Raw genomic sequence first — 60,948 nt, forward strand, 5'->3', positions numbered from 1 at the left:
TCCCAAATGGCTCAACCAGGTAGGGGAAATGACGTATTTCATTTTGTTGTATTTCTCTAATTAGAGTATCATGCTCTGTGTGGGGCTGACTTCAAATTTCTCTAGCATCTAGCATTTCTTCAAGATCTAGCAGTGGGTCACTGTCAAAATGTTGTATGGGGGGAGTGTCAAATGTCTCTTTAGGTGTTGAAAGGGGCTGCTTATTTTAGTAACTGAATGAGGTGGCCAAGGGTTTCCCCACCCCCTGCCACATTTATACTGTAAAAAAAAAAGTCCTCATATGTCTGCAGCAGCGTGAAGATTCAAGGAGCCTCCTGGTTGGCTGTGATAACCTACAAGCACACACACACACACACACTTTTTACTTTTTAAACTAAATTTAATGATGATTACAAAGAGGTATAACTTACGTAGAGCAGCTTCACTCTCACATATAAGTATAAACATATTTTTTAATCAAAAATAACAGTTGAAATCATTGTTTTATATATATACTAGGGGCTTCGGCCCTGCTCACGTTGCTCACCAACCACACCTACAACCCTGCCCCACAACCCCCTCCCCAATTCCTCTACCTGTAGACCTTGCCAACCCCTCAGAACTAACTCTTTAAACTACGGGTGGGCAACCTTCTTTGCTGTCATCCTCTGGGCCAACTTTGACAGGAGGCTGGGCAACCCACGTCAATTGGAAATGGACTGCCTTCAAGTCGATCCCGACTTATGGCTCCCCTATGAATAGGGTGTTCATGGTAAGCAGTATTCAGAGGGGCTTTACCATTGCTTCCCTCTGAGGGGAGTCCTCCCCAGCTGGCTAGGGCCTGCTCAGCTTGTCACAGCTGCACAAGCCAGCCCCTTCCTTGTCAGCAACTGCCAGCTGGGGGGCAACTGGGCTCCTTGGGACTATGCAGCTTGCCCACAGCTGCACAGGTGGCAGGGCACGTAACCCCTGAGCCACTCACTGTGGGGTGATCTTTAGCTGGCCCTTGACACCCAGGAGACATGAGCGGGGATTTGAACTCACAGACTGGACTTCCAGCCAGGCTCTCTTCCTCACTGTACTATACCATGACATAACTGTGGTGTTACATGAAGATAGTTCACAGGGTGGGAGCCAAAATGTTCCTTACTGCTGGTACAATGAGTTAGTGTGAGGGATTTAGACCTGGTTAAGCCCTCATGCTTTCCCCTCCCTTTCCCCCCTTTAGACCTGGCTAAACCCTCCCCTGTGCTTCCCCCTTTAGGCTTAGCTAAGCTCCCTCCTTTTCCACCCCTTTAGACCTGGCTAAGTCCCCTCCCTTTCCCCCCTTTAGACCTGGTGAAGCCCACACTTTCTCCCTCCTCTTTAGACCTGGCTTAGCCCCCTTTCTTTCCCCCCTCACCTTTAGACCCATCTAAGCCTACCCCTGTTTCCCCCTCCCTTTTAGACCTGGCTAAGTCTCCCTCTACTTTCCCCTCTCCTCTTTAGATCTGGCAACCCCCATTTCCCCCCTCCCTTTAGACCTGGCTAAGCCTCCCCCTGCTTTCTCCGCTCCCCTTTAGGCCTGGCTAAGCCCCCTCCTTTTCCTCCCATTTAGACCTTTGCCATTTGCTCACCTCAGCATTTCCCTGCCCCACCCACTTGCCATTCACCCACCCTGCCCACTTGCTATTCATCTGCACTGCCTGTTCGCCATTTGACCACCCCACCTGCCATTTTACCAGACACCCACCTGCCCTTTGCCCATGCCCCCTGCATGCCATTCACCCATTCCCCACGCCCACCCAATAAACATCCACCCACACCTCCTACCTGCCCCCCACTTCCATTCTTGCTTCCCTCACTCCCTCACCTCACTTGACTTCCTGCCACCACACCACGATCCCATGTGTGACAGTATGACAACTTACAAAAACATTATGCAGTTTGGTAAAATACTTTTTTAATTAAAAAACCCCCCAAAAAAGTATATTAAAAAAAATAACAATTTCTACTTCAGGAAACACAGGCAGTGAAGTGGTGATGAAATGATGTTCTAGGGCCTTCCATTTCCCAACATCTCCTGGATGGATGCAATACCTCTTGCCATCTCCTCCTCTGTGTTTAAAAGAAAATGGTAAATTATAGGTCAACCATTCAAAGGCAACTGTTGTCACAGAACATTTAGCAATGGTGCCTTAAATGATGTGTGGAGCAAGTTCAAACTAAAACTGTTGCGACACTACTCCAATCTTTGCAGTTAGTTTGACAGTAGTGTGTTGTTGATACTGAACTTCTTAAAGATGGGCAAGATGGGGGACCAGTTATCTTTAGGTCCTTTAGATCCCAAAACACCAAAAACACTATTGTTGTTGTTATGTGCCTTCAAGGCGATTACGACTTATGGCGACCCTATGAATCAGCAACCTCCAATAGCATCTGTCATGAACCACCCTGTTCAGATCTTGTAAGTTCAGTTCTGTGCCTTCCTTGATGGAATCAATCCATCTCTTGTTTGGCCTTCCTCTTTTCCTACTCCCTTCTGTTTTCCCCAGCATTATTGTCTTTTCTAGTGAATCAGGTCTTCTCATGTTGTGTCAAGTATGATAACCTCAGTTTCATCATTGTAGCTTCTAGTGATAGTTCTGGTTTAATTTGTTCTAACACCCAATTATTTGTCTTTTTCACAATCCATGGAATGTGCAAAGCTCTCCTCCAGCACCACATTTGAAATGAGTTGATTTTTCTCTTATCTGTTTTTTTCACTGTCCAACTTTCACATCCATACATAGAGATCGGGAATACCATGGTCTGAATGATCCTGACTTTAGTGTTCAGTGATACATCTTCGCAGGGGAAAAAATCAGGTTTATACCAAATTTTTACTAACTAATGTACATTTTGCTCATTAATCTGCCGTTCAAATTTCTGTTCAGTACTGAAATTCTGACAGAAATAGCCACCGTATTTCACACAGATAGATAGAGAGAACAAGGTGGTTCATGACGGATGCTCTTGGAGGTCACTGATTCATAGGGTCGCCATAAGTCATAGTTGACTTGAAGGCACATAACAACAACAACAAAGGCACAATAATTGGGTGTTAGAACTAATCAGAACTGTCACTAGAAGCTAACATGATGACACTGAGGTTATCATACTTTGGACACATCATGAGAAGACCTGATTCTCTAGAAAAGACAATAATGCTGGGAAAAACAGAAGGGAGTAGAAAAAGAGGAAGGCCAAACAAGAGATGGATTGATTCCATAAAGGAAGCCAAGACCTGGACTTACAAATCTGAACAGAGTGGTTCATGACGGATGCTCTTGGAGGTCGCTGATTCATAGGGTTGCCATAAGTCGTAGTTGACTTGAAGGCACATAACAACAAGAAGATACAGAGAGGGACTGATATCAACATGAAAGCTAGTGAAGGAATCAGGTGTAAGTTACTGTGACACACCAGAGCAGTATCTGTGGAATAGCATACAAAGCATTAACTTACGTCTCTCCATCATCAGTTGGATATGCCCGGCCAAGTGCCTCAACATCATTATGGATGGCTCTGGGAGAACACAGGGACCAGGTGGTGCTCCGTTGCCTTCTTGTGCTCTTGGAGGTGTGCCTGGTGGTGGTGTGGGTGGTTGCCAAGGAGGACTACCCTCATCCATCTCCTGCAGTGGGGTATCCCGTACTGCACGATCCGGCTCCACTTCCTCTGCCGCCAATACCACCTCCCGCTCCGATATTACCGCCACTGCTTCGCACCGCCTGCGCTGCCTCTGCAGCTCTCTCTGTGATGCTGCGTAAGTATATATATAGACAGAGAGGGCAAATTTAAGTAATGTGCGTATTTAGAAATGATAGCATAGGTTTGACAAAGAGCATATCTTGCTAACACAATAGAGTTATATTTACTGTATAGAGATAATAAACATTGCGTCTACGGCCACGCTACCCTGATCTAAGCAGGGTCAGGCCTGGTTAGTACTTGGATGGGAGACTGCCTGGGAATACCAGGTGCCATAGGCTCAGAGGAAGCCAATGGTAAACCACCTCTGAATACCTCTTACCATGAAAACCCTATAAATATGGAAATGGACTGCCTTCAAGTCGATTCTGACTTGTGGGCGACCCTATGAATAGGGTTTTCATGGTAAGCGGTATTCAGAGGGGGTTGACCATTGCCTCTCTCTGAGGCTGAGAGGCAGTGACTGGCCCAAGGTCACCCAGTGAGCTTCATGGCTGTGTGGGGATTCGAACCCTGGTCTCCCAGGTCATAGTCCAACACTAACCACTACGCCACACTGGCCCTCCTATAAAAACAAGGTAGGCCTTAGAACGATAGACCCTTGAAACAAACCCCTGTTGGTAGAGAATGGAGGGGGAGGACCATCTCTTCCTACATAGAGGAGCCACCCCAAAAACATCTCAGCACACTGGGGAATTAAAAACACGACCTGATGGCTTGGGGGGACTACCCCTGAAAGCAGGCTGCAGAAGGGCCAAATGGATGGAGGCTACGAGCACAGTTTAGGATCACGGGGTCTACAGGAGAGCTCTGGAGAAGCATGTTGTTGTTACATGCCTTCAAGTCAATTATGACTTATGGTGACCCTATGAATCTTTTTTGGATATATTCATAGGGTTTTCATGGTAAGCGGTATTCCGAGGTGGTTTACCATTGCCTTCCTCTGAGCCTGAGAGGCAGTGACTGGCCCAAGGTCACCCAGTGAGCTTCATGACTGTGTAGGGATTCGAACCCTGGTTTCCCAGCTCACAGTCAAAATTCATAGGGTCACCATAAGTTGTAATCTACTTGTAGGCATATAACAACAAAATAAAACAATGCGTAAGATAGTAGGCTAGCCACAGGTTGACACTGCTTGCTACCAATGCTTGTTGTACACAGTCGCTGTATGCCATCTAAGTCAATTGTTAACAGTTATACAACTCAACTGACAGTGCAATATCAGCATTGCACGGACAGTGTGTTTACTTTCAAAAAAATTGAGCGTTTCTAAAAAAAAGAAGTCTTACCTGGCATCCTTCTGTCCCAGAATTGTGGCCGGCCAGCTGCTTCCCACACCTCTTCGACACACGTGTAGAAAGGAGGTGGGTCCGCAAGCTGGGTTCCCCTATGCTCAGCATCACTTCTGGCTTTAAAGAACGTGCGCTTCAATAGTTTCCAGCGGCTGCGCAGCTGAAAAGTAGTCCTTCTATGGCCCAGCCTAAGCATCTTCACCCTGATGTCCTCCCAGTACTCCTCGTTTTTGGCAGTGCAGCTGCCCATGAAAACACCCACAGCAGGGCTGTTTTTAATGAGGATGAGGAGTGCCTTTGTCTCCTCCACCTTCCAGTGTTTCCCCATGATGGGTGCATCCTGGGGTGCTCGCGCTGCGACGGGTGCACGCATGATCACTCCTGGTCTGCCTGTACAGCTATAGGAATGTCCAGCCAGAAATCCACATTCCACGCATTTAAATGCTTTCTCTGCTGTGTGGCTGCTGTGATGTTTGGTAAGTCTTCCACTGTCGATGAAGCTCTTCCCACACTCCGTGCATTTGCATGGTTTCTCCCCTGCGTGTGTTCTTTGATGCAAGGTCTGAGAAGGAGAAGATTGCTTGCCCCCAATCTTTGACTGGTTTCTTTCAGACTTTTTTAGTCCCCCGTGATTTCCAAACATCTCTTTCTCAGCTTCAGGCTTGGCTATTACCAATGGCACCATCTCTGGGTCCCTAGAATGTTCATTCTTCTGCCTATCAACTGCTGAGAGGGAGGAGGGGAAGAAATCACGTTAGAATTTCAAGCAAACCAAAGGATCTCACCACGGATCAAGACTGTGGAAGAGGCCGAAGTGAGCACAGATGGCCCTAGACCAATGTTACATGGGTTCGTGATGGTGCTCTGTACTGGGATTTTCTTACCAGTTAGCCTAATAACCGCAGTTATTTGATCCTAGTTTTGTTGCCATTATAATCTACCCCAAGACTTTTTTTTACATCGGTACCTGCCAATCTCTTCCATTCCTCACAGCCCAGACCAACTGGATCTTCTTCTTCAGGCCAAGAGATGAGGTCTGGTTTCGGAACTGTAGACAGACAGGTTGCTTAATTATGAGCAGAAAACATTCAGATTCCTAGCCTCCCCTCTGCCCCCGCATTGCTGTGACACCTCCCCGAATCCAAGAGGAGGGAAAGGCAAGATCTCTTACTTATGAACAGGACAGGTTTTTGTGGACCCAACGGGATTCATCTGGTACCTTTAAACAGGCACTCACAGTACATTAAGCTCAGCTTGGTGGTGCTGCGGAGGCCACACCAGCTATTTTAATCTGGAGAATATCACAGGAGATGAAAGGAAAGGTTCAGCCTGGAACCTTTTTAAGGAGAGCCCTGATGGATGAAACCAAGAGCTTATTTGGTACAGCATCCCCACAGCGTCTCAGCAGAAGCATAGGTGAAGTTCACAAGGACATAAAGCCAGTAACAGCCCTCTCCGGCTGCTGTGTCCCGGATTCCATGGACAGCACATAGCCATTGAAAGCCTTCTCTTCCTTGAATTTGTCTGATCCCCTTTTTAAATGATGTAAGGTGTCCACTAGGAGAATTCACAGCCTGATGGGTCATTCTGCTCTAGAAGATATTAGGAACTGAAAAATCCTTCCATTCTGAGAAAAAAAAAATGGAGATGGACTGCCTTCAAGTTGATCCTGACTTATGGCGACCCTACGAATAGGGTTTTCATGGTAAGCGGTATTCAGAGGGGTTTTTACCATTGCCTTCCTCTGAGGCTGAGAGGCAGTGACTGGCCCAAGGTCGCCCAGTGAGCTTCATGGCTGTGCGGAGATTTGAACCCTGGTCTCTCAGGTCGTAGTCCAACACTCTAACCACTATGCCACACTGGCTCTCTCTGAGACCAAAAGGCCCCCACAATACAGCAAAGCAACTACCTGCTGATGTCTCTTCTTCTTTGGGATCCTGGATAAATGGATCTTCTTCTTCCCAACAGGAATTGAAGTGTGATTCTTGCAAGGAAAAAGATGAGGCTAGTTAATTTTGACCAGAAAATGCTCAGGCATTCCTAATCAATCCATTAGTAGGTAGCTCAATGGTAGGGCATTTGCTTTGCATGAAGAAGGCGCCTGGTCCAATTCCTGGTGTCTCCAGGCAGGGCTGGGAATGTTCTCTGCCTGAAATCATGCAGATCCCTTGCCTAGTCAGTATAGACAATACTGACCTAGATAGACCAATGGCCTGACTCAATATGGCAGATTCTCATGTTCCTAAGGAAAACAATGGGATAATTTTGATATTATAACTCCTGCACATGAATAGGATACGGCTATGTGGACCCAGCAGGATCAGTCCGGCCCTTGCGAACATGCATTCACTGGATATGAAGCTCAGTTTGAAATGCCTGTTGGGGGTGACCCCATGAAACGTAGCAAGCCAGCTCTTGCCCTGAATTCTTGTGAGCATGACCCAGGTTGGCACTGCCCTATAGTATTCTTCCAGATCCCTGGCAGGTGACTGTGTCTTGTCAGTGGGAACGCTGTGGGGGGAGTCAAGTTTCCCACTGGAGATTCTGGGACTAGCAGTCCAAACTCCCAGCGGGTATGAGGCCTACATCTTTCCTTCCCTTACCTGATCGCATGTTTTTGCCTCTGAGGTAGGAATCAAAGAATCATAGAATAGGGGCCTATAAGGCCATCAAGTCCAACCCCCTGCTCCATGCAGGAATCCAAATCAAAGCAGGAAGAGGCAGCAGTGGCAGTTTGCAGAACCGAGACGGGCACAGTTGCTACCTCTGAGAGACAGAGAGGCAGCGGGTGTTCCCAGGCACCAGGGGAATATCTTTCCCCACAGGGGGTTTGGACTACAAGTCCCAGAGTCCCTGTTGGGAAAGAGAGACTCCACATGTCCTTCCTACTAAGGAGAAGATGCAGAGAACCAGTTACCTGCTGGGGATTCAGGAGAAGATGCTCTGTTGGGGCTTGGGAGCACCTGCCCTCTCCTTTTCCACCTGCAAGGTACCTCTTTTGGCTCTGGGCCAGCAGAAGGCAGCAGGGATGGACTCTTGTCAAGCGTTTGCAATGAATTACTGAAAAGCCCCCAAGAACATAGCAAGCTGCCTTCTACCAGGGCAGACTCGTCTTTCATCTAAGCCAGCATTGACTGTTCCAGCGGTGGGTCTCCAGGATCTCAGGCAGAGAAAGGCCTGTCCCAACACCTGCTACCTGATCCTCTTTTTTTTCCCCTGGAGATGCCAGGATTTGAACCTAGGACCCTCTGCTCTGAGGTGCGGCCCTCCTTCCCCAGATATCCAGGGCACATGGCTCAGACACCCATTTCCCTAATAACTTCCCTGTACGGCACGGATAAATGGCACAAAGAGCGAATTAATACTTTCAGCTTCAATCAGCCAAGGGGAAGAAATTGTCCTTACCGAGAGAGGCCACCGTCTCATAATTCTCCGCCATGACTTCCCTGTGCAGAGCTCTCTGGCCCGGATCCAGCACAGCCCATTCCTCCTCCGTGAAATGCACGGCCACCTCCTCGAAGGTCACCAGACCCTGGAGGAAGAAGAAGAAAAAGAAGCTTTCTCCAACATGCACCATTCTCCCAGTTTGAAAAGGGAAGTGACAACAGAGTAGTTGCACGTGTGCTTTCTTGATTTAATGGCTTACAGTTTTTAAAGCTTTATGTGAGAGGAGAAGAATCTGAAGCTCTCTTTCTAGGTCACTTTGAGATGTTGCGGTGCCAGAAAAGGAAACGGCATATTCTTTGGGGAGGCCCTTCCCACTCAACACAGAGGGAAGCACCCAGGCTGTCCCCTCTTCCTCTCCTCTCTCCCCAATTCTGCTTTCCTCACCTGAGGTGGCTGCCAGACAACTCTTCCCACTCCACTCCAAAGAAGAGACGATCCAGAGGGTGCCTCTGAGGCCATGGGGCTGCCTGTGGGGTGATAAAGGAGGAGGCGTGAAGTCAACGAGGCCACCTCTGGGACTCTCACAGCTGTTGCCAAGATGCCCTGTGAAGCAGGGAGTCCCTCCCCGAATATCCAGGGCACAGCTATTGCCGCAATGCACTCTAATGTGGAGAACAGCTGTCGAGGCGCATCATCCCGTTGCCTGCAGGGGAGATACAAGGGATGCGAGGAATTTATACAGATTTGGATTTCAGGGTTTTAAATATTATCAACTGCCTCAAGTCTTCTGAGAGCAGTAACTGCTCAAAATTAAGAAATGAGGTGCAATTTTTCTGTGTAATTTTCCTTCATGCTCAGTTGGCTTCCGGATGCTCTGCCCGTAAAGAGCCTTTAACAGGTAAGCCCTAAGTATCTCAGATCTGAGACTTGCCCTTCATCTCCCCGAAATAGCAAGCCAGCAGGGGGAACAGTGCAGGAGGGGGCTTAAAAAAGAAGAGAGAACAGTGTGGAAAGGGAAGCACGAGCATGGCTTCTTGAAGGGTAAGCCCTGTCTCACTAACCTATTAGAATTCTTTGAGACTGTCAAGTTTGAGACTGTGTTTTTAAATTGTTTTAAATTGTGTTTTAAATTGTTTTTAAAAGGTGTGTTTTTAAATTTGTATATGTTTTTTTTTAATGTTTTAGTTACTGTAAACCGCCCAGAGAGCTTCGGCTATGGGGCGGTATACAAATACAATGAATAAATAAATAAACAAGCATATTGACAGAGGTGATCCAGTGGACATAGTGCACTTAAAACTTTCAAAACGCTTTTGACAAGGTACCTCACTTAAGAATGGTTCATAGGTTATACCCCCCCACACACACACGCAGACATTCTTTTTCCTTGAAGAGCTGCTTTCAAGTTTAATCAAACTGAGTCGTAGATAATGCCTAACTCTGAAAAGTTCAAATCAAAAGCTATCCAAAAATATATCAGTGGGTCTAATAAGACCTGATGCTGGCTTATGGGACTCCAAATAGAATAAAGGGAAAGAGTAGCAGAGGTTTTCTTCTGAATTTAAGCAGGACTGGACCAGGAGTCAGATATTTCACCAAGAAACATGTAAGAGATGTAAATGCAGCAGGGGATCTGCCCCGACTCCAAGCTCTGCTAAAACCGAGAGGCAGGTTGGTAATAACAAACCACTATTACACATCAGCTGGAGCCAGTGTCATGTAGTGATTAAGGTGTTGGACTATGACCTGGGAGACCAGGGTTCGAATCCCCACACAGCCATAATGCTCACTGGGTGACCTTGGGCCAGTCACTGCCTCTCAGCCTCATGAAAACCCTGTTCATAGGGTTGCCATAAGACAGAATCGACCTGAAGGCAATACATAACACATCAGGACAACGCCTGAGAATGAGAGAGATTCTTAGGATTCAAAGTCCTTCCTTCACAGGAAGATTCTATAGCCTTTGGGAAAGCAATAAAAATTCAATCCATCCATGTCGTGACATGATACTGAGTGTTGATCAGGTCATAAAGCAACATTAGCCGCATGGCTCAACATCTCATTCCCAATTAAACAAAAAATGCAGTGTTTTCCAACACAGGGTCAAATGGGCCACACAGGCAGTTAAAACTGTCACCTGCCCCCTGATGTCCTCCTGCAAATGCCCTGAGGCCATCCCTGCTTCCTCTCCATCTGGGCAGATGTTCAACTGGGACATCTGCAGGGGGAAAGGGTGAACCCTGCCTGCCAATTCTTCCTTGCAAATGCCTCTGCTCCACCCCAGTGCAATGTCTGATTCCATACTCATCGTTCCAGCTGCTGGAGGCAACATACATTGTTCAACGCACGCACGCACGCACACACGAAAAACAAAACAAAACAAAAAAATAGCGTAAAACTAAGTCAGATATCAGATGGGGTGGAGGAAGCTGACAGCATTCAAAGCTTTAAACACAAAAGGCAAATAATTGGGTATTAGAACAAATTAAATCAGAACTATCATTAGAAGCTAAAATGATGAAACTGAGGTTATCATACTTTGGACACATAATGAGAAGACATGATTCACTAGAAAAGATAATAATGCTGGGGAAAACAACAGGGAGTAGAAAAAGAGGAAGGCCAAACAAGAGATGAATTGATTCCATCAAGGAAGCCACAGACCTGAACTTACTAGATCTGAGCAGGGTGGTTCATGACAGATGCTATTGGAGGTCGCTGATTCATAGGGTCGCCATAAATCGTAATTGACTTGAAGGCACATAACAGCAACAAAAGAGAACAGCCCCAAACAAAGGGCAGGATAGAGAGGCAAGCTCTGGTGCTGGAAGAAGTTAAAAGCTCAATGCGTTTCGGAACTGGTCCTTCGTCAGGAGCTGTGAGGATCTGTTTATCTTTCCTTTGTCAGGCAATGCACATTCTCTAAAACAGGCCCACACAAGGAGTTAAGCTTTCAATAAACTTCTTCCAGCACCAGAGATTGCTTCTCTATCCTGCCCCTTGAAGGCACATAACAACAACGAAAACTAATTCTTTGAACTGGACCCAGAAATGCCTATATGTTTAATTTCATAGTCACATTTTCACTTTAAAAAATAATACAAGCAGATGCGAAGGGACCCCAAATGCAGAAACAGCCGCAGTTTCCTTGACAAGATACACAAATAAGGACCGAGCGATCCTCCTCTGCAAATTGTTCCAGAGCTGTTTCCCTATAGGTAAATTAATATAGCCCCAAATTTTACCTTTTCATCACCTGTCCTGAAGATCCATCTCAAGAGCACTCAGCTGGGGCTTGATGGTTAACAGCCCCTCCCTTTGCTGAGGCTTGGAGCTTCTGTCATAATGTCATAATGATGCCTTTGCATGCAGCCTAGGCCATCTCTATGGTAACGCCAATGGCCATTAAACCCCTGCAACGAGGCCACCATCTGCCTGACTCTCCAAGTCATTCGATGTTTCAATTCACAGTCTAAGCCTGAAGAAGAATTTTAGCATGACCTCAAAGACCTAGGAGAGGTGAGCGTTCATTGGGGAGGATAGCCTGGCTGGGAGTCCAGAGTCTGTGAGTTCAAATCCCCGCTCATGTCTCCTGGGTGTCAAGGGCCAGCTAAAGATCACCCCCACAGTGAGTGGCTCAGGGGTTGCGTGCCCTGCCACCTGTGCAGCCGTGGGCAAGCTACATAGTCCCAAGGAGCCCAGTTGCCCCCCAGCTGGCACTTGCGGACAAGGAAGGGGCCGGCTTGTGCAGCTGTGGCAAGCTGAGCAGGCCCTAGCCAGCTGGGGAGGACTAGCCTCAGGGGGAGGCAATGGGAAACCCCCTCTGAATACTAAAGGTAAAGGTGTCCCCGCACTTATAGTGCGAGTCGTTTCCGACTCTTAGGGTGATGTCTTGCGACGTTTACTAGGCACACCGTATATATGGGGTGGGATTGCCAGTTCCTTCCCGGGCCTTTCTTTACCCCCCAGCTTATTTTGGGTACTCATTTTACCGATCACAGATGGATGGAAAGCCTAGTGGACCTCGACCCCTTTTACCGGAGATTCGACTTCCTCCTTCTGTTGGAATCGAACTCCGGCCGTGAACAGAGCTTCGGCTGCGTTACCGCCGCTTACCCTATTCGTAGGGTCGCCATAAATCGGGATCGACTTGAAGGCAGTCCATTGCTATTTTTACAAGAGACCCAGTTCCCTCTTTAAAAGCTTAATGCTACTCCATGTGTGCAGCAACGAGGGATGTGGCACCTCTGAGAATGATGGATGGATGGAAGTTGCAGGGTTTCTCAAGTGGGAGCCAGAGAAGGAAGGAGCCTCAGAGTGGGAGATTGGGGCAGAGAAGGCTCTCTGGTGGGACAGTGTGCAGTGGGGAAAATTAGAAACACCCGCAGTGGAAGCAACTGTGGCAAATGGTGGCTGTTTAGCTCTTTTTTCCTGCACGCGCCACTTTTTGCATATACAATCATACAACACACATGCATGCACCCACCTTGCTGCCACTGCTGAGGGAGAGAAAAGAAGAGGGCGAGGTACAATATTGTTCATTTCTATTATTGATGTTAATATAATTGGGTGTCAGAACAAATTAAACCAGAACTGTCACTAGAAGCTAAAATGATGAAACTGAGTTTATAATACTTTGGACGCATCATGAGAAGACCTGATTCACTAGAAAAGACACTAATGCTGGGAAAAACAGAAGGGAGTAGAGAAAGAGGAAGGCCAAACAAGAGATGGATTGATTCCATAAAGGAAGCCACAGACCTGAACTTACAAGATCTGAGCAGGGTGGTTCATGACAGATGCTCTTGGAGGTCGCTGATTCATAGGGTCGCCATAAGTCGTAATCGACTTGAAGGCACATAACAATTATTGATGATTTTCTTGTATTTTTGCACAATAAAAACAAATAGGTAAGAATATATAAAAATCCATTACAAATTACAGCCCGTCGAAATGCACAACAGCAAATGAGTGAATAAGTTTCTAACAGCAGCAGTGATCAGGTCTCCCTTCCTCCAAATGGATTCTGAATAAAGATGGGTCTTGACCAACTGCGTGAAAGTATTAAAAAGATCAGGCCAGACACACCTCAACAGGGAGAGAGTTCTCTGTAAGAGCAGCCACTGAGAAATTTGTTTGCTGGCCCTTTCTGCCATTTCCCTCATCCCATGTAGGGACCACCAAGAAGGCCTCAACTGCAGATCATAAAGCACTTGCAGGTTGAGACGGGTGAAGGTGTGGTTGACTGGCTACTAGCGTACGAGCCTGGAAGAACCTCCAACCTTGCCAATATGAGCATTGGAAATGGCTTCTGTTTGGTTCAAATGGCAACAGAAGCAAAGGGGCGGCAGAAGGCCTGGCAAACAAGTAGCTGAAGGAGTTAATATTAGTCATCTCAGCTGCGATGATATTGCAAGACACATGCACAGGTGACCTTCTTGCAATGCAATCGAATCAGACATCATTGGGGGCCCCTCAGGAGAGGAGACCATTCTTTTGAGTCCAAATCAGTACCGTAGTGGCAAATTCAGAAGTACAGGGTCCCTTCATGATAGTCACAGCCATGCGCTCCCCCTCTTTTTGCTATTGGGTTGAGCATGAGATCCTTGTTAATACCTTGCCCCACAACATCCCTAGGAGCCCAAACAGTATGAGAGTGTTAGCTATTGAAAAGAGTCTTCTCAGTGCCTGACTCACCTTTCACTTTGATTAGCTCCAAGCAGCAGGAAAGGACAAGGAAGCATGTTAGAAGACTCTTCTCAGTAGCTAACATACTCCCCTTTCATGCTGATTGGCTCACAGGATGCTGGAGACATAGGGACCATGCTGGGACCCTGCTCCCAAAAAAGTAAGGAGTCTAAGGCCTCCAAGACCCAGGAAGACTACACCCCTGGTTAACTGACACGTCAGTCCAGTTCATTCAGTCAGGCATGAGTCCAGCTCGGTTCAGACCGAACCTGACAACCCTCCCCCTCCCCTCTCCTGCGAAATTACGATGCCCAGTTAGGCATCACCAAAAAATTGGGTAAAAGAGAACAGACATTTGCATAAAAGTTGTGTATGCTAATTTATATGCATAGAAGCTCACTTTAAAGCTTTTTTTTTTTTTAAGTGTAGGTGGATGACTACACCCCTGGTCCACATGCATCCAAGGTAGCTGGAGAGTGCCTAAGACCACCTGTCCCCACAAACAAAAATTCACCACAACACTGTCACCATGCCAAGGTCACCACTTGGATTCCACTCCTGAGCAGGGATTTGAACCTCAGACACTTTCGACATAGTTCAGTATTAAATAGGAAGGGATACTAATAATAACATGATACACACAATGTGTGCAAGATGACTCACAGTGGGCACCCAAAATTTAGAGTGGCACGTAAAAGTTCCCCACCTCACAACATTCCAATGTCCCTCACAACAACCCAGTGAGGTGGGCTGGGCTGAGAAATAGCCACTGGCTCAAGGTCACCCAGGGAGCTGCGTAGCTGAGTGGGAGACTTGATTCTGGGTCTCTCTGGTGGACAAGTGAATGCCTGGAAAAAAGCAATAAATAATGGGGGGTGGACTGTTTTTCCCTGAGTTTTTCCCTAAGCTTTCACATCTTTACTCCCTGGTCTAAGTGCAGTGCTCTGCACCCTCCCCTAGTGCTCATTTTGTGTCTATGTGTATAGAAGAACCTCCTGACTTCTGCATGGCTAAAATGCAACTTATGTAACAGTTGCTCTACCCACTTTAGCCCCTGGCCCCGCCTGCCACTGGAAAAGTGGTCCCTGGAAGGCTGCTCATGAGGAAATGTGACCCTCGGGCTGGGAAAAAAAATCCCTCATCAGCACTAACCACTTCATTATACAGCCTCTCCACCTGGCCCACCTCATAGGATTGTTGCGAGTATTGCCCAGCTATTGTATTTTGGACCCTCAGTAGAACTAGGAGGGCCCCCTGCCGGCATGGATGTTCCCAAGGCGAGCATTGAGGCGGCCGGTCAGGAGCCAGGCTGGCAGGACCAGCAGAGAGAGACCCTCAGCACCCCTCCTTCGCTGGGCCAACCCTGCAAGAGAAGCTGAGATGCACCCCACTTTGATCATATGGAAAGCAGGATTGGACCAAGATGAAGGAGGTGTGAAAACTGGAGGAACAAATATCAATAATTTACGATATGTAGACAATATCATACTACTAGCAGAAACCAGTAATCTGAAATGAATGCTGATGAAAGTTAAAGAGGAAAGCACAAAGGCAGGACTACAGCTGAACGTCAAAAAGACTAAAGTAACGACAAGAGAAGATTTATGCAACTTTAAAGTTGACAATGAGGACATTGAACTTGTCAAGGATTATCAATACCTTGGCACAGTCATTAACACAAAATGGAGACAATAGTCAAGAAATCAGAAGAAGGCTAGGACTGGGGAGGGCAGCTGTGAGAGAACTAGAAAAGGTCCCCAAATGCAAAGATGTATCACTGAACACCAAAGTCAGGATCATTCAGACCATGGTATTCCCAGTCTCTATGTATGGACGTGAAAGTTGGACAGTGGAAAAAGTGGGTAAGAGAAAAATCAACTCATTTGAAATGTAGTGTTGGAGGAGAGCTTTGCACGTACCACGGACTGTGAAAAAGACAAATGATTGGGCATTAGAACAAATTAAACCGGAACTGTCACTAGAAGCCATAATGGTGAAACTGAGGTTATCATACTTTGGACACATAATGAGAAGACCTGATTCATTAGAAAGTATAATAATGCTGGGGAAAACAGAAGGGAGGAAAAAGAGGAAGGCCAAACAAGAGATGGATTGATTCCATAAAGGAGGCCACAGACCTGAACGTACAAGATCTGAACTGGGTGGTTCATGACAGATGCTCTTGGAGGTCGCTGATTCATAGGGTCACCATAAGTTGTAATTGACTTGAAAGCACATAACAGCAACAAGGGCTTTGATCTTCCCCTCCAACACACTCCCAATTGGGGGGGGGGTCTGGAGAAGCCCCTCCCCCCACAACAAAAGTCCAACTGAGGAGGGGGCATTTCCCTACTTATTTCCTCCAGCTTGTGTCTGGGGTCTTTTCAGAAGGCCAGGAAGAGCCTGTTCTGTTTCAGCACCCCGCTTTAGGGTCTTTCCTCTAGCTCTGGGGCACAAAGGTATCACAGCCCCCCCTTCCCCCAACGTGCACCCCCATAAGGCTGCTTCCTTCCTGCCAAGGCAAACCCCATTGAACAGCCCCATATCTATGGATTCCAAGAGGTGGACTGGGATGTGGGGGGGGGACTCTTTTCTCTTCCCCAGCACATCCTTGGCTCCCCACTCTCCCCCCAACGCCCCGCCTCCGCGTCTCACCAGGCCGGTTTCCCTCCCCAGACGCGACGCCTCCGTCTTCTCTCCGGCTCCAAAGGTCTCTCGCCCAGCTCGGGGCCACCAGCGTCGCGCCGACGAGGCCCCCTTTCCCGGCTGCGTGTCCCCCTGCCGGGCGGCGGCGATTCAGCGGGGAATGGGAGCGGGTTGATCTGCAGGGAAGGGAGGGGGCGGCTTCAAAACAAAGGATCTGGCCACCGAGACCCTGCCGCGGTGGGGGGGGGCACTTTGCAGCAGGACTTGCATGGAGGGGGGAGGGGTTGCAAGGGAGACGCTGCCGCAGCTCCTGCCGCGCTTTGCAGCAAGCCCCCCCCCCCGGCCTGGGGATTCCCTGATGGAAATTGGGAGGAGAGTGGGGGGGGCTCTTCTTTTTCCCTCCACCCCCCAATTCTTTTTCTCCCTCCTTCTGTCCCGCCCCCGTTGTGGATTCATGGGGGGGGTCAAATGCACCCCACCCCCGGGGTCCTCTGCGCCTGGTCTCGACCTAGCCGGAAGGCTGAATGGTGACAGCATTCCCAGCTGCAAAACTGAAGATTTCGGCCGGGAGGGGGCAAAGGCGCCCTCCTGTCTCTCCCTCTCCCTTGTCTACGCTCGCTGCGGGACCTTCCCCGCTGTTGGGTGGGGGCTCCAGCTGCTCCGGGGAACCTTGGGGGGCACACTTGACGAGGGTGGGCACCCCCTACTGGACCCCCCCCCGCACTTCCAGCTCTTTCCATCCTGGGGTCCGCTATTCTTCTTTGTCCGGCGCTGAAAGGGTGTTAAGGGGATATGGAGCGACAGACTGGGTCGCAGAGGACAACAGCAGTTCCACTGCCGAGAAAGGCGCTGCACACCCGGTGGTGACTGGCTGCTGTAAAACATCTTCCCTTTTTTAGTACAAGCAGGCTCTCCAGCCATAAAATGAGGAAAAATCAATATAATCGATAATTGGTAATCAATAGCCTGATAGGCTATCATCTACAGTGCCGTGAAAAAGTATTGGCCCGCTGTCTACTTTTCTGCGCGGTTGCATATTTGTGGCACTGAATGTTACCAGATTATGAACAAAACCTAATATTAGGGAAAAGGGAACCTGAGTGAACAAGTAACACAAAATTCTGATATTTATTTATTTAAGAAAGTTAAGCAACACCCAATGCCCCTGTGTGAAAAAAAAATAATTGCCCCCTTAGACTCAAAACCTGGTTAGGCCACCTTTAGAAGCAATGACACTGATTGTATGCCTTCTAAGTTAAATTTTACCTTTGTAGTCCCTTTAGTACCACTCCTTATATATATATGTGTGTGTGTGTTGTATTTTATGTATTTTAATTTATTTTTATGTTTCTTCTGATTTTACTGTTGACAATTTTATTACGTACGTATTTTATTTTTGTAAGCCGCCCTGAGTGCCCTATTATGGGGTAGAAGGGCGGGATAGAAATATTTTAAGATAAAAAATAAAATGACTGTAGTCAAACGCTTCCTGCAGTTCCTGATCAGTCTCTCACAGCACTGTGAAAATCAGACAGGGGGCAAATACTTTTTCACAGCACTGTAGGAGAGATGAGTTTTACATCCCTGGGAATGTAAACCTTGGAATCCAAATCAGCCACAACTCCTACCTTCAACAGCTGTATATGGAAAGGTAGACTACACTGCAGGGCTGTCGCACACTGCCTGAAAAATCTCAGAGTAACAAGCAGGGAGAGAAGGCACAATACTTTCAGAGAGTGAAGCCTACAAAATTCCCATCGTTTCGTAGGTTTTCTGTCCATCACAGAATTATTTCAACAAAACATATCAGGCATGAATCAGGGAACAGTATGACAACAAAACATATCAGGCATGAATCAGGGAATTAGAACAATATCAAACATGCACACATGCAACATACAGGGGGGGAAATAAAGCAAAAAGGTTAAGCATGGGTAATAAGTTCTAGAGGCCATTCAGGCGTAACAATTTAACGTAGCATCTTTTCACCAACCTGTAACTAAACCGTGTCTGCAAGCAAATCTTCACTAATTTGTTACGAAGTGTGCAGTTTGCTCCCAGGCTTGTGATTCTCACATGCAATCTGACACTCCATTTTAGGGATCATAGAATCACAGAAGAGTTGGAAGGGGCCTGTAAAGCCATCAAGTCCAACCCCCTGCTCAATGCTGGAATCCAACTTAACGCATCCCCGACAGGTGGCTGTCCAGCTGCCTCTTGAAGGCCTCTTAAGTGTTGGAGAGCCCACCACCTCCCTAAGTCATCGGTTCCATTGTTGTACCGCTCTAACAGGATCTTTTGACATTGAGATCTTTTGACTGGACACACTGTAGAGTTTTGCACCCCAAGAATTAACACAGACACAAAGATAAAACAAAATTTATTATCTAATGGGAATTAGCACATTTACAACATGGATTAAACTAGAAGTTCCCAAATGTCCCCCCCTGACCACTTTTAAATTGATGAGGGTCTTGACAGACCACTTGGTGATTTTTCTGCCTGTTGTAGCAATGTGCTATACTAGATACTGTAACTGTATTTTTAGAATTTGTATTTTTACAGACATGCTGCAGACCACCTGAATAAATCTCACAGACTCCTGGTGGCCCACAGACCACAGTTTGGCAAACCCTGTATTAAACCAAAGTGATAAAAAGCCCACTGATGCTTGGCTGAGTTTGGGAGAGTTTAAAAACAATACTGTACAAGTGTTATTAAAAATATTCCTGGATACACATAGGAAAACTAGAATGGACATTAATGCTTTTCCTTGTTCCTCAAGGCTGTGGTCTGTTGGATTAGATGATTTCTTTAGCACAGGAGCTAAGGGCAGCCTCTGACAGAAGACAAGACGGGGGTCCATCAGAAACATTTTTGTGCAGAGAGAAATGACATCCCTTGGGTTTCCCAAGATTCCTCAATGCAGAGATGAAAAACACCATCTCGTATGCTTGAGTTGGGCCTGCAAATTTACATAAAAACCAAGACTGTAAACCCTGCCGTCTTGACAGTGAACAGGTGTTAAAAGTGTTAAGGTGGGGCCATCCAGGAAGTTTGTCAAAATTTTTGCAAAATGGCTTCTAGAAGAAAAAAAAAACCACCCCTTATTCTGCTGTCCACATGAGATGGGAGAAAAAGATTAACACACCTTTTGAGCTATTCTGGCAAGAGCCTCAGCACAGTGAAATTTCCCGATGTGAGGAGGGAAATGAAAGAGATATTTAGGTGATCATACATTTCCAGGACACCGATACCCTTTTGCTGACCTTTAAATGTACAAATGACAAGGGACGGACGGCAGAAATTTACAGTGAAAAGAGGCAATGAATTTACGAAGTTCTTCATAATGAAGGCTTGCCAGATGCAAGGGCTCTGCGAATGAGGGAATGATCTGGGAAAGAGGAACACTCACAGGAAGAATGTGTGGTACTGATTGGCTGGAAAGGGCACCCACATAGGTCCACCCCACTCTCTGTTCTATGAATGACTAAGGAGAGATGAGTAGAAACATTTCGCCTCCCATGTGCCTCCCCTCCTCCCCGGGTTGCACACAAGAGCAATGTCCCTAAAGGAAATCTAAAATTAAGCTATAAGGGTTACATAGGCAAGGGCTTTGCTGAAAACAGGATGGCAAATCCTAACTCACACAGTCTAGAGAACATGCTCTACTAATGACAGGAGTACAGCAATGGGGGGTACAAGCTCCTTGTTTGGGGTTGTGCTTGCCCCCCCCCCGGTTCATGCAATTAAAGTAGCTGTTCAAGGGGTCAGGGCCTTCTCCTTTCATTCCATTAGTACACATCTGTTTTTAAGCAGCTTCGAGCACTGGGAAAGGAATATGAGAAATAGCTTAAATAAAGAGCTAAATATTAAATTGGAAAGACAAGCGCTGGGGACAGTCAATGGAAGGACAGCTGAGAGGAGAAAAAACCAATGAGGGAGCAGGCCTTCTTAGGCCCACCCTCCACGCTCTGAGATGTTTTGGAGCGAAGACCAGTGATGTCAGCTGATGGGTGGGTTGGTAGGCATGGTTTGGTAGAAATGGCCTCATAAGCCAAACTGGACACCGTGGCAGGCCAAGGTAGGTCCACTGGCCAGTTCCCACGCCGGCTTATGCAATAATACATCAGTAAGATTTTCAAATGCCAAGACTCTTGTCCCTCTTTAAACAATGTTGATTTTTACTGTCTTTCCTACATGGATTCTTTCATGTACAATAAGACTTTGGTTGTCAATGAAGCTGTATTCACTCAGTGAATTCTAGTTTCTTCCACACTCCATGCTTTTATTTGGTTTCTCCCGTGTAGGTTATGTAATGCTTAGGAAGTTTATGGCTTTGACTAAATTTATTTAAACACTCCAGGCATTTGAATAGTTTCTCTCCTGTGTGTTCTTTGATGTACACTAAGGCTACTGTTCACGCAAAAGCTCTTTCCACACTCTAGGCATTTAAATGGTTTCTCCCCTGTATGTGTCCTTTGATGTACAGAAAGTTTACTGTTGTGATTAAAGCTCTTTCCACACTCTACGCATTGAAACGGTTTCTCCCCCGTGTGGGTTCTTTGATGTTTGGTAAGGTTACTGCTCTGACTAAAGCTCTTTCCACACTCCATGCATGTAAATGGCTTCTCCCCTGTGTGGGTTCTTTGATGTTTAGTAAAGGTACTGCTTTCACTGAAGCTCTTTCCACATTCCATGCACTGAAATGGTTTCTCCCCTGTATGGATTCTTTGATGTACAGTAAGTTTACTGCTTTGACGAAAGCTCTTTCCACACTTCATGCATTTATATGGTTTCTCTACTGTGTGTGTTCTTTCATGTACAGTAAGTTTACTGCTCTGACTAAATTGCTTTCCACACTCCATGCATTTAAATGGCTTCTCCCCTGTGTGTGTTCTTTTATGTAAACTAAGGTTACTGCTGTGCCTAAAGCTCTTTCCACACTCCACGCATTGAAATGGTTTCTCCCCGGTGTGGGTTCTTTGATGTAACCTGAGGTTACTGCTGTGACTGAAGCTCTTTCCACACTCTATGCATTTAAATGGCTTCTCCCCTGTGTGTGTTCTTTGATGTTTAGTAAAGGTACTGCTTTCACTGAAGCTCTTTCCACACTCCATGCACTGAAATGGTTTCTCCCCTGTGTGTATTCTTTGATGTATCGTAAGTTTACTGCTCTCACTAAAGCTCTTTCCACACTCCATGCATTTGAATGGCTTCTCCCCTGTATGAGTTATTTCATGTGCAGTACGTTTACTGCTCTGACTAAATCTCTTTCCGCATACCATGCATTGAAATGGTTTCTCCCCTGTGTGGGTTCTTTGATGTGAAGTAAGATTACTGCTGACGCTAAAGCTCTTTCCACACTCCATGCATTGAAATGGTTTCTCCCCTGTGTGGGTTCTTTGATGTGAAATAAGGTTACTGCTGACACTAAAGCTCTTTCCACATTCCATGCATTGAAATGGTTTCTCCCCTGCATGGGTTCTTTCATGTACAGTAAGGTTACCACTCTGACTAAAGCTCTTTCCACACTTCATGCACTGAAATGGTTTCTCCCCTGTGCGGATTCTGCAATGTCTAAATATTTTCCCATACACTTGGCATTTTTTCCTGCTGTTTCCTTTGTGATCTTCCTGTAGGATCAAGGGTTCATGAACATCAGCATCCTGAAAAGCAGAGGATTTCTTCATCTCATTCTTAGACTGTTTTCCATCATACTCTTGGGATTCTCTTTGATTTCCAAACATCTCTTTTCCTGCTGCTTCACCCATAGGTGTTTCAGATGATACCACAGTTAGCTCCCTATAATTGCCATTGTTCTGCCCATCATCTGTGGGAGTGTGAGAAAAATATGATTGAATTTCAAGAAACAAAAGATCTCATCACAAATGGGGCCTATTTACATCTCTCTGTGTGTTGTTTTTGGATTCTGGCATGCCCACCATTTTCTCCCCTTCTCTCTTGATGCACAGGTGAAGCAGAGGTTACCTTCTGAATATGCTGCACTCACTTGAATTTCTTTCTGGTCCCTATTCCTCTTGTTGTTATCTAGGGATAACTTCCCATTTATTTATTTATTTATTAAATTTATATCCCACCCTTCCTCTTGGAAGAAGCCCAGGGCGGCAAATTATGAGTTCTAAGAACTGTGGTTTAAGTTTCAACAACATTACACAATTTAAAAAATGAAAGTAAAATAGAAGTGTGGCAAGGCTGTGGAAGAAGGGAGCAAATTGGGATCAACTCAGTGGTCTGCGGTTCCTTGGCTGCAGTCAAAAGATATGGTCAGATATAGGAACACAGGAATAAGCCTTATAGAGTGAGTAGTGTCTACACTGGCTGGCTGCGGCTTTGCAGGGTTTCAGATGGGGGCTCCGCAAAGGCCAAAGACTGAACCTCAGGCCCTCTGCATGTGAACATTGTGCACTCAGAGATGGGCTTTCCCCCAAAGGGAGGGGTGGCCCAAGACCAACACTACACAGGTTTGCAATGCTATCCTTTCCCCATTATAACCCTTCACAAAAAACGGAAACCTTCCCATCTCTTCCCTTTACCAGAGTCCCAGTCACTTGGTTCTTCTCCTTACGGGACAGAAAGGCAACAGTACTTTCCGGCTGTCATATTCCTGATACCAAAGGTAGCACAAAGCCATCACGACAAGTAGCCTCGGAGAGCCTTCACTTCCATGAATTATACAGCCATGAGATTGGCTGTATACTATAGCCAGAGTGGATTGTTCACATTCCGCAATGTTAAATTGAAAACACCCCCCATGCCATTCTGCTGCTTCCCATAAGGTCATTTCAAAACAAAACATTACAAAACGTATAGTCCTGAACTCAGAAATGCTTGCTTAACAACCCTCTAAGTTTTCATAGTGATACACAAAACAGAGAGAACTGAGAGTTAAACGTGTTAAACGAGAGGGAAGAAATCCAGACCCTGTTGGACTTTTATCTGTCAGTGGTTTCATAATCTGTTGAAATTAATTGTCCTATTACTGACCTTGCCCCAAACTCTGACCTTCATCTTCTGCAGTTTAAAAGTTAAAAATATGTCTGGGTGATTTTTAATTAATTTAAGAAATTTAGCATTGGAGTCAATGATAAACATGGGCATGCTCAGTAAGAACCAACAGTCAGTGTTCTAAAAGCCAAACTCACAGCTGGTTGGGTTGGCTAATCATGGGGCCACACCCACCTCAGACCTTTATTTCACTTTAGAGAGTCCTGGCTTCCCACAAAGAATCCTGGAAAGTGTAGTTTGTGAAGGGCACTGAGAGGTGTTAGGAGACTTCTATTTCCCTGTCAGAGCTCCAGTGGCCAGAGTGGTTGAACAGTCAGCCCCTCTTCTGGGGATTGTATTAAGATTCAAAGCCAAATCCTCCCACTAACACCTTCAGTGTTGTGAGGATGAATTTGCAATGAATCAGTGGCAGCAGAAGAAATATATTATGTATATATTTATTTATGTATGCATGCATGTTGGTAGAAGGACACAAAAGGGGCAAAGTAAATCCCAAATATTACATTTCTCAAACAGAGATAGTAGTACATTTCACATTAATGCTCCCATCCTAAACATTATTGCCCTGAAGAGTGTCAGTCATTTTTTCACGGTCAACTTTCAACTGAGCATGCTTGAGACTGCAGCCTCTTTTTCAACAAGGGGGAAGCCAGATCTCCTCTTTATAAGAAGACCCAGGCTGGATCGGAGCAAAGTCCAGCATCCTCACAGTGGCCAACTAGATGCATATGGGAAGCCCAGCGGCAGGACAGACCAAGAACAGCTAAGGATCTACCTGCTAATGTCACCTGTTGTTTGAGGTCCTGGATAAAGAGACCTTCTCCTTCTTCCAGGAAAAAAGAGAAGACTAGTTACTTTGGACCACAAAATATTCAGACATTCCAAAGCTTCCCCCATCGTAAAACCACATTTGCTGTTGTCATGTGCCTCTAAGTCGATTACGACTTATGGCCACCCTATGTATCAGTGACCTCCAAGAGCATCTGTTGTGAACCACCCTGTTCAGATCCTGTAAGTTCAGGTCTGTGGCTTCCTTGATGGAATCAATCCAACTCTTGTTTGGTCTTCCTCTTTTTCTACTCCCTTCTGTTTTTCCCAGCATTATTGTCTTTTCTAGTGAATCCTGTCTTCTCATGATGTGTCCAAAGTATGATAACCTCCGTTTCATTATTTTGGCATCTAGTGACAGTCCTGGTTTAATTTGTTCTAACACCCAATTATTTGTCTTTTTTGCAGTCCATGGTAGTAGCAAGGCTCTCCTCCAACACCACGTTTCAAATGAGTTGATTTTTCTCTTATCTGCCTTTTTCACATCCATACCTAGAGATTGGAAGCTGCCTTCTATCAGGTCTATCCGCCTAGCCTCGGCCTCTCTCATCAGTTGCTGCCTCATCCTTTCCTCCCCTGGACATGCCAGTGATTCAGCCCAGGATCTTTTCCATGCAGAGCAAGTTCTGTCCTACTTCAGCCCCTCTCCACACATCCAGGGCCATGGCCCAGGCACCCATCTCCATAACAGCATCCCTGCAGTGTAGGATTAAATGGCACAAATCCTGTTCCTACCTTCAGTATCTATCAGTCAAGAAAAAACAACGACAACAAAGTGTCCTCACCGAGAGAGGCCATCATCTCACAATTCTTCTCCATGACTTCCCTGTGCAGAGCCCTTGGGCCCGGATCCAGCAGAAGGCACTCCTCCTCGAAGGTCAAGAGAACCTGGGAGGAGAAGGGGTTGGGGAAGAGAAGGGTGTTATTCCTCCATTTGTGCCATTCTCCCAGTTTGAAAGGGGAAGTGGCACTAGGGAAGGTGTATGTGTGCATTCATTGATTTAATTGCTTGTGGCCTCCATGCAAAGGAGTAGAGAGAATTGGCAGCCGTCGCACTACTCATTCAGAGGCCCTTCCACACTCAACACAGAGCTGGAGGTGCACCCAGGCAGCCCCTGTGACTCTCCCCAGTTCTCCTCCCCTTATCCAGAGCAGCTGCCCCGCAGCTCTTTCCACCCCACACCCAAGGAAGAGCCAATCCAGATGGTGCCTCTCAGGCCACAGCTCTTCTTGTGAGGCCGTCGGAGGAGATGTAACCTCAGTCACCTCCGGGACCCTCACTGCTCTTGCCACCGTGTACCTGCAAAGTGGGGAAACTGCCAAGTGGGGTCACTCCAGGGCTTGCAGAGGAGAGAGACGGGACAGGAGGACTTTCATCCTGTCTCCAATTTTGGGTTGCATGGATATAAATGTTATAAAGCTGCCTCCACATTATAGCGAACACCAAGTGCTTTTTAAAAGATACTTTTAAAGCTTTTTTAAAAAAGATGTTTTAATATGTTTTTTTTAAAGACGTTTTGCATTAATATATTTTAAAGCCTTTTGTTTTTAAGATGTTTTAGTGTGTTTTTAGTGTTTTTGTTTGCTGCCCTGGGCTCCTTCTGGGAGGAAGGGTGAGATGTAAACTTCATTAAATAAATACAGAATAAATAAGCATTCAAAATAAAATAAAATAAAATGTGCCATTTTCCTTCATGCTCTGTTGCCTTCAGGATGCTCGACCTGAAAAGGGCTTTAAGGGTTAGGCCCTCAATCTCTTGCAGACCTCTCCCCAGCTTCTTCCACAAAGTCCTCCATGCCTGGGCTGGCCGTGATCTTGCCTCCTTCCTCACCAACCCCATCAATCCAGCCATCTTGATTCCCCTTCCATCTCATTTGCCCTCAACGATTTCAGACTTTGGAAAGTTGACAGTTCATAGGTTTTGCGTGTACTGTAAATAAATGGTGGGAGTGGATGAGGCCAAATGCTTCCACCCCAGAGATTCTGAGGGATGCGAAAAGCCTCAAGCCTTTCAAGCTACATCGGAAATGCAGGGAGATGAACACCGAGCTGCGTTCAGTGCGGTTCAGCTCATTGGGCAATGAAAAGGTTTGAGCTACTTACAACTTGACCACATTTAAACAGCAGGACACGTGATTGGGATTGTCCCCTAATCTCATGTGACCTCCCACGAAATTGGGAGGTCACAGATGGGACACCACAAGGAATAGCTGGAAGCATCTTCCATCCTAGCCGCACTGCGCCGATGCAAACGTGCCTCTAGGGATACCTGCTTACATCATCCGGCTAAAATTTGAGTGGGCTTGTTGTGAAGGCCAGAAACGCTGTCTGTGGAAACTGCATGTTTAGCTTCTCCAGTTCCCCAAGTTAGGAAAATGTTAGGATAGATTCCAAGCACTCTGAATGAAGCCACATTTTAGGCTCCTTCACACGTTAACACTGAACACACTTGCAAAATGTCTTCACATTTGTATTAAGTGTTTGGGTGAAAGAGTGTACACTCGCTGATTTGTACAAGTTAACACAGGTACACAGAGACTGTACACTTGTTGAATGTGTGAATGACTGTACAAGTGTATAGCTCAACTATTTGTGTATACACAAATTATACAACAATTGAATATAATGTGCAAATAACTCTGTAAACACAGCCAGGTATTGTTGATATCTCTGCAGGCCAAACACCTATCAAGTAAACCAATTTATATTAATATTTATATGAAATTATTATTATTTATTGCATTTGTATACCGCCCCATAGCCGAAGCTCTCTGGGCTGTTTACAAGAATTAAAAACAAATATACAAATTTAAAAACACTTAAAAAAAACAAAAACAAATGGGAGATTCCTGCCTGGCCAGCTCTGCACCTTGAACACAAGCCCATCTGTCCGTTCAAGAACATGAAGGACAGTCTAGAAAAAAAAGCCCTAAAATATTGGCACAATGTGGTTGGCACAAAACCAGCTATTGTTGTATGGGCTCTCATGTATAAATGGCAACATCCAGAGGGGTAGGTGTGTGGCAGGAGAAACAACAGTCTTATATCTTACAATACATTTTGCAATAAATCTGTTATCTTTGTTACAAGCCTCCAAGTCGATTACGACTTATGGCGACCCTATGAATCAGGGACCTCCAAGAGTATCTGTCATGAACCACCCTGTTCAGATCTTGTAAGTTCAGGTCTGTGGCCTCCTTTATGCAATCAATCCATCTCTTGTTTGGCCTTCCTCTTTTTCTACTCCCTTCTGTTTTCCCCAGCATTATTGTCTTTTCTAGTGAATCAGGTCTTCTCATGTTGTGTCAAGTATGATAACCTCAGTTTCATCATTTTAGCTTCTAGTGACAGTTCTGGTTTAATTTGTTCTAACACCCAGTTATTGGTCTTTTTCACAGTCCATGGTATGCGCAAAGCTGTCATCCAACACCACATTTCAAATGAGTTGATCTTTCTCTTATCCACTGTTTTCACTGTCCAACTTTCACATCCATACATAGAGATAGGGAATACCATGGTCAGGAGTCTAGACCAAGAGGTTAGACTCCCAGCAGTGGCACCCAAGGTGGAATGGTCAAAGCTGAAACACCAGACTAAGATGCATCCACACTCAGAGAAAGGCAATGGTAAACCACCTCTGAATATCTCTTACCACGAAAACCCTATGAACAGAGTATCAAAGATGCAACAACTCCCATCATTCCTGGCTATTGGCCATGGTGGCTGGGGCTGATGGGAGTCCAATAACATTCAGAGGGCACCAGGCTGAGGAAAGCTGTTCCAAATTGAGTAGCTGGCGTACAAGGTGGAAGGATTAACAGTAATCTCACCTACCTTATAGGGTTGTCGTCTGGGCAACTGAATGAGCTGATGATGGGTTCTGAACCCTTTATCTTGACTCCAGCGCTGTGAAATAGGATTGGCTGAGTGATGGTCAATGGGCTATGGCCACCATCAGAACTTCCCTCATGAACAGGGACTTGAACCCAGGTCTCTGCAGACATAGTTCAATAATAAATGGAAGGGTGTGTGTGAGTCTGTGCAAAACCTTGTCGACTGTACAAAGGCAAGAGCCACATTCAATCCTTCACCCACTTTTGCCTCTGCTCCTGCCCAGGACTGGAATGCGGCCCCTAGAAGGCTGCTCAGGAGGAAATGTGGCCCTCGGGCTGGGAAAAGGTTATACGCCCCTGCTCTAACCTCTACATTACCCAAGTTACTCATCCTGGCCCACCTTACAGGGTTCTCGTGAGCAATGGCCAGAGATTGTACTTGGATGCCTCTATAGCATGACGTTCCTGCTGCCCTGGATATTGCAAGGCAAGTGGCGAGGCCGGGCATAATCAAGGCTGGCAGCAGTGCAGGAAGACCCGCACAGCAGCCCACCACCCCCTGTAGCGCGGCAGGAGGGGAAATGATCAGCCCCTTGTAGGGCCCAGGAAATGCAGAGGCAGCTCTCCTCCTCCAGGGTGGCGCTCAAAAGCAACAACACAGGGCATCGCACGCACACAACTGCCCCCTCTGCAAAGCTGCACCCCCTTGCCTGGTCTACGGCTTCAAAGAGGACCTTGCAACGCGAAACCTGCAGCATTGTGGGCCCCAGTTTGCAAATGGATTGCATGCACCAGGGGACACCCGGAGGGAAAGCGGGGGGGGGGGGAGTGGGGCTTTGCCCTCCTTTTCCTTCACCCCCCCAAAATACCAAATCCCCCCCGCATGTTGCACCTCTTTGTCCTCTGCACGCTCCAGCCTCCTCCTCGCCAAGCCTGTTTCTTTTCCCAGGAGAGGGAGAGAGGGAGGGAAGGAGGGACCCCACCCCGCCTGCACTATTGTCCCCCTCCCTCCTGCTGATTGCCACTCCCTGCCATTCAGTCCTCCAATGGGGTTAAGGAGCCGAGTTCTGCTTCCTAGAGAGGCAGGAAGTGTTAACCCCAAGGCGGAGGGGTGGGAGAATACTGGAGGGGTGGGGGGGTGTTCTCCATTCATATTCCTGGAGGAGGAGGAGGCTGGAGAAGTCAGAGAAGAAAGAGGTGCAACATGGGGAGGGTGATTTTTTTGGAGGGAGAGAGAAGGAGGATTTGCTTTTGGGAAAACTATGGAAGAGCCCCCCTCCCCTCTGGGAATCCATAGAAATTGTGGAAGGGGGGGGCTGATCCACGCAGTCCAGCTGCAAAGTGGGGGCAAAACTGTTTCCATTGAAGCTGCCCCCCAGCCCCTTTGCAGGTTACTCCAGTCCCCCCAGGGATGAAGCGCAGCTCAGGCAGGGAGGAAAGGGGGGACCTCTTGATGCAGAGGAAACAGCCTTGTTGGGGGGCGCATTGGAGGGGAGGGGTTTGCTGTGCTGCTTTTCAGAGTGTGCTTGCCCCAGAGTTGCAAGGTGAGATCCTTTTGGATTTCCTCCACTGGAAGAGGGGCTGGTCAGTTCCCCTCCTGTCAGGCAAGGAAGATGGAGGGATGGACAGAGGAATCTGAAACTGACCAGGCTCCGAATGGGCTTCTAGAAGCTTTCAAGGCAGAGAATGGAGGAAATGGGTGAAAAATGTTCCCTCCTCAGCTGGACTCGAGGGGAAGGGGCTTCTCCAGACATCCCCTTGGGAGTGTGTTGGAGGGGAAGACCCTAGAGGAGTGGACCTCAGCTTCTTTTGCAGGATTGGCCCATCTCAAGGGTGCTGAGGGATCTCTCTCTGCCGGTGCTGCCAGCCTCCCCTTTTCCTGGCCTCACCAGTTGCCTTGAAAACAACAGCCCTGTAAGGTGGGCTAGGATGACAGCCTGTGTGTCATGCAGGAGCAGCCTTAACTTGGTGGGGAACTTTGTGCACCTGCTATGTGTGCAGTTGCACATCTGTGCAAGTATGTGTGCCTGTTATTCTCAGAAGTGCAAGTGTGTGTGCTTGTTACCTTATTCTTAGAAGTACTTACCATTTAGTACTGAACTGTGTCAACATGCGGTTGGGGACCTTCCCCCGGTGCCAGTGTTGTTGTGAAAACAAAGGGGGATCCTTGGTAAGAATATGAAAATGCAGTAAAACATTTGGATAAAAACTGTATTTAAACTTAAGTAAATAAACTTAATAGCTCAGTCACCCAAACTACAACCCTGTAAGGCAGGCAAGTATGCCGTTAAGCTTTCTGACTTGTGCGCCACCTGCTCACCATGGAGCAGCCTTGTGCAACCTGGTGCCATCCAGTTGTTGGATTGCAACTCCCATCAGCCCCAGTCAGCATGGCCAGTGGTCAGGGGCAATGGGAGTTGTAATCCACAGATAATACGAGTGGCTAATGGGGTGTAGTAGTCCAGGGTCTCAGAGGGGTCTTAGACTCTTTACTTTTTTGGAAACAGGGTCCCTATGTCTCCAGCATCCCATCAGCCAATCAGCATGAAAGGGGAGTGTGTTAGCTGCTGAGAAGAGTCTTCTAACATGCTTCCTTGTCCTTTCCTGCAGATTGGAGCCAACTGGAGTGAAAGGAGGCGAGTTAGCAATTGAGAAGACTCTTCTCAGTAGCTAACGCTCTCCTTTTTCAGCCTTATTGATTCCTAGGCATTATCCAGGATATCATTTGCAACCCCCCAGCAAAAACCAAAAATTTGGAGGGGGTATGTCTATGTTTAATATGAAGGGACCCTGCACTTCTGAATTTGCCACTACACTACTGGTGGCTGATATCAATATTGTGTTGTGCTATTCTTAACGTAGAGAAGTTGCAAGAAGTTCTTCAAAGCCTTTTCACTGCCCAGCGGGCTGAATGCAGCTCAGTGTTCCTCTTCCCATATTTCTGATGGAAAGAGTGGAGGCTTTTCCCATCTCCAGGGAGCTTCCAGATGGCGTCATTTGACCGAATCTACTTCTACCATTTCTTTACAATATGTGCAAAACTTTTTTTTTTGGTCACCTGCCAGGGACATGACATGCAGTTAATATCCATACGGATTAAGGTTTTAATGGCATGCATAAAAACGATGAAAATAAGAAAGGCTGAAATTGTTCACAAGTTGGAGAAGAAACTGTGGCGGGCAGGAAAGAGGCTTTGCGGAAGCGGGAGGAGAGATGAAGAGGGGAGGGGGAACATGAGGGCTGGATTGATGGGGGGCAGGATGAGATATTGTTCCCCCCCCCCAGCATGGAGAAAAGCCTGGAAGAACCGAGGGAGGGGGTCTGAAAGAGATTTGGGCCCTGCCTCAGTGTTAAGGGGCTTTGAAGGAAACTGAGCACTAAGGAAATGCACACAGGAAAGGGGCATGCCATTTTGTAGACTGAAGCAGGTTATAATTAAATGTCTGGAACCAAATTTGTGTAAAGGGTGACATTCCTCCCGTCTGCCGTCTCCCCTGCAGAGACGTGAGAGCTGCTCTCTCCTCCAAAGTGCATCCTGGGAGCTGCTGTGAGAGCCCCAGAGGTGGCTGAATTTACGTCTCTCCCTCCTCCTCGTCTTCCCCGCAGGCAGCACCATGACCTCAGAGGCACCGGCTGGATCGTCTCTTCTTTGGGGCGGGTTGGAAAGAGCTGTCGGGAGGCCCCCTCAGGTAAGGAGAAGATCACTGGTGGTGGTGTGGACACAGAGAGAACAGCCTGGATGCCTCTCTCTGGGCTGAGTCTGGAATAAATGCCTTTCTGTCTCTCCTTTTGAGTTCGGTATTATGCTGACTTTATTCTGTTTTTTATTTTATGCTTACGCACACTGCTGAGAAATGCAAAAAATTAAGCGGTACATAAATGTTTCAAATAAAATAAAATGAATATATAAGAAGAGCCTGCTGGATCAGTCTGAAGGCCTGTCTAGTCCAGCTTCCTGTTCTCTCAGTAGCCAACCAGATGCCTCAACAGGAAGCCCGCAAGCGGGGACTGAGCACAAGAGCAGCTCTCCCCATTTGGGATCCATCGAGACACGTCTGGCAGAACATGAATGTGCACGCATGGCTTTTAAAGAGGTGGGATCTTTTACGGGAGGCAATCATGCGCTGCCCTGAAAATGTTTCTAAGCAGCATGAAACCCAGAAATGCACATCCACACAATGGCTTTATTCGAATGTACACGTGAAGCATCCGTTTGCTAAAAGAAATAGCAAAAAGATTTAGGGGGGGGGGGAGTAACTATATTAAGGAAATTAGAAAAGGAGATGGAAAATGTCAGCTCGTGTGAATCTCAGAGTCGAGCAGTTTAAACATGTCATGAAACGAGAGAGGATTGGCAAGGGAGTAATTGCAGCATGCGTAGTGAGTCCACTATGAACCAAAGTGTAGCTGCCAAGGGCCTGTTGTGTTATAATTCCCAGCATACTGCCTCTGACAAGGGACGGAGAACATAGCCGTTGTGGCTAGTAGAATTTGTCTACTCTTTAAAAGTCATCCAGGTTGTTGGCCATCAATGCAAGATCTCAGAGTGGCCTAGGTATAGAGCCTGAAAAATCAATAAAAGCCCACAATCAATTACCCTGAGACCCCTTCCCCTTTCAGACTGGGAGAATGGTGCATGTTAGGAGCACTACTTTTTTCTCTTCTTCCAGGGTCTGGTGACCTTTGAGGAGGTGGCCGTGCATTTCACGGAGGAGGAGTGGGCCCTGCTGGATTCCGGCCAAAGAGCTCTGCACAGGGAAGTCACGGAGGAGATTTGTGACATGATGGCCTCTCTTGGTAAGGACACATTTCTTCTCAACTGATAAATGTTGACGGTACGAATTTAGTATATGTGCCGTTTAACCCTCCACTGTTTGGATGATGCTACGGAAATGCGTGTCTGAGCCCTGGACATTTGGGGGGGGGACCACAGCTTTTGGGGGCTTTTTGAACATTCCCTGTAGCACACAACGTTGTATATACCCCCCCAAATGAATAAATAACTTTAATGAGGTGCCCATCAGAGCCACATCTCACTTGAGCGGTAGTATTATGGCCCAAGGATCTTACTCAGAAAAACAGCTGGGGCTCCATAGACAGATCAGATTTCCTCCATAGGATTTCTTAAGAGAGAGAGTCAAACGCTGACTTGAGAGCGATAAAAGCCCCAAAATAGATTTCCGGCTGGTAAGTTGGAATATTTATTCTTTAACGATCCAGCGTGGAAGAACCTTCCTTAAAGCCAATCCGTTCCGTGCCAAATAACGGCACACAATAAGATGCAACCCAGTCTTTCAACTTAATTGCAAGATTAGAAGTGGACACCGTCCCAATAATAGAAAGCAGGCTTGCAGGAGGATAGTTATTAATGTCATGTCTTGAGCCCTTTTTATAGGCAGGGATGGTAATGAGGGGACATCCCCAAAATTGTTCATCAGTGAGAATTTGGTGAGCTGACAGAGGGGCCCACCAGTCCTGTTTTGTTGTCAGGTCCTCAGAGGGACTGCCATCTGGTCCTAGTGCCTTCCCAGAATGCAACTGCAGTATGAATTCTTAACCTGATTGGGTTGCCTGAGGCCAATGAGGAATCTCTGGCTTAAGCGAAGAAACAGGAATACAAAGCAAATTTTAAGGGATCGCATAAATAGCCTGAAAATGCTCCATCCGTACACTAGCTGATCCCCAGGTTGAGGGGTTGCTCCCACCACTGGTAGCCAAAAAGGCTCTACAAGAGTGAGGCGCTGATGAACACAAAGACGTTGCAGTGGCTTGACTCTTAATCCACATGAAAGATTTCCCCCAGAAGTGCCAATTGGAAGTGTGTCCTGGGCTTGCTTATTGAAGGAGGAGGGGGGACAGTCCCAGGACAATTTTTGCTTTTGATGTGATAAAAGGCTATGGCCCAAATGAAAACAGCTGGCTTTCCTAGGTTCCACAGTGTCATCCCCAACAGGCATTTCAAGATTAACTTTATGCCCAGTGAGTCATGTTCACAACTGCCAGGCTAATCCTGCTGGGTCCACGTGACCCTATAACATTCATGGGGTGCAGGAGTTAAAGTCCAAAAATTACCTGAAAGATTGTCTTACATACCCAATCGATCCCTGCGCTCTGTAGGCGAGGGCCTCCTGCAGATACCATCTTATCAGGAGGTACATTCTGCACAACATAGGCACCAACCCTTTGGAATTCCCTCCCCTCAAATATTAGACAGGCAACATCTCTGATATCTTTTCGGCGCCTACTGAAGACCTGCCTCTTTCAACAAGCCTTTTAAATAGAGACCTTATCCCAGTCTGCATCTGTGATGGAATTATTTTTTAAAGATTTTTTTTAAAAGATGATTTGTTTTTAGTAAGTTTTATACCTGTAGATGTTTTCAGTGCTTTGCCATTTGTTTGCCACCCTGGGCTCCTTTTAGGAGGAAGGGTGGGACATAAATGTAATAAATAAATAGATAAAATTAAACCTCTTCTTCTCTTTAAAAGGCTCGATTTGGAATGTTTGAGGATTTCATGCTCAAAAGTAATTAGTCTCGTCTGTTTCCTTGAAAGAGCCAGACCTCCGTTCCTGGTGGCAAGGAGAAGATCTGCTGATCCAGGATCCCAAAGAAGAGGCGACATCAGCAGGTAGCTGCTCAGGTCTCTTGTGGGGACCTTTTTGGTCTGGGGACTGAAGGATTTTTCCGTTCCTGTGTAATGCCGTTAATGGCAGATGAACCCATCAGGCTGTGAGTTCTCTTGGAGGGTATCTTAAAGGGCTGTAAGAGCAGCCTGCTGGTTCAGGCCAATGGCTCATCTAATCAAGCATACTCTACTCGCAGTGGCTGAGAACATGCCTGTGAAAAGTGTGCAAGCAGGATCTGGGTGCAACGGTTGCCCTGTTAGGAGCTTGGGGGACCATCTCAAAGCTGCAAAGAGCCCCTGGAAGCAGCCTCCCCTGTCCTATAAATGAGAGGTGTTTAAAGGGGGGGAAGAGACTGCTTCAAAAGGCACTTTTGCTCTTTGCCTCCTCTCCCCATAACCTGATCAGGGGGGAGGGGAAAGAAGGTGCCTCTTGGAAGGATCAGCTGCCCGCAGGACGAATCCTCCACACAGCCAGTCCCTCCAAAAGGCAGCTGCTTCCCAAAGGGGTGGCTTTTGCTGGTTGCGGGTGCCTTTTCCCAGGAGGGAGCAGGTGCACCCAGCCAGCCAGACAGGCCCCCTTCCAGGCCAGCCCACCCTGCTGTGTGAGCTCCTTCAAAGAGCATTGCTGGAGGGCAGGCGGGAGGGCACCTTCCTCCAGCAAAGGGGCAGTTGGGAGCCCACTTCAAGCGTCCGCTTCCTCCTCTGAAGTGCCACTCTCACCTGCCCCTAAACCTGCTGGCATGAATGACGTCAGGTGTGGGGCAGATGGGCGTGGCTTCCCCCTAAATGGCCTGTTGGGCCAAACGGAGCCCTGACAGGACAAAATTCAGCCACAGGCCAGAAGTCCCCCACCCTGGCTTTGAGGTTTTAAAAATACTAAATGGTTGATAAACAATTGTAAATAAAGTAAGTAGCACATAGACATTGTGGCTGGTAGCGGTTGTTGCTCTTGTCTAATCTTCTTTTTAAAGTCGTGCAAGTTGGCGGCCCTCGCTGCCTCCTGTGGGACTGAGTTCCATAGTTTAATTATGCTCTGTGTGAAGAAGTTCTTTCATTTGTCTGTCCTGAATCTTCCCACATTCAGCTTCGTAGGACGTCCCCAAGTTCTAGCGTTGCAAGAGAGGGAGAAAAACTTTCCTCTCTTCACTTTTTCCATATGATGCATACATTTATACACCTCTGTCACATCCCCCTTTACTTGCCTTTTCTCTAAACTAAATAGCCCCACGTGTGGCAAGCTTTTCTCATAGAGGAGTTTCTCCACCTCCTTCTTCCTTTTTTTTAAAAAAGCCTGGACCTCCAAGGTGGCTTTCTCTGAAATGCTCCCGGTTCCACGCACAGGGCCAGACAGGTGCAGCTTTGTCGCCTCAGTGATGATAGTGTTGTGGAGGAAGCGTTTGAATTTGTTCGGCACCAGGGAACATTTGGGGAGAAGTCGGGCCTGTACAAAAGGGACGGGCTCCACTTGAACCAGGATGGAACCAGACTGTTGGCACTTAAAATTGAAAAAGTAGCAGACCAGCCTTTACACTGATGGAGGGGGGAAAGCCGACAGGAGCTGAGGAGGGCCTGGTGTGGAACAAATCTACACACACACACACACACACACCCCTACGCAGGATAAAGAGCAAATAACTTGTACATAAATGATCTAGGGTTAGGAGTGAGCAATGAGGTGGCTAAGTTTGCTGGTGCTACAAAATTCTTCAGGGTTGTTAAAACAAAAAGGGACTGTGAAGTGCTCCAAAAGGACCTCTCCTAACTGGGTGAATAGGCGGTAAAGACAGCAAATGCAATTCAGTGCAAACAAGTGTAAAGTTGTGTATATTGGAGCAAAGAAAAAGAATCTTAATTTCACATATACACTCATGGAGTCTGAACTGGCAGTGACTGATCATGCATGAGGCCTTGGGCTTGTAGTGGATGGCTCAGTACAAATACTGATCCAGTGTGCGGCGGCGGCTGTGAAAAAGGCAAATTTCATGCTAGGGATCATTAGGAAAGGTATTGAAAACTGCTGAAATCATAATCCCTTTATACAAATCTATGGTGCAGCCACATTTGGAATACCGTGTATAGTTCTGGTCACCTCACCCCAAAAAGGATATTGGAAAATGTTCAGAAAAGTGCAACCAACATGATCAAGGGGATGGAGCGACTCCCCTATGAGGAAAGGTTGCAGCATTTGGGGCTGTTTAGTCTCGAGAAAAGGCGAGTCACAGATGACATGACAAAAGTGCATGAAATTATGTATGGCATGAAGAAAGTGGGCAGAGAAAAGTTTTTCTCCCTCTCTCACAACACTAGAACTCGTGGGTTTCAATGAAGCTGTGTGTCAGAAGATTCAGGGCAGACAAAAGAAAGTCACAAAGCGCATAGTCAAACTGTGGAACTCACTCCCACAAGAAGCAGTTATGGCCACTAACTTGGATGGCTGTAAAAGAGGACTAGACAAATTCATCAAGGATAAGACTATCAATGGCCCCTTGCCATGATGGCTTCCTCCATATGCAGAGGCGGTATGCTTCCAAATACCAGTTGCTGGAAACCGCAGGAGGGCAGAGTGGCCTTGGGCCCAGGTCCTGCTCACCACTGTAAGAACAGGACGTTGGACTAAAGAGGCCACCAGCCTGATCCAGAAGGCTCTTCTTATGTTATGACAAGATCCAATTGGATGGGTCTCTGATGAAGGGGAGAGCTTGGCTAGTATGGAGCAAAATGATGATGGAATGCCTGTGTTTACTGGTGTGGAATTTTCCTTAGAGTTCAGAGCATCATCTGAAAGTCATGTAATGTTGGTCATGGGCCTACCCTGTCTTAGCACATGAGCTCTGTGAAAAAGTTCTTGGGTTTAATGCCTGGAATCTTTAGGTAGGCCTTAGAAGGGTCCTCATCTGAAACCCTGCAGTCAGCCTGTCTAGACAGTACTGAGGTAGAGGGGCCAATGGTGTACTTCAGTACAGTAGGGCCCCGCTTTGCGGTGTTCCACTAATACAGCGGCTTTCAATCAGAGTAAGGCCCCACTCATACGGCGCTTGTTCCACTTTTACAGCATTTTTTGGGCGTCTGGCACCATTCTATTGAATGAGTTCCGCTTTTCAGCGGGTTTCACTTTTAGGCGGGGGTCTGGAACGTAACCCGCCGTATGAGTGGGGCCCTACTGTATAAGACAACCTCCTGTATTCCTATCTGACCACCTCTTTTGACTGCAGCCAACAGATAGGAAACAAAGACCAATGAGCTGTGCTCAGTTTGCCCCCTTCCGCAGCCTTCTTGTTGTTACACCTTCAAGTCGATTTAGACTTATGGCCAGAGCTTGGAAAAGTTACTTTTTTGGACTACAAATCCCATCAGCCCACTCCAGTGGCCATGCTGGCTGGGGCTGATGGGAGCTGTAGTTTTAAAAAGTAACTTTTCCAAGCTCTGCTTCTGGCGACCCTATGAGTCAGCGACCTCCAAGAGCATCTGTCATGAACCACCCTGTTCAGATCTTCTAACTTCAGATCTGTGGCTTCCTTTATGGAATCAATCTTTACTTACTTTCTGTTCTCTTTCACTCTGTGTGGCATTGCTTGTTCTTTTATTTATTTATTATATTTATACCCCACCTTTCTTTCACCATGGAACCCAAGACGGCATGCATGTTCCCAGGCGGTCTCTCATCCAGGTACTGACCAAACCCAAACCTGCTTAGCTTCAGCAAGGTGGTGGCCTCATGTGCCTTCAGACCATAGCCTGGGAGAAATGTATACTGTAGTTGTATGGCAGTAGGAGGAAAACCAAGTCACATCTGGCCTTTGTGACATCAAGTGGTGTATGAAAGGAATCTGTGTTGTTGTAAGCCTTGGTTTCAGCTTGGTTTCATACAAAAAGAAAGGGGGAGGATTGTGGAGATGCAACAATCAAGAAACAGCTAATTGGGCTTGATTTGTGATGAGTTCCTTTCTTTTTGCCTTAAATTTCTAATGTGATTTCCTCCCCCCCCTTTCTCTCCCTCAGCAGATGACAGGCAGAGGAATGAGAATTATAAGGAGCGAGAGATGTCATTGGTAGTAGCCAAGCGTAAAGCACCAGAAGAGTTGTTTGGAAATCATGGGGGACCAAAAGAGTCTGAAAGAAACCAGTCAAAGAATGAGAGAAAGAAATCCTCTACTTCTCAGATTTTGCATGAAACAACTTACACAGGGGAGAAACCATTTAAATGCATGGAGTGTGGAAAGAGCTTTAGTCAGAGCAGTCATCTTACTTTACATCAGAGAACCCACACAGGGGAGAAACCATTTAAATGCATGGAGTGTGGGAAGAGCTTTAGTCAGAGCAGTCATCTTACTTTACATCAGAGAACCCACACAGGGGAGAAACCTTTTAAATGCATGGAGTGTGGAAAGAGCTTCAGAGATAACGGAACCCTTACTAAACATCAACAAACACACACAGGGGAGAAACCATTTAAATGCATGGAGTGTGGAAAGAGCTTCAGTCAGAGCAGTCATCTTACTTTACATCACAGAACACACACAGGGGAGAAACCATTTAAATGCCTGGAGTGTGGAAAGAGCTTCAGTCAGAATAATCACCTTGCTTATCATCAAAGAATCCATGCAGGAGAGAAACCATTTGAATGCATGGAGTGTGGAAAGAGCTTCAGAGATAGTGGAACCCTTACTAAACATAAACATACACACACAGGGGAAAAGCCATTTAAATGCATGGAGTGTGGAATGTGCTTCAGCGTGAGTGCTAACCTTATTATACATCGAAGAATCCACACGGGGGAGAAACCATTTGAATGTATGGAGTGTGGAAAGAGCTTCAGAGATAATGGAACCCTTACTAAACATAAACAAATGCACACAGGGGAGAAACCATTTAAATGCATAGTGTGTGGGAAGAGCTTCAGTAATAGGAGTAGACTGACTTTACATGAAAGAACCCACACAGGGGAGAAACCATTTAAATGCATGGAGTGCGGAATGTGCTTCAGCGTTAGCACTAACCTTATTTTACATCATAGAATCCACACAGGGGAGAAACCATTTAAATGTATAGAGTGTGGAAAGAGCTTCAGTCATAGAAGTAGACTTACTTTACATCAAAGAAATCATACAGGGGAGAAACCATTTAAGTGCTTGGAGTGTGGAAAGAGCTTCATTCAGAGCATTAACCTTAGATCCCATCAAAGAATCCATACTGGAGAGAAACCGTTTAAATGCATGGAGTGTGGAAAGAGCTTCAGAGATAACGGAAACCTTACAAAACATAAACAAACGCACAGCGGAGAGAAACCTTTTAAATGCACGGAGTGTGGTAAGAGCTTCACTCAGAGCCATAACCTTACATCCCATCAAAGAATACACACAGGGGAAAAGCCATTTAAATGCATGAAATGTGGAAAGAGCTTTCATGTGAGTCATAACCTTACAATCCATCAAAGGACACACATGGGGAGAAATCATTTAAATGCACAGAGTCTGGAAAGAACTTCAGTGTGAGCTTTATTCTTTAAACTAGAGGACTGGTGCAGTTTAGGTGGGCCGATATTCTATTTAGCAGTGTTAAGTTTGTAGTTAATTCTAATCTTCTGGGCTATGAAAATGAAACACGTATACAGCTTGGAACCAGAATACCTAAAAGATCATGTCACTCATCCAGTTCTGGATGGTGGCTTTGTCCTTTGGCTACTCTTGCATCTGTTGGCACAAATGTATTTATCCTGATAACGACGCAAACTGAACCAGTGGGCTGGAAGCTGGTGATTACTTTTCCCCTTTAACTAACTGCGAAGAGTGCTGTAGGGTGGTTGTTTTTAAAAAAATTTGTAGGTTGTAGGGTTTTTTAAAAGGTTTTTAAAAAGTTTTTTTCATCTAAGGGAAATAATAGGAAGGCTGATCCTCCTGTAATTCACAGCGCTTCTGCCAAAAACATGCAGGCCAGCCTCCCCCCCCCTCCATCTGGTGCAGCTGGACATGATGGAGATACTAATCTTATGTCACTTCTTCAACAGATGGCTAGCCAGTTTAATGCTGCTAAAGCCTAATTAGTCTCTCAATCTGCTTCAAAACTGTTGCTAAAATTGCTATTCATCTTGGAGAAGCAGAGAGCCAAATTTCTGCCCTGGAAGACATTACTACAACTTGTGATAGAGTGATGGTGGCACTACAAAAGTCTTCAACTGAGTTGATGGCTAAGGTGGTAATAATATTAATAACTTGTTATTATTTGTTATCTGCCTCTCACCCGGAATTCGGGCCCTGAGGCGGATTATGTAGATTTAAAAATAGAAAACATACATAAAACCATACAGAGATCTAAAAATACAAAAACACACAAAAATGTACATAAACAAATCCTTAAAAACGTGTAATAGCATGAAGAGTTGAAATTTAACCAAATGCTTGCATAAAAAGATGGCTCTTCAGCAGCAGTCTAAAAACGAGAAGAGGGGGCTGATCTAACCTCATGGGAGGACATTCCATAGTCTAGGGGCCATGACAGAGAAGGCTCTGTTGCGAGTATTTGCCAATTGGCTTCAGATACAGCAGGCACTTGCAACAGGCCCCTCTTCCCTGCTCTCGTGTGATAGGCATGACTAATGCGGTGAAGACAAATAGCTAGGTGCCAAACCATTTAGGGCTTTAAATGTCAAAGCCAGCATCTTGAATTGTACTTAGAAGCAAACCTGGAGCCAATGTAGCTCTTTTAGCACAGGTGTAAGGTGCTCAAAGCGGCTCTTTTTAATTAACTTCCTAGCAGCCGTATTTTGAACCAGCTGAAGCTTCCAAGTAGTCTTCAAAGGCAGCCCCACATAGAGAGCATTACAGTAATCCAAATGCGAGGTGACCAGGGCATGGGTGAGAGTGGTCAGATCCGAGTATCCCAGATAGGGCCACAGCTGATGCAACAGCTGCAGCTGAGTAAAATTCCCCTCGGCCACTACCTGATTTCTAGCAGGAAAGCTGGGTAAATGTACTTGAAAGTTATAATTAGAGACATAATCTAATCTAACCAGAAAGATTGTCTTACCCCTTAAATACCTAGTCGATCACTATATTCTGCCAGTGAAGGCCTCCTGTAGATACCATCTTCTCAAGTGGTCCATTATACACAACATATAGGGAGACCTTTAGTGTTGTGGCACCAACAGTTCCCCTGAAATATTAAACAGGCGCCATCTCTGTTGTCTTTTTGGTTTCTACTGAAGACCTTCCTATTTCAACAAGCCTTTTAAGGAGAGACCTTATTCTAGTCTGCATCTGAGATGGAATTATTTTTAAAAATGTTTAATGTTTTAAAATATGTTTTAAGATATTTTAGAGTGATTTTAGTGTTTTTGTTTGCTGCCCTGGGCTCCTGGGAGGAAAGACGGGATATAAATTTAATAAATAAAATAATAAATAATAAAATTCTTTGAATTCTGGCTAATAAATGGCTTAAGAGGGCTTTTTTAAACAATCAAGTGGTATATACATTTATTAAATAAATAGTGAGGAAGGTCACTATTATTGGAATGGAGAAAACCAGTGGGATACGGTCATCCCTGGATATAAACGATATCGGAAGGACAGGGAAGGACATATTGGTGGCAGTCGCTCTATACGTGAAAGAAGGCATTGAATCCAGCAAGCTGGAAACCCCAAAAGAGGTGGACTCCTCCACAGAATCGTTGTGGGTGGTGATACCGTGCCCCAGGAGGGATTTAATTCTGGGAACGATCTATCGTCCCTCTGATCAAAATGCTCAGGGAGACCTGGAGATGAGATATGAAATTGAGGAAGCATCCAAACTAGGAAATGTGGTAGTAATGGGTGACTTCAACTACCCAGACATAGACTGGCCGCATATGTGTTCCAGTCATGACAAAGAAGCAAAATTTCTAGATATTCTAAATGACTATTCCCTAGACCAGTTGGTCATGGAACCGACCAGAGGGATGGCAACCCTGGACTTAATCCTCAGTGGGGACCGGGACCTGGTGCAAGATGTAAGTGTTGTCAAACCAATTGGGAGCAGTGACCATAGTGCTATTAAATTAAACATACATGTAAATGGCCAATTGCCAAGAAAATCCAACATGGTCACATTTGACTTCAAATGAGGAAACTTCACAAAAATGAGGGGATTGGTAAAAAGAAAGCTGAAAAACAAAGTCCAGAGGGTCACATCACTCAAAAATGCTTGGAAGTTGTTTAAAAACACTATATTAGAAGCTCAACTGGAGTGCATACCGCAGATCAGAAAAGGTACCACCAGGGCCAAGAAGATGCCAGCATGGTTAACGAGCAAAGTCAAGAAAGCTCTTAGAGGCAAAAAGTCTTCCTTCAGAAAATGGAAGTCTTGTCTGAATGAAGAAAATAAAAAGGAACACAAACTCTGGCAAAAGAAATGCAAGAAGACAATAAGGGATGCTAAAAAGGAATTTGAGGAGCACATTGCTAAGAACATAAAAACCAACAACAACAAATTCTATAAATACATTCAAAGCAGGAGACCATCTAGGGAGGCGATTGGACCCTTGGATGATAAGGGAGTCAAAGGTGTACTATTTATTTATTTATTTATTTTGTTCAATTTTTATACCACCCAAAGCCAGAGGCTCTCTGGGCGGTGTACAATAAATACGATACAATACAATAAAATACATTTAAAATGACAATAATAACACCGAGCGTATATTTTAAACAGTTAACCGCTTGGTCCATATAACAACAATAAAAAGTAAAAAAATATATATATAAAAAAGAATTTATTTAAAAAGCCTGGGAGAATAAAAAGGTTTTAACCTGGCGCCGAAAAGATAAAAGTGTAGGCGCCAGGCGAACCTCGTCGGGGAGACTATTCCATAGTTCGGGGGCCACCACTGAAAAGGCCCTAGATCTCGTTACAACCCTCCGAGCCTCTCTGTGAGTCAGGACTTGGAGGAGGGCCTTCGATGTTGAACGTAGTGAACGGGTAGGTTCATATCGGGAGAGGCGTTCCGCTAGGTATTGTGGTCCCGCACCGTGTAAGGCTTTATAAGTCAAAACTAGCACTTTGAATTTGAATTTGAACTAAAGAACGATAAGGAGATTGCAGAGAAGCTAAATGAATTCTTTGCATCTGTCTTCACAGTGGAAGATATAGGGCAGATCCCTGAACCTGAATTAACATTTGCAGGAAGGGGTTCTGAGGAACTGAGACAAATAGTAACGAGAGAGGAAGTTCTAGGCTTAATAGACAATATAAAAACTGACAAATCACCGGGCCCGGATGGCATCCACCTGAGAGTTCTCAAAGAACTCAAATGTGAAATTGCTGAACTGCTAACTAAAATATGTAACTTGTCCCTCAGGTCCTGCTCCGTGCCTGAGGACTGGAAAGTGGCCAATGTAACGCCAATATTCAAAAAGGGATCCAGAGGGGATCCCGGAAATTACAGGCCAGTTAGCTTAACTTCTGTCCCTGGAAAACTGGTAGAAAGTATGATTAAAGCTAGATTAACTAAGCACATAGAAGAACAAGCCTTGCTGAAGCAGAGCCAGCATAGCTTCTGCAAGGGAAAGTCCTGTCTCAGTAACCTATTAGAATTCTTTGAGAGTGTCAACAAGCATATAGATAGAGGTGATCCAGTGGACATAGTGTACTTAGACTTTCCAAAAGCGTTTGACAAGGTACCTCACCAAGACTTCTGAGGAAGCTTAGCAGTCATGGAATAAGAGGAGAGGTCCTCTTGTGGATAAGGCATTGGTTAAGAAGCAGAAAGCAGAGAGTAGGAATAAACGGACAGTTCTCCCAATGGAGGGCTGTAGAAAGTGGAGTCCCTCAAGGATCGGTATTGGGACCTGTACTTTTCAACTTGTTCATTAATGACCTAGAATTAGGAGTGAGAAGTGAAGTGGCCAAGTTTGCTGACGACACTAAATTGTTCAGGGTTGTTAAAACAAAAAGGGATTGTGAAGAGCTCCAAAAAGATCTCTCCAAACTGAGTGAATGGGTGGAAAAATGGCAAATGCAATTTAATATAAACAAGTGTAAAATTATGCATATTGGAGCAAAAAATCTGAATTTCACATATACGCTCATGGGGTCTGAACTGGTGGTGACCGACCAAGAGAGAGACCTCGGGGTTGTAGTGGACAGCACGATGAAAATGTCGACCCAGTGTGCGGCAGCTGTGAAAAAGGCAAATTCCATGCTAGGGATAATTAGGAAAGGTATTGAAAATAAAACAGCCGATATCATAATGCCGTTATATAAATCTATGGTGCGGCCGCATTTGGAATACTGTGTACAGTTCTGGTCGCCTCATCTCAAAAAGGATATTATAGAGTTGGAAAAGGTTCAGAAGAGGGCAACCAGAATGATCAAGGGGATGGAGCGACTCCCTTACGAGGAAAGGTTGCAGCATTTGGGGCTTTTTAGTTTAGAGAAAAGGCGGGTCAGAGGAGACATGATAGAAGTGTATAAAATTATGCATGGCATTGAGAAAGTGGATAGAGAAAAGTTCTTCTCCCTCTCTCATAATACTAGAACTCGTGGACATTCAAAGAAGCTGAATGTTGGAAGATTCAGGACAGAGAAAAGGAAGTACTTCTTTACTCAGCGCATAGTTAAACTATGGAATTTGCTCCCACAAGATGCAGTAATGGCCACCAGCTTGGACGGCTTTAACAGAAGATTAGACCAATCCATGGAGGACAGGGCTATCAATGGCTACTAGCCGTGATGGCTGTGCTGTGCCACCCTAGTCATAGGCAGCATGCTTCTGAAAACCAGTTGCTGGAAGCCTCAGGAGGGGAGAGTGTTCTTGCACTCGGGTCCTGCTTGCGGGTTTCCCCCAGGCACCTGGTTGGCCACTGTGAGAACAGGATGCTGGACTAGATGGGCCACTGGCCTGATCCAGCAGGCTCTTCTTATGTTCTTATGTTCTTAAAGCAGTTCTAAATAGAGAGACTGCCTATGGCCATACTACGCTGAGCATGTCCGATCTCATCTGATCTAGGAAGCTAAGCAGGGTCAGGCCTGGTTGGTTAGTACTTGGATGGGAGACCACCTGGGAGTACCAGTGCTGTAGGCTTAGAGGAAGGCAATGGTAAGCCACCTCTGAATACCTCTTACCATGAAAACCCTATTCAGAAAAGATTCATAGCAGGGCTGGTTCTAAAAGGCAGCCGGGTGGGGCACTGGGCGAGGGCCATTCCCTCGCCCCCCCTACCTGTCTCCTGCCTTTTAGCATTGCCCTTAATGAAGATGGCGGCCGAGGTTTCCCTAAGGTGCTGAAGCCCCTGCTGCCATCTTGGTTGATGGCAGAGATGCGCATGCATAGTACGCACGCATGCCATCAACCAAGATGGCAGCAGAGGCTTCATCCCCTTAGGGAAACCGTGTCCCCCATCTTGGTTAATGGCAATGCTAAAAGACAGGAGATAGGTAGGTGGGGCGAGGTAACGGTGGGCAGGCGGAAGTTCCTGCCCTGTGATCCGCAGTTGTTGCCGCGGATTGTGGAAGGGTAGCGGAGGGTCCCCTGTAGCTCCAGGGGAAGGAGAAGCGGAGAAAGTAGGTGGGGGGCATGGGGGGAAGGGGAGCAGAGACAGGTAGGTGGGGGCATGGGGGCCATGCATGCACACACACACACACACGTGCACATGCTAGGGTCCGGGGCAAGCTGATGGCCAGGGCCCCGGCATGCTTAGGGCCAGCCCTTATTCATAGGGTTGCCGTAAGTCGTAATCAGCTTGAAGGCTGATAACAACAAATGTTTTTAAAGCTTTTTTAAAAATATGTTTTTAAAGCTTTTTTAAAAATATGTTTTTAAAGCTTTTAAAGATGTTTTGTTTTAATATATTTTAAAGTCTGTTTTTATGATGTTTTAGAGTGTTTTTAGTACTTTTGTTTGCCGCCCTGGGCTCCTGCTGGGAGGAAATGCAGGACATAAATCTAATAAATAAATAAATAAGCAAATTGCCCACATCCAAATTCTTATCTTCGGAAGGACCCTCCCCCCCCCTCTGAAACCTTAGAGAGCAACTGCCAATCACCGTGGACACTGCTGGGCTAAACTGATGATGTGACTCGTAGAAGATCCTTTAGGCTTACACCCTTCAATCGTTTTCCTCTTTCATTTTTTTGTTTCTTTTCAGCCTCAGTGGGACCCATTGTGGCATCCTGGGGGGCATGGTGGTTGTTGCTGTCCTGTTGGTCATCATCTTATACACCAGTAAGTAAAAGTTTGTGTGTGTGTGTGTGTGTTGTTGTGCTGTGGGCCTGGGGAAGACTTGATCCTCTTTCAGGGCCCAGTTGAGAACTCCCCAAGGGCTTCCTGGCCACAGCACCAGATCACCCCGGAGCGACGGAGTTGCCTTCAAGCCCACCTAGCCTTGCCCCTTCGACAGAAAAGGGGCTCTTGTGAGTGATGTTGGCAAATAACAATAATAGATAATCTCGGGGGGCTATTGCACATTGATGTATTTATTCAACACTATTAGTGCCATATTATCTCATGCTGTTTGTTTCCTTCTCTGTATAATATTGTTATGTTTTATAATTTTATTGTTTTAATACTTTATAGTGCTGGCCTTCGACCGTAATAATAAATGATGATGATGGCACTCTTGTCAAGCAGGACCTTTGCCACCAAGATCAAAGCTTTTCCCCCAGTGGGAAACCTGTAAGCAGGACCTGAGCACAAGGCCGCTCTTCCCCTCCTGCGGTTTCCAGCATTTGGGATTTGGAATCATTCTGCCTATGGAGGCAGAGCGTAGCCATCGTGGCTATCAGCCACTGATAAGCCTTATCCTCCATGAATTTGTCTTAATCCTCTTTTAAAGCCCTCCAAGTTGGTGGACGCCACTGCCTCTGGTAGGAGTGAGTTCCACAGTTTAATGATGTGCTGTGTTTGTTGGAGGAATTGTCTTCAATCTTCCTCCTCCTCCAGGGTCTCTTGACCTTCGAGGAGGTGGCTGTCCATTTGTGCTGGATCTGGGCCCAAGAGCTCTGCAGAGGACAGTCATGGCGGAGAATTATGAGACAGTGGCCTCTCTAGGCCACCGTCCAAGTTGGTGGCCATCGCTGTGTCTCTTGTGGGAACAATCGGCATGGTTTAATGAAGAGCTGTCTCAGGAAGTTCTTTGTCCTGAATCTTCCAGCGTTTGGCTCTGTTGGATGACGTTTCTGAGGCTCTGGTTCTCTCTCTCTCTCTCTCTCTCTGCAGGACTGCGGCGTGAAGACAGCTACAGAGCAACTCAAAGTGAGAGACCTTTCCTTCCTTCCTTGTCCTCCTCTGATGCATTTCTCTAGCACAGAGACCAGTTACCTGGGGTAGAGAAGGGTGCCGTGTCCAGGTGTTATTCTGGGCCTGGAGCCACCGAGTCCTGCCCCCCCCACCTTGCCCCAAATGAAGCCATCTGGGGCAGGCAGGGCACTGTGCTGCATGCAGCCAGCCTGCTGTTGAGGTCTGTAGGAATAGACGAATTAGGAAGGTGCCTTACTCTGATCAGATCACTGGACCTTCTAGCTGAGTCCTGTCTGCACTGACTGGCAGCCGCTGTCCAGGATTTCAGGCTGGAGCCTCTCCCAGCTGTACCGGGAGACGCTGCAATTGCGCTTGGGAGTTTCTGCCTGCAAAGCGGAGGCTCTACTACTCAGCCTCCAGCCCTCCCAGATGAATGTTTTTCCAAAAATCCATTGATTTACGGGTTGATTTGCATGGAGAGAAAAAGAGGCCATTGGAAGAGAGCCAATCCCCTCCGGAAGGATACTTGGGGAACAGGATCCTTGCTGGTAAGGGTGTCCCCTCCATGAAAAATAAAATCCGTTTGCAGGGCTGCACGTTCTTCCCCCACCCCTGCGGATGCAAGCAAAATAATTCCAAATGGGGAAAAATGTACAAGAAAATAACCAAACAAAATGTCTCTAGTTCTGGAATTGGTTAGTTCAGATTGTGGTGGCTGAAAAAGAGTGAGAGAGAAAAAGGTTCTAGTCTAGCCCCATCCATTACTGGATTCAACCCTGCACGTGTGTGGCCCACGACAGATTATCCCCAATGGAATGTGGCCCTCAGCAGGAAAAAAGGGCTTCTTTCCCCTGCTTTAAAACAAATGCTTTGATTTGGATTCCTGCATTGAGCAGGGGGTTGGACTTGATGGCCTTATAGGCCCCTTCCAACTCTACTGTTCTATGATTCTAAATGATGAATTCTAAGGAGGAAGGAGAGAAAAAGAGGGGCAGATGGGCACAGTCATCCCCGCCCCAGTATCAGAGACAGACATCTTCTCTGTTGTCCCCACAGCAGGAAGTGACCAGGGGAATGATAACTTGGGCAGAGGCAAGTTGTTGTTCCTGTTGCATTTGTATCCCACCCTCTTTCTTCCTAGGGGCACAATATGGCATGCTTGGCTCTCCCCCACCACTCCCCAGTTTTATCCTCTCAACAACCCTGCAAGGTAGGTTAGTAGACTGAGAGGCGGTGACTGGCTGAAGGTCACCCAGTGAGCCTCAAGGCCGAGTTGGGGGTTTGAAGCCTGGTTTCCCTGGTCCACTCTAATCACTACGCCACTGTGCTCCCTGGGAGTCACTGTAGTAGGGTTGCCATATTGCCCGGTTAGCCGGGTTTTATCCGGATCCTATGCATGCCACCCGGTGCCCGGCTAGCCCCTTAGGTTGCCCAGATTCGCAGCATTAATTTAAAAAAAAATTAAGTTCCTAGGTGGTCCGGTTCTCGAGATATACATAAAAACATCAGCCGCCCCCCTGACTGTTAAATCTTTCTTTAAACAGTACTGTATAGCACTTCGTAGCTTTAACCCCGCCCGTTCAGCATTGCAGCCAATCAGGGATTGTGTTTCAGTTTCATTGATCTGAGGCAGTGTCTAGAAAACAAAATGGTGGTTTCCCCTCCCGTTTATCTGAAATCTCATAAATTGGGTAAGTATATACATTTCAGTTTCTTTTCCTCTTGTGTGCAGGAGTCAGATCCTGGGCAGTGTTTTCAAAACCTTCCCAATACTTGCTTTTGTGGGGGTAAAAGCATGCTAATCCCATATGCCCAGAGTAAATCCCATTGAATTCAATAGGACTTACTTTTGAGTAGACATGGTTATGAATGTGCTCAAAATCAATGGGACTTTGGAGTGAATGTAAAAAAGAATTGTGTTTGTGTTCTAACTCTTTCTGCCCCCTTCTCCAGTCCTATTTTAAAGCAAGTAGGCAGGGCTTACTTAGGTATTACAGTTTTTATTCTGTAGGAAAGTAATACTGATTTTTTTAAAAACTAATACTGATTTTTCTGCAATGACCAACTGGTCTGACAATAAACTATTATATGGGCTGTATGTATTTATACATCTGCAGTGTGTGCATGTGCGTGTATGGCGTCTTTCCAACAACCCTGTGAGGTAGGGTTGGAAACCAAAGCAGCTCACAACAAGAAATAAAGCCATTTAAAATCCAATAACCATAAAAACAAGTATAAACAGTTGCAAAACAGCGTAAAGTGGCATGATTCGGAATTTTGGGCTGTGTAAATGAAGTTGCTTATCACTTGAGGTTGCATTTCTGTCCCTGTTTGAGTAAGCCCCACTGAATATGCTGGGACTTGCTGCTGAATAAATAAACCTAGGATTGCACTATAAATATCTTTACAGTTTATGTAAATAATAAATATATTTGATAGTCATGCTTATATAAATATTTCTTCATTTATGGTTTTTGGTTAGGAATCCTGACTGGTTGTGAGATGCTTAGTTTTTTGCCTTACTCATAGGAATCTTGTTGTGGTTGGTATGGTATTACATTTAGGAAAGTGTTACTGCCTTCTGTGTTGTTTTTTTTCTATTTGCATTTCACTTATCTTTAACCTCACTCCGTTACAGCTATAGAAGCAACAGCAGCATATGCAAGATAATTAGCTCCCATTAGTGATAAGAACAAGAATTTATAATTATTATTTCAATTAAAACAAGAGGCTTATCAATACTTTGAAGAGGACCAGATATTTATTTTCTTTCTGAGCCCAGGACTGGGTCTTTCATGATGCCCGGTGGGGGGGGGGGAGCAGGAGAGTAGTTGATAAGACAGACATCCTGGCATTGGTAATCTAATTAGCAAGGTATGTGTGGAGTTGTTGCACACTTCCAGGCTCAGTTTCATTTTGAGTATGGAGGTGGAACCTGTGTAGATGTGGTTGATCAAAGGGAAAAGAAATTTTGAGTTAAGCGAAGCTCTGCTTTTATAAAACCTAAGAAATACAAATACTTTGAATGTCTGAGTGCCTGCACCAGTGGAATACTGGAGGAACTTGTAAAACTTGCTGCAACAGTATTTAGAACTGAGCATGTGGTGTGAAAGACTCCTTTTCCTAACATTTTGGCTTCTTGTTTTTCTCCACCCACCACATCTTCGAAATATATCGTATATGGTTAACCGTACTGCTGCCCTGACTTACTTTGTTTGTTGCTATTTTGTGTTTTTATTTTTTTATATATTGATTGTGTATTTTTATTGTTTTTATTATATTTGTAAGCTGTGCTGAGCTCTGTTTTTAACAGCAAAAGGGCAGGATATAAATTCTGTTAATCAGTCAATAAATACTCCCTAGTGTTGGAAACTAGAGTCTAGGCATTTAAGGCTGAAAATGTTGCTTTTAAAAAAAAGATTTCTCACATCTTTCCCCAGTTTTTGGTGGTAATTCCTAGGCACAAAAACAAAACAACTTGACAATCCAAATTTCAATATGCAAATAATATGCATAATATGCAAATAATATGCAAATAATTTGCATAATATGCAAATACTTTACATAATATGCAAATTAACCTGCCCGGATTTGTGGAACTGGAATATGGCAACCCTACACTGTAGGAGTGTCTGGGAGCCTGTGAGGAATTTATTTGTTTATTAAATTTATATCCCTCTCTTCCTCCCTGAATTTGTAACAGGCCTTCTGTGGGTCAGACCTCAGAGCCACATAATTTGAGGTGCTCCTTGGCACGGAAACAAAATCTACACACAGCCTTTCCCTTATTCCATCGGCTCTGCACTTGTGGAGGGAATATCCCTGGAGGGTGGATTTTGCTGAGGTCCTGCCTGAATATTTCAGCCGTTAGACAGAGACTTCTTCTCCAGGTCCAGTTGGTTAGTGTCAGGGTCAGTTTTTTCCGTGCTTGGCTCGCTTCCTCGAGCCATCACTCTGAACATAATAATAATAGCTTTTTTCAAAAACGAACTCTAAAGTGACATAGAAACATTAAAAATGGATAGTATGGATATAAAAGCAAACTCCAATTAAGATAAATGCTAATTGGTGATCTGTTTTTAAAAAATGTCTTATGTGCTTTTTATTGTGTGTATAGAGTTGTGGCTGCTTTGTGTTGATTTTTTTTCCCAGTATACAAATGTTGTTTATAAAAAAAAATAGAGTGGCCTGTCAGGTGTCATTAGACGCATGGCCTAGAGATCCTTCACTGTTGAATTAGAGATACGGTGTTATTTCCTCCAAGGCATGCAGCGACTCTGGGGGGAAAAGGTCCCATCAATCATGCCTCCATGTTTGCACATGTACACCTGTGAGTTTCCGTGAAATGTGTGAACCAGGCTTGGTAAAAAGGGGGCTGCCCTAGATAGCCTTTCACTTTTTTCCGGTTTATTCAGCTACCTCAACATTGGCGATTCCAAGAGCCTGGATTAACTGTAGACTTCCCTTGTTTCTTTGCAGCCTGATCTCCTGTTAGAGAGGAGGAAGGAAACAGGGGGGTGTCTTCCTGCCAATCATCGTTTCTCCTCCAGAACACCTGCTGGCCATTAGCAGCGCTTGTTGTACTGGGCTGGCCTGATAGCAGCTGCCAAAGAGACTCTGGGCCCTTTCAGACTGTCACTCTTTTCAAGCAGGATTCAATCACAACCTGGCAAAGTGAGATTGTGCAATTAAAGTCTATTTTGAGCTCTTGTGCTATAAAGCCGCCGCCCCACACACACACACTACCAACAAAGTAATTTCTGTAATAAAGAAAATGCCAGGAAAATGCACTGGACATGTGCTGTCCTTCTCTGTTAGAGGCCAGGGCTGGATTATCCATTAGGCTTAGTAGGCTGAAGCCTTGGGGCCTGGAGCTCTTGGGGGTCCATGCATAAGCTAAAAAAAATTATCGCGGGACAAGAGCTTCCGAACCGCCCGCCATTCCCCCGCTTCACTTATCTTTTTCTCCACTGTTTTTTGCAGTTTGCCATCAATCAAGATGGCAGCCAAGGTTTCCCTAAGGGGCTGAAGCCTCTGCTGCCATCTTCGTTGATGGCACACTTCAGCCCCTTAGGGAAACCTCGGCCGCCATCTTGATTGATGGCAAACCTGGATGAAAAAAGTGGAAAGGTAGGAAGAAGGGCCCCCCAAACACCAATCAGCCTAGGGGCCCTCCTCAGCTTAATCCGGCCCTGCTAGAGGCCAGAGTTTTGTATGCCACATAGCTGGTGCTGGATTCAAGAGCCAGAATGGTCACATGGGGCCTTGTCAGTGGTGGCCCCAAAATTATGGAATGATCTCCCCAATGAAGTTTGCCTGGTGCCAACATTGTTATCCTTTCAGCGCCAGATCAAGACTTCCCTTTTCTCCCAGGCATTCTAACAGCATGTGCTGAGCTTTGACTCCAGGTCTTTTAACTTGTTCATCTGTGCTTCATGGTTTTAAACTTGGTATTGTTTTAAAATTGTATATTTGTTTTAATGTTCAATGTTTTTTAATTTTTGTGAACCGCCCAGAGAGCTTTGGCTATTGGTTGGTATATAAATGTAATAAAATAAATAAATGTGTTGGGTTGTCCCATGGCTGGTAGATCAGTTAGAGATTTAGTAAATTAGCAGAGTTGAGCTTAGCATAGCTCGCTCAGAGCTCTGTGCTGCATGGGCGTGGTTTTACCTGAGGGAAAGCAAGCTTTTTCTGTGCTTTAAATCATTCAGACTTAGACCTGGTTTCAAAAGAAGAAAAGGCTCCTTTATTAATAGAAATACATACTGGATAGGAAAGGTGCTTCTTCTGTCTAACTAAACTGGAGGCTGCAATGACCATGCCTGGACATTGACCCCATGCTAGAGGAGACCAATAGGACGTGGCTCCTTCTCCAGTGGTCAGCAGAGAAGAGAGAAAGAGGCAGGTGAGTCAGAAGTTGTGAATGGCTCCCTGAGACATATCAGTTTACATGGGAGGCAGACAGACAGAAAAGATGAGCACAGGTCAGTTTCAATCCAGCCAACTGTGAGGACTATCTATCTCTCCCCATGCAAAGAGGACCAAATGGGAGTTGCTCTTGTCACACTTCTAACACCACGCTGTCATTGATAATACCTGCCCTTCCCTTTCTGTCAAAAGGTGATTCTAAGCACTCTTAGTCTGGGGGGGCGGGTGGGCGGTGTGTGCGTGTGGGGAATAGATTACAAAATCTTTGGTACGTGTGCCTGTGCCACTAAATATTGGGAAAAGTGGTAAAGTTTTCCCCGAGTGGAACACTGAAGTTTAATTTAGAACATCTATAATCTGCTAGATATTTTTTTAAAAATCTCTTAAATGGTGTACAACATAAAAACAGTAACAAAATCATTAAAACATACAAATAAACAGAACATGGTGATGAGAATAAGACTGCACAAAACCAGTCAGGGTGACACCCCCCCCCCCCAAAAAAATGAGCGTTAGCATTTAGCATTAGCAATAAAGACCAGTGTGGCTGATCAGGTATCAAGTGAAAGGGTCTGATAAAGCAATACCTGTAAAACATTAAACTTAAAAGGCTTGTGGTCATTACAGAGTCGTCATGAATTTATACACATTGTTTATAACTTATGAAAAGCTCAAAATTCCCCAAACAACTATATGGATTTCATAACGGCTATGCTTTACATTGCCAAAACTGAATGTTTTAAGAATCAGATATCCTTAGTTTTCATCGTCAGGTGCTCCTTTGTATTCAGATCAGGCCTCAATACAATAATGTAGCACTTGGGCATAAAAATGCAGCCCAGAAGCCCAGCGCAGGAGGCCAAGATGGAGAAGACCTGCACGGCCACCATGTATTTCCCCTTCGTGCTCAGGTAGGTGGGCACAAAGGAGATCCAAACGCTGCAGAAGACCAGCATGCTGAAGGTGATCAGCTTGGCTTCATTGAAGGCTCCAGGCAGCTTCCTGGCTAGGAAAGCCACTGTGAAGCAGATGGCAGCCAGGAAGCCCATGTAGCCAAGAGCAACATAAAACATGGCAACAGACCCTTCATTGCATTGCAGGGTGATCTCTCCAGGCTGGGAGTGTATGTCAGACTCTGGAAATGGGGGAGAGATACTCAGCCAGACAGTGGAGATGACACCTTGGGCACTGGAACAGGAAATAACAATGGAGTTGGCCAGACTCTTACCCAGCCATCTCCTCGCTCTGTTCCCTGGCTTTGTGGCTAGGAAGGCCAGTACTACAGTGATGGTTTTTGCCAACACAGAAGAGACAGCAACTGAGAAGATGATGCTGAAGGCTGTTTGTCGGAGAAAACAGGTCACTTTTCTTGGCTGGCCGATGAAGAGGAAGGAGGACAGAAAGGAAAGCAGGAGGGAGACGAGGAGGATGTAGGAGAGGTCCCGGTTGTTGGCTTTGACTATAGGAGTTTCTTGGAATGCAATGAAAGTACCTAAAACAAAGCCTGTGGTCAAGGACAAAAACAGGATGAGACAAGAAAGGAGGATCCCCAAAGAATCTTCATAAGCCAGGAAGGTGATAGTCTTGGGGATACACTGATCTTTGTCCTTGTTTGGATGCTGATCTACTGGACATTTGGTGCACCACTCTGCATCTGCAAAAAGAAGAGTAATATCTGATGTGTATCTATCTGACCAGCTTCCCATTTATAGAAAGAAATGCCAAACCAGTGCTCAGAGGCACATCTTACCCAATTCTTCCAAGCTACACAGGAAGTGGATTGGACTGTGAAAGACCAATCCAAATTGTGTTTCCATTTCGACAAATTTGTAAGGCAGTACAATATCTCATAGAGGAGGTCAGGCCTCCTGCTTTTCTGGTGCATTCGCTATAACTGCCCAATTTCCCTGCTTTTTAAAGTTTGATAGAAATAGCTGTGGGCTATAGGTACGTTCTCAAACCTCAAGGTTTTTAGCCTATTAGTGAATATATATATATCTGTACATAATATTTTTGTAAGCACGCTACAAAAGGGAGGGAGACCCATGAAGATAAGGAGTGCTGGTGATCCATGAGGGGAGGAGGGAGGGGAGCACTGGTGACCCATGGGAGGAGGGAAGGGAGGAGGGACAGACCCTTCGTTGCATTGCAAGATGATGTGTCCAGGCTGGGAGTGCATGTCAGAGTTTGGGAATGGGGGAGAGATCCCCAACCAGATGGTGCAGATGACAACTTGGACACTGGAACAGGAAATGACAATGGAATTGGCTAGACTCTTCGCCAGCCATCTCCTCATCTTGTTCCCTGGCTTTGTGGCCACGAAGGCCAGCACCACAGTGATGGTTTTTGCTAACACAGAAGAGACGGCAACTGAGAAAATGATGCTGAAGGCTGTTTGTTGGAGAAGGCAGGCCGCTTTCCTTGGCTGTCCAATGAAGAGGAAGGAGGACAAAAAGGAGAGCAGGAGGGAGACAAGGAGGATGTAGGAGAGGTCCCGGTTGTTGGCTTTGACAATTGGAGTTTCTAGGAATTTAATGAAGATTCCTAATATAATGCCTGTGGTTAAGGACAGGAATAGGGCAAAGAAAGCCAAGAGGACTCCCAAAGAGTCTTCATAAGTCAGGAAGGTGATAACTTTGGGAATACACTGATCTTGGTCCTGGTTTGGATGCTGATCTTCTGGACATTTGGTGCAATGCTTTGCATCTGAGGAGGAAAAAAAGAGTGTCTTCAGCATCTTTTACATCCAGAACCATTCAACTGTGTTCAGAAATAATGTGGGAGAAGTCACAGAACAACAATGTGCAATGGGGAACGGAAGGGAAACATTTATTTATTTATTTAATATTCACACATCTTCCCTTTCCTCAAAGGACCTAAAGGTGAGATGCAAGGTTCTCCATGTCTTTCACCTTCGAAACAACCTTGTGTTGTATGAAAAGACTAACCCAGGATTACCCAATGAGTTTCATGGCTGAATGGGGGATTTAAACCCAGCCTCTTGGGTTCTAGTCCAACACTCTGACAGAGGGCATTCTCTGCACACACAATACTTTGTCTGTGCCCTTGTCATCCAAAAGAAGATTTCAGGTAATGGGGCCAGAAAATCTGCCTCTGTGAGACTTCATAGGAGACACCAAGATGGATGAATGAGTGGACTCGTGTTAAGACACATATTTATTGGGAACCTGAGTGTGTGAACCTGCTGCCCACATGTCCCATTAAACAAGCCTCCTTGAGAGGAGGGGGATCTTTTGCTAGGGATAAACCAGGCGCTTTGCCCTGAAATGTGCCTAAATAGCAGAGCTTGGAAAAATTACTGTTTTTGAACTACCAGCAGCCCCAGCCAGCATGGCCACTGGATTGGGCTGATGGGAGTTGTAGTTCAAAAAAGTAACTTTTCCAAGCTCTGCTAAATAGTGTGTGGATAGCCCAAAAAATGCAGGTCCAAACCAGGCTAATGCAAAGCTCTCTTTTGTTGACAGAAAAGAGAGAATGGTGATACAAAATTACTGGGTGCATGGCAGCATTAATCATTAGTACACTACCCCATTCATAACTCTAAACTAAAGAGATAAAAGGCCCCTACTGCTATGAGGAATGAGGTAGCAGAGATTATCTATCCTAGGCCCAGGGAGTGGGCAGTGGAATCCAGCTGAAGTGATGTGAAGGAGCTCTGGCCAAAGGCCTGGATCAGCAGGGCCGACTTATCCAGTAGGCACAGTGCCTAGGGCCCACAATAGGGGCCCACGAAAATGTTTTAATTTCTTTTAAAATCAGAAGAAGAAAAATGAACTTTTAGGGTCGAAGAAAATGTTTTAATGTTTTTTCTCACATCAGAAAAAAATGAAACTTTTAGGGCCCACTAAAATCTATTAAATTTTGCCTAAAACAGAAAAATAAAATGTTGAAGTATTTAAAGTTATATCAAAAATATTTTTTAATATTGATATTATTATGGTGGGAGGGGCCCACGAAGGCAAAAGTGCCCGGGGCCCACGAAAGACATAACGTGGCCCTGTGGAGCAGTAAGACCCCCTAAGAAGAGATTTGAACTTGGAAGGTGATAGATAACCTTGAGAGCCCAGTGTGAGCCCAACACTCAACAACAAACACCAATCCTTCATAACGCCTCCTTATCTTAGCCCAGTCTTCCTCTTCCTCCAGCTGATTTGGACTACAATGCTGGCTAGAGCTGAGGAAAGCTGATGTAGAAAAGACCAGGGTGAGGCAGGCTGGGGAAGGTAGCCTTATGCATTCATGGAAGGCTTTCCTAAAGGGTTTTGAAGGAACAGAAGAGTGAATCAAAGGAGGATAGGGGACGATCTGGTCAATGGAAAGCAGGGGGCTGTCCTTGGGAAGAGGCCTTCACACTTCCTGTCCTGAACTTTGTACCGTTTGCACATCAAATTCAATGCCAAGGAACGTTTCCTTCCGCAGCATCACAGCACATTGCAGAGGATTCTTCTAAAGTCTTTTGTTTTCAAGTGCATTTGGTGTTTTGCTGCCTGTTTGCCACCCTGGACTCTTTCTGGGAGGAAGCGTGGGATGTAAATTTAATATATAAATAAATGAATCATAACATATTATGTTCACTAGGGGTGGAATGATCTGCCAGTTTTCGTTCTCGAAGTTTCTTGTTTTGCTAAACTTAAATTCAGTCCCCCACATTTCTGCAGCAATGAAAATACTCCAGAATTTTAGAGTGAATTTTTCCTAATAAATACATTTTTATGCAATTTGACTAATGTATACATTTTTGCAAGCAATTTATTCTAATAAATTTATCCTAATTGTATGTTATTTTCACCAATGCATTCATTTTCTGCACACTTGCCTCTAATACCTGCATTTTTGTACATGTTGCATAGTTGGAGAACTCCACTGTGTACATTTCAAAGGACGGCTGTGTTTCAGTTGCCATTGTTTTATAAAGCGTGAGTTTGATAAATTCGACTAAATCAAATTTCTCTCCCATCCATAATGTTCACTGACATTACCCACAATTGCGCAAATTATCTTGTGGCACATTTGCAAACTGGTACCACACACACCCTGGAGTCGAGCACATACCTCTGCCTGTTCTATTGGCTAACACAGAATGCTTCTTTCAAGGATAATTTCCGTGAAGGGATGGGAGAGGTGTCTGTGGGGACAACATGCTGGTGACCGCTGCACAAAGCAGGGCGTGCTTTAAACTAGGGAAGAGAGATGTATTGTGGGCCCCGCAGGGTTAGGGTCCTCCCTGTTCTCAATTTGGTAGCCCAAAGATTTTCCCCTCAAGGCCATTTCTTTCAACTCTCTTCATGGAATGAATGAAGGTGATAAAAAATGCAGAAGACAAAATTCCATGTTCAGAAATGTCACTCGGATATTCACAGAAAGTGTCTCTGGGTGATGCTTTGCCTTATTTCCCTCTCTCTTGGGGGTCACCCACCTTCCTGGGTGGAGATTGTCCCTTCCCCACACAGAACACAAGCATAGCAGCAAACCGGCTCTCCTTCTTGAACAGCTTTGGCATGTCCTGGGTGACAGCTTTTGGCGCACCTTGAATGAGGCACAGTCTAAACAAATTAAAGAAGGTGCATCAAGGAGAAAATGATTATTTGTGACTATAGAATTCATTCTTAAAGTTTGGAAAGGACCCAACAGGATCTCTAGTCCTAGTGACCCCAGGCACTTCATCCTGTCCCCCCCTCAAAGTACTTTTGATGCAGAATGGCAGGCCGGAGAAACATATATATATATATATATATGGCCAGTATATATATCCCTAAAACAACAGTAATAATAAACAGCAGCCATAAAACATGTTGGTACCTGAAGACACTAATTTTAAAGGTGCCTCCTGAATTATTTTAGTTTTTAAAAAAGAGTTTGGAGTGCAGGGTTAAAAGCTGACAAAGAGGGGAGATGATCCCCCTCCTGTGAGGCCACTCCATAATCCTGCTCTCTTCTCATGTTCTGAGTATTCTCAGATATCGAGCATGCCTCTTACCCAAGACTGTCTGTGGAGTACATCCAGAGCTTGGAAAAGTTACTTTTTAAAACTACAACTCCCATCAGCCCCATCCAGCATGGCCACTGGATTGGGCTGATAGGAGTTGAAGTTCAAAAAAGTAACTTTTCCAAGCTCTGAGTACATCATGCTGGGTGCCCATGCCTCTTAACATAACCTATTAGTGAATTTCTCTGCTTTTTAATCCGGGAGGTAAGAAATGGGATCCTGTGCAAGTTTGCTGAGAATCCATTGATCATTTGCATGCTTATTAAGTTCAGTGGGATTTACTCCCCTGCAATCATGCTTAGGATAGGTAAAACTGACTGGGGGGAGGTAGGGCTGGAGTGGGCAAGGAAGAAGGAAGAGGGAAGGGGGAAGGAAGGGAGAGGAGAGGGGAAGGAGGGGAAAGGCAGGTCTGATCATTTGCATGCTTATTGAGTTCAATGGGATTTACTTCTGTGAAATCATGGTTAGAATAGGTAAAACTGACCATGGGGGTGGAGGAGAGGGAGGGGAGAGGAGAGGGAAGGAGAAAGGGAGGGGAGAGGGGAGCAGAAGGAGGGGGAAAGGAGGGGATTGGAAGGGGAAGGGCAAAGGAAGGGGGAGGGGAGGGCAGCTTTGATCATATGCATGTTTATTGAGTTCACTGGTATTTAGTCCCGTGCAATCATGCTTAAAATAGGCAAAACTGACCATGGGGAGGAGAAGGGGGTGGGGGAGGAGAGGAGAGGAGAGGGAGGGGAGGAGATTGAGTGGGTGGGCACTGGG

At 45.7% G+C, this 60,948-nt stretch overlaps 3 protein-coding genes and 1 pseudogene across 9 annotated transcripts; 2 read left to right on the plus strand and 2 right to left on the minus strand.

Moving 5' to 3' along the window:
* Positions 1 to 1,823: 1,823 nt before the first annotated feature.
* Positions 1,824 to 17,256, minus strand: LOC133381754 (uncharacterized). Its single transcript, XM_061621165.1, has 9 exons — positions 17,204 to 17,256; positions 16,734 to 16,900; positions 8,835 to 8,917; positions 8,409 to 8,535; positions 6,913 to 6,987; positions 5,971 to 6,051; positions 5,001 to 5,729; positions 3,466 to 3,762; positions 1,824 to 2,076 (listed from the first exon to the last, which is right to left on the minus strand). The coding sequence occupies exons 3-9, from the start codon at positions 8,907 to 8,909 to the stop codon at positions 2,015 to 2,017; spliced, it is 1,446 nt and encodes a 481-aa protein (XP_061477149.1). The 5' UTR covers positions 8,910 to 8,917; positions 16,734 to 16,900; positions 17,204 to 17,256; the 3' UTR covers positions 1,824 to 2,014.
* A 1,840-nt stretch (positions 17,257 to 19,096) lies between these two features.
* Positions 19,097 to 29,479, minus strand: LOC133381752 (zinc finger protein 135-like). Of its 3 annotated transcripts, XM_061621161.1 has the most exons (4): positions 29,308 to 29,479; positions 28,417 to 28,576; positions 25,367 to 25,469; positions 19,098 to 22,557 (listed from the first exon to the last, which is right to left on the minus strand). In XM_061621161.1, exons 3-4 carry the CDS (start codon positions 25,398 to 25,400, stop codon positions 21,074 to 21,076), a joined length of 1,518 nt encoding a protein of 505 aa, XP_061477145.1. In that variant the 5' UTR covers positions 25,401 to 25,469; positions 28,417 to 28,576; positions 29,308 to 29,479; the 3' UTR covers positions 19,098 to 21,073. The 3 variants fall into 3 exon arrangements, with proteins under 3 accessions (XP_061477144.1, XP_061477145.1, XP_061477147.1); XM_061621160.1 differs by lacking the exons at positions 28,417 to 28,576; positions 29,308 to 29,479 and adding an exon at positions 25,074 to 25,277 and having other exon boundaries at positions 19,097 to 22,557; positions 25,367 to 25,453; XM_061621163.1 differs by lacking the exons at positions 28,417 to 28,576; positions 29,308 to 29,479 and having other exon boundaries at positions 25,317 to 25,401.
* Positions 29,480 to 29,543: 64 nt separating this feature from the next.
* LOC133381748 (gastrula zinc finger protein XlCGF26.1-like) lies at positions 29,544 to 42,403 on the plus strand. Of its 5 annotated transcripts, none has more exons than XM_061621150.1 (5): positions 29,544 to 29,612; positions 31,916 to 32,104; positions 33,086 to 33,212; positions 34,970 to 35,044; positions 39,041 to 42,403. In XM_061621150.1, exons 2-5 carry the CDS (start codon positions 32,030 to 32,032, stop codon positions 40,531 to 40,533), a joined length of 1,770 nt encoding a protein of 589 aa, XP_061477134.1. In that variant the 5' UTR covers positions 29,544 to 29,612; positions 31,916 to 32,029; the 3' UTR covers positions 40,534 to 42,403. The 5 variants fall into 5 exon arrangements, with proteins under 5 accessions (XP_061477134.1, XP_061477133.1, XP_061477137.1 ...); XM_061621149.1 differs by having other exon boundaries at positions 29,545 to 29,612; positions 32,022 to 32,104; XM_061621153.1 differs by having other exon boundaries at positions 29,545 to 29,612; positions 32,022 to 32,104; positions 39,044 to 42,403.
* Positions 42,404 to 45,972: 3,569 nt separating this feature from the next.
* LOC133382559 (5S ribosomal RNA) lies at positions 45,973 to 46,094 on the plus strand (annotated as a pseudogene).
* The last annotated feature ends 14,854 nt before the right edge of the window (positions 46,095 to 60,948 follow it).

Source organism: Rhineura floridana, chromosome 3, assembly GCF_030035675.1.
Source record: "Rhineura floridana isolate rRhiFlo1 chromosome 3, rRhiFlo1.hap2, whole genome shotgun sequence".
NCBI classification, from domain to species: Eukaryota; Metazoa; Chordata; class Lepidosauria; order Squamata; family Rhineuridae; genus Rhineura; species Rhineura floridana.

What these genes read in the sequence shown, in the direction of transcription:
- LOC133381754 (XM_061621165.1), bottom strand. Translation starts at nt 8,909, where the DNA reads ATGGCCTCAGAGGCACCCTCTGGATCGTCTCTTCTTTGGAGTGGAGTG. An exon ending in TGAGACGGTGGCCTCTCTCG is followed by an intron (nt 6,988 to 8,408) that starts GTAAGGACAATT and finishes TTTCCTTGCAAG; the next exon opens with AATCACACTTCAATTCCTGT. An exon ending in CCAACTGATGATGGAGAGAC is followed by an intron (nt 2,077 to 3,465) that starts GTAAGTTAATGC and finishes TTTTAAACACAG; the next exon opens with AGGAGGAGATGGCAAGAGGT.
- LOC133381752 (XM_061621160.1), bottom strand. Translation starts at nt 25,146, where the DNA reads ATGAGGCAGCAACTGATGAGAGAGGCCGAGGCTAGGCGGATAGACCTG. An exon ending in AGGCAGCTTCCAATCTCTAG is followed by an intron (nt 22,558 to 25,073) that starts GTATGGATGTGA and finishes ACACTCCCACAG; the next exon opens with ATGATGGGCAGAACAATGGC.
- LOC133381748 (XM_061621150.1), top strand. Translation starts at nt 32,030, where the DNA reads ATGACCTCAGAGGCACCGGCTGGATCGTCTCTTCTTTGGGGCGGGTTG. An exon ending in CTGTCGGGAGGCCCCCTCAG is followed by an intron (nt 32,105 to 33,085) that starts GTAAGGAGAAGA and finishes CTCTTCTTCCAG; the next exon opens with GGTCTGGTGACCTTTGAGGA. An exon ending in TGACATGATGGCCTCTCTTG is followed by an intron (nt 33,213 to 34,969) that starts GTAAGGACACAT and finishes TTTCCTTGAAAG; the next exon opens with AGCCAGACCTCCGTTCCTGG.